The following is a 72,089-nucleotide window of genomic DNA, read 5'->3' as shown; positions in this document are numbered from 1 at the left end:
GGAAGACACTGGAACTCACCAAAACAGATACCCCACATCCAAAGACAAAGGAGAAGCCACAATGACATGGTGGGGGGGGCGCAATCACAGTAAAACCAAATCCCATAACTGCTGGGTGGATGACCCACAAACTGGAGAACACTTATACCACAGAAGTCTACCCACTGGAGTGAAGGTTCTGAGCCCCACATCAGGCTTCCAAACATGGGGGTCCGAAAACGGGAGGAGGAATTCCAAGAGAATCAGACTTTGAAGGCTAGTGGGATTTGATTGCAGGACTTCAACAGGACTGGGGGAAACAGAGACTCCACTCTTGGAGGGCACACACAAAGTAATGTGTGCATCGGGACCCAGGGGAAGGAGCAGTGACCCCATAGAGACTGAACCAGACCTGCCTGCTAGTGTTGGGGGGTCTCCTGCGGAGGCGGGAGCTGGCTCTGTCTCACCATGAGGACAAGGACACTTGCAGCAGAAGTTCTGGGAAGTACTCCTTAGCATGAGCCCTCCCAGAGTCCACCATTAGCCCCACCAAAGAGCCCAGGTAGGCTCCAGTGTTGGGTTGCCTCAGGCCAAACAACCAACAGGGAGGGAACCCAGCCCCACCCATCAACAGTCAAGTGGATTAAAGTTTTACTAAGCTCTGCCAACCAGAGCAACAGCCAGCTCTACCCACCACCAGTCCCTTCCATCAGGAAACTTGAACAAGCCTCTTAGATAGCTTCATCCACCAGAGGGCAGACAGCAGAAGAAAGAAGAACTACAATCCTGCAGCCTGTGGAACAAAAACAACATTCGTAGATAGACAAGATGAAAAGGCAGAAGCCTATGTAGCACACGAAGGAACAAGATAAACCCCCAGAAAAACAACTAAATGAAATGGAGATAGGTAACCTTCCAGAAAAAGAATTCAGAATAATGATAGTGAAGATGATCCAGGACCTTGGAAAAAGAATGGAGGCAAAGATCGAGAAGATGCAAGAAATGTTTAACAAAGGTCTAGAAGAATTAAAGAACAAACAAACAGATGAACAATACAATAATTGAAATGAAAACTACACGAGAAGGAATCAATAGCAGAATAACTGAGGCAGAAGAACGGATAAGTGACCTGGAAGACAGAATGGTGGAATTCACTGCTGCTGAACAGAATACAGAAAAAAGAATGAAAAGAAATGAAGACAGCCTAAGAGACCTCTGGGACAACATTAAATGCAACAACATTCGCATTATAGGGGTCCCAGAAGGAGGAGAGAGAGAGAAAGGACCTGAGAAAATATTTGAAGAGATTATAGTCGAAAACTTCCCTAACATGGGAAAGGAAATAGCCACTCAAGTCCAGAGAGTCCCATACAGGATAAACTCAAGGAGAAACACGCCGAGACACATAGTAATCAAATTGGCAAAAATTAAAGACAAAGAAAAATTATTGAAAGCAGCAAGGGAAAAATGACAAATAACATACAAGGGAACTCCCATAAGTTCTCCCACAGCTGATTTCTCGGCAGAAACTCTACAAGCCAGAAGGGAGTGGAATGATATACTTAAAGTGATGAAAGGGAAAAACCTACAACCAAGTCTACTCTACACAGCAAGGAGCTCATTCAGATTCGATGGAGAAATCAAAAGCTTTACAGACAAGCAAAAGCTAAAAGAATTCAGCACGACCAAACCAGCTCTACAAAAAATGCTAAAGGAACTTCTCTAAGTGGGAAACACAAGAGAAGAAAAGGACCTACAGAAACAAACCCAAAACGATTAAGAAAATGGTCATAGGAACATACATATCGATAATCACCTTAAACGTGAATGCATTAAATGCTCCAACCAAAAGACACAGGCTTGCTGAATGGATACAAAAACAAGACCCATATATATGCTGTCTACAAGAGGCCCACTTCAGATCGAGGGACACATACAGACTGAAAGTGAGGGGATGGAAAAAGATATTCCATGCAAATGGAAATGAAAAGGAAGCTGGAGTAGCAATACTCAGATCAGATAAAATAGACTTTAAAATAAAGAATGTTACAAGAGACAAGGAAGGACGCTACATAATGATCAAGGGATCAATCCAAGACGGAGATATAACAATTATAAATATATATGCACCCAACATAGGGGCACCTCAATACATAAGGCAACTGGTAACAGCTATAAAAGAGGAAATTGACAGTGACACAATAATAATGGGGGACTTTAACACCTCACATACACCAATGGACAGATCATCCAAACAGAAAATTAATAAAGAAACACAAGCTTAAAATGACTCAAGAGACCAAATAGATTTTATTGATATTTATAGGACATTCCATCCAAAAACAGCCGATTACACTTTCCTCTTAAGTGTGCACGGAACATTCTCCAGGATAGATCACATCTTGGGTCACAAATCAAGTCTCAGTAAATTTAAGAGTATTGAAATCATATCAAGCATCTTTTCTGACCACAACGCTATGAGATCAGAAATGAATTAAAGAGAAAAAAAGTAAAAAACACAAACACATGGAGGCTAAACAATACATTACTAAATAACCAAACGATCACTGAAGAAAGCAAAGAGGAAATCAAAAAATACCTAGAGACAAATGGCAATGAAAACACAATGATCCAAAACCTATGGGATGCAGCAAAAGCAGTTCTAAGAGGGAAGTTTATAGCTATACAAGCCTACCTCAAGAAACAAGAAAAATCTCAAATAAACAATCTAACCTTACACCTAAAGGAACAATGATCCAAAACCTATGGGATGCAGCAAAAGCAGTTCTAAGAGGGAAGTTTATAGCTATACAAGCCTACCTCAAGAAACAAGAAAAATCTCAAACAATCTAACCTTACACCTAAAGGAACTAGAGAAAGAAGAACAAACAAAACCCAAAGTTAGAAGAAAGAAAGAAATCATAAAGATCAGAGCAGAAATAAATGAAATAGAAACAAAGGAAACAATAGCAAAGATTAATACAACTAAAAGCTGGTTCTTTGAGAAAATAAACAAAATTGATAAACCATTAGCCAGACTCATCAAGAAAAAGAGGGAGAGGACTCAATAAAATTAGAAATGAAAAAGGAGAAGTTACAAGAGACAACACAGAAATACAAAGCATCCTAAGAGACTACTACAAGCAACTCTATGCCAATAAAATGGACAACCTGGAAGAAATGGACAAATTCTTAGAAAGGTATAACCTTCGAAGACTGAACCAGGAAGAAATAGAAAATATGAACAGACCAATCACAGGTAATGAAATTTAAACTGTGATTAAAAATCTTCCAACAAACAAAAGTCCAGGATCAGGTGGCTTCAAAGGTGAATTCTATCAAACATTTAGAGAAGAGCTAACAGGCATCCTTCTCAAACTCTTCCAAAAAATTACAGAGGAAGGAAAACTCCCAAACTCATTCTATGAGGCCACCAACACAGTGATACCAAAACCAGACAAAGATACTACAAAAAAGAAAATTACAGACCAATATCACTGATGAATATAGATGCAAAAATCCTCAACAAAATACTAGCAAAAAGAATTCAACAACACATTAAAAGGATCATCCACCATGATCAAGTGGGATTTATCCCAGGGATGCAAGGATTCTTCAATATACACAAATCAATCAATGTGATACACCATAGTAATAAATTGAAGAATAAAAACCATATGATCATCTCAATAGATGCAGAAAAAGCTTTTGACAAAATTCAACACCCATTTATGATAAAAACTCTCCAGAAAGTGGGCACAGAGGGAACCTACCTCAACATAATAAAGGCCATATATGACAAACCCACAGCAAACAGCATTCTCAGTGGTGGAAAACTGAAAGCATTTCCTCTAAGATCAGGAACAAGACAAGGATGTCCACTCTCACCACTATTATTCAACATAGTTTTGGAAGTCCAAGTCATGGCAATCAGAGAAGAAAAATAAATAAAAGGAATAGAAATTGGAAAAGAAGAAGTAAAACTGTCACTGTTTGCTGATGACATGATAGTATATATAGAGAATCCTAAAGATGCCACCAGAAAATGACTAGAGCTAATCAATAAATTTGGTAAAGTAGCAGGATACAAAATTAATGCACAGAAATCTCTGGCATTCCTATACACTAATGATGAAAAATCTGAAAGAGAAATTATGGAAACAACCCCATTTACCATTTCAACAAAAAGAGTAAAATACCTAGGAATAAACCTACCTAGGGAGACAAAAGACCTGCATGCAGAAAACTATAAGACAGTAATGAAAGAAATTAAAGATGATACCAACAGATGGAGAGATATACCATGTTCTTGGATTGGAAGAATCAATATCGTGAAAATGACTATACTACCCAAAGCCATCTACAGATTCAATGCAATCCCTATCAAACTACCAATGGCATTTTTTACAGAAGTAGAACAAAAAAGTCTTAAAATTTGTATGGAGATACAAAAGACCCCAAGTAGCCAAAGCAGTCTTGAGGGAAAAAAAAAACGGAGCTGGAGGAATCAGACTCCCTGACTTCAGACCATACTACAAAGCTCCAGTAATCAAGACAATATGGTACTGGCACAAAAACAGAAACATAGATCAATGGAACAAGATAGAAAGCCCAGAGGTAAACCAACACACCTATGGTCGAGTAATCTATGACAAAGGAGGCAAGGATATGCAATGGAGAAAAGACAGTCTCTTCAATAAGTGGTGCTGGGAAAACTGGACAGCTACATGTAGAAGAATGAAATTAGAACACTCTCTAAAACCCTACACAAAAATAAACTCAAAATGGATTAGAGACCTAAATGTAAGACCGGACATTATAAAACTCTTAGAGGGAAACATAGGAAGAACACTCTTTGACATAAATCACAGCAAGATATTTTTTGATCCACCTCCTAGAGTAATGGAAATAAAAAGAAAAATAAACAAATGGGATCTAATGAAACTTTAAAGCTTTTGCACAGCAAAGGAAACCATAAAGAAGATGAAAAGACAACACTCAAAGTGGGAGAAAATATTTGCAAACGAATTAATGGACAGTTAACCTCCAAAATATATAAATAGCTCATGCAGCTCAATATTAAAGAAACAAACAACCCAATCCAAAAATGGGCAGAAGACCTAAATAGACATTTCTCCAAAGAAGACATACAGATGACCAGGAAGCACATGAAAAACTGCTCAACATCACTAATTATTAGAGAAATGCAAATCAAAACTACAATGAGGTATCACCTCACACCAGTTAGAATGGGCATCATCAGAAAATCTACAAGCAACAAATGCTGGAGAGGGTGTCGAGAAAAGGGAACCCTCTTGCACTGTTGGTGGGAATGTAAATTGATACAGCCACTATAGAGAACAGTATGGAGGTTCCTTAGAAAACTAAAAATAGAATTACCATAGACCCAGCAAACCCACTACTGAGCATATACCCAGAGAAAACCGTAATTCAAAAAGATGCATACACCTCAATGTTCCTTGCAGCACTATTTACAATAGCCAGGTCATGGAAGCAACCTAAATGCCCATCGACAGACGAATGGATAAAGAATTGTGGTACATATATACAATGGAATATTACTCAGCCGTATAAAGGAATGAAATTGGGTCATTTGTAGAGACATGGATGGATCTAGAGACTGTCATACAGAGTGAAGTAGGTCAGAAAGAGAAAAACGAATATCGTATATTAACGCATATATGTGGAACCTAGAAAAATGGTACAGAAGAACCAGTTTGCAGGGCAGAAATTGAGACACAGATGTAGAGAACAAAGGTATGGACAGTAAGGGGGGGAAGCAGCAGGGGGTGGGGGTGTGAGTGTGATGAATTGGGTGATTGGGATTGACATGCATACACTGATGTGTATAAAATGGATGACTAAAAAGAACCTGCTGTATAAAAAAATAAATTAAATTAAAAAAATGATGACTTTTACTATTATTCTTTCTACATTTCTATATATCCATTAATAAAATCCACAATTTTATTTTAGTTTGATAAAGTAATTTTTAACAAGCTTTTAATAAGCTTTTGTTGGGCATTTTCTAAAAACCCTGTAGCCAAAAGAATTCACTATTCCCTGGAATTACTACATAAGTTCCCCGAACAAAGCCTAGGACAATTTAATTAAGGAGAATATTCAATAAACAGGGCAAGTAACTAAACCTCTGGTTATTCTTGTGTTTTTACTTGAGAATTAGGAATAAACACTGATAAGTTTAGAAGAAATTAGACAACATTTTACTATTAGCCATAATTTAAAGATTTATCTTTGAAGTCAATGCATATATTTTTTTGTCTCAACCCATAAGTCCTCTCAATGAAATATACTACTGGTATAAAAATAAAGTTATTTTTTGAAAAGCTTTTTGTTTTTATATAATTTCAGAATTATAGAAAAGTTCCAGAGTAGTTTAAAGAATTCCTGGGACCCTTTACTCAGAAATCTCCAAATGTTAACTTCTCATTTTCTTTCTATCTCTCTAAAATATGTGCATATTATTTCTTTTAACATTTTGAGAGTTAGTTGCAGATCTGCTGTCTCTTTACCCATAAATCCTCCATTTTGTTTGTCTTACAAACAAGGACCTTCATCATTTGGCAAACATCATGATAATAATTACCGCAAATAAGAATCATAAATGGATATTAAATTAGTGGGCAAAAATATGATGAGAAGCAGGATATTTGTACATGAGACTACACAACCTATAATATCTCCCTACAAGATACTTAATAATAAAAGAAAATTGAGTAATAAAGAATTTCTCCTCAATCCAAAGAAAGGTCTCTGCTTTGTCCTAGGTTCCTGGCAGATAACCTCTAAACTTTTGGACTTTCTTAAACAATAAGTATGTGCTTGTTATTCACGTTGAGCCCCTAGGTAGTTTATGCTAATGAGGTGACTCTGGGTGAGGGCTGACCACTAACAAGAAAATGATTCAGGGTGGGAGCTGACACTAAGGAAGACCAATCATGTGATTATCAGATGGAGAGAAGGGACTGGAGATTGAGTTCAACCACGTGGGCAATGATTCAATCAATCGTGCCTATTTAGTAAAACCCCAGTAAAAAATCTGGGCCGTGAAGCTCCAAAAAGCTTCCGTTTGGCAATACTCTGTGTGTTGTCATATTTCAATGCTGAAAGAGTAACATTTCCCTGCTTTATGTTTAGACCTTTCTGGACTCTGCCCTATGCTTCTTTTCCTTTGCTAGTTTTAATTTCCATCCTTTGCCTAGCATATCCTATATGTGTAATAGCTTTCAGTGAGTTCTGGGAGTCTTTCTAGTAAATTATTTAACCTGAAGGTGTTCTTGGGAACTCCTAAGTTTATAGCCAGCTGGTCTGATGTGAGGGTGCGTTTGTGGGAACTATTCCCTCAGACTTTGCAGTTTGATAAACTCATTGCGGTTGGTGTCAGAAGTCTTGGGCAGATTTGGTAGTCCTGACAGTTGTGACCTTAACCTTGAGTTTGTCTTAACCCCAGGTAAAAATAAAGACTTTTCATTGAAGATACCTGGCAGACATTGCCTTAGCCAAGTGATCAGAGTTAGCATCTCCTACAGTGACTACTATTGATATCATGCACCTTTTCATATGGTGCACTAAGAAGGGCACAGTATCACTTATGTGTTATTCTCACAAAATGCATCAACTTCAATCTAATTATGAGAAAACATCTGAGGAACTCAAAGTAAGGGGGAAACTTCAAATTAACCGGCCAGAACTCTTCAACATCATGAGTTACTGGAGGAGACTACAGATATGGAGACATGACTGCTCAATGTATGTGGGATCTTGGATTGTAATCTGGACTAGGAAAAGCATTTAAAAGGGACAATTGATGAACTTTGATTAAGGTTTATGGATTAGTTAATAGTATTAAATCTATGTTAATTTTCTGGTTTACAGAAAAAATTCTAAAAAATATATGCTATTGTTTACTGAAAAAAAATGCAGAGTGAGAGTTGTGAGTTAAGTTTTATTTGGGGCAAAATGAGGACTATAGCCTGGGAGACAGCATTTCAGTTAGCTCTGAGAAACTGCTCTGAAGAGGTAGGAGGGAAGGTCAGTATATATGTGATTTTGGTGAAGGGGGAGTACATACAATCGAGCACATTTTTTTGCAGAAGGTTTCTGCTAGTCATGAGGAGCAGACGTCACCATGAAGGATTTTAGTGCTTTTCTAGGTATGAGGAGGTGCAAGAACTGGGCTCATAAAATCATCTCCTGAAAATATCTATCTGAGGACCTGTTCTGCCAGTTTTTCCCAGAGCACAGAATGCCTTTTTCTGATCTCCACCCTGAACTCCTTTCAGGGGGTGTTGAAGGTCAGCAGCTGTAGCAGCTGAGAATTTAATCCTTATAGAGGTAGATGGCAAGTGCCAATTTGTAGGTGACACTATATTTAGATAAGATGTTATCATTAGGGGAAACAGTGAAGGATTTATAAGAATTCTGTCTACTATTTTGCAATTTTTTAATGTCTTAGGTTATTTCAAAATAAAATATTGAAAGAATCAAGAACAATGTCTTACTTATCCATAGTACAATTAGAAAAGTCAGAAAGTTAACACTGAGACAATATTTAGTGAATTTATAGACCTTACTCAAAACTCATCAATTGTCCGCATAAAGCTTTTAGACAAGTCCATTTTGGAAATAGGAAATGGAACTGTATGAAGCGTGCCCTTCTTACAGTTATAAAATATGAGGGAATTCCCTGGCAGTCCAGTGGTTAAGACTCCACGCTTCCACTTCTGGGGGGCCGGGTTTGATCCCTCATCAGGGAACTAAGATCCCGCAAGCCATGTGGTGGTGTGGCCAAAGGAAAAAAAAACTATCATAAACATAAGAAAAAGAGATGAACATTGAAAATTCTGATGCTCAGTGATCTTATATTGTAAGGAACAATAAACAATATTTGAGCCCAAAATATATATGATGTAGCCCAATGAACTGCTTTCGTTAGTGGCATCAAAAGACTTTCTTTGGAGAAAGCTGTGCCCTGCTTCTGCTCCAACTCACCTCAAAAGTTGAGCAATTTTACCTTGAACCTTGAACATAATTATATTCTTTATAATAATCTCTATGATTCAAATAGTTAATTATCACAACTTAGTTGTTTTCTGGCTTCTAATTCTCCACACTGTGTAACCTTGAGTATGTTACTTGATACCTCTGAGTCTCAGTTTCTTTATCTGGACAATTGGAAATTTAATACATGTTTTACAAGGTTTTATAATGGTTAAATGTGATAACATATTTGAAGAACCTTGTAGAGTCCTAAACACATCAGGGGCTCAACAAATGGATTTCTCTTCTCTTTTTAATTCCCAAAGTGAACGCTTTAACATATAATGGCCAGTTCCTCACATCAGAAGAACAGATTATAACAAGGGGCAATGAACTGCAATCTACTCAATAGCATCAGCCTTCAAAATGCCTGAAATTCCCATCCCATTGTGCTTATGCATTCTATACCCAAAGCACTTCTATTAAGACACACGTGTTATTGGAGTGGGGGACTAATATTAATTCATTATCATCTTTTGCCTTATGTGATGATCCATTATCTGGGAATGGGATATGGAGATGAATCTAAAGAAGGCAGGCCTGGAAGGGAACTTTGGGTGATCATCTGAGCGGACAGGTGATCCTCTCAGGCCCTGAGGACCTGGAAGAGGGAAAGATCTCTAAAACCAAGAAAGAGATGCAGAAAGGATAAAAAGGAACAAAGATTAGATTCTTAAGAGTTTTTACATTTGTCTAGACTAAGACTTGAGCATGACCCAGGTTATCATGTGCCTTTCTTTTCTCTTTCCTAAAGACAAACTTCACTACGCTTCTCAGTGGACACTAGTGCCTCCCTGTAAGTGCTCTAAGCTAGATATGAGGGTGAGGCATAGGGTAAGATGGGACTAGAGAAAAATACTTTAGGGAACTGAAAAAATGCAATCTACTTTGGTCCAAACATTAGGTTACAGGGTGTGTGATGTGTTGACTCCCATAGCATTTACTGCTGTCATCTACACTTTGTCACTGACTTTTCTGTTTTTCCAAATAGATTTGAAGCCTTTTAAACACAATTATTTGTCTCTATCTTCAGGGCCTAGAATAATGCCTGACACTTAAGTTGGGTGTTCGTGATGCTTAATTTTATATACAAACTTGACTGGGCTATGGGGTGCCTAGAAATTTGATCAAACATCATTCTGGGTATTTCTGGAAGGGTGTTTCAGGATGAAATTAACATTTAAATTGGTAGACTGAGTAAAGCAGATTGACCTCCCTAATGCTGATGGGCCTCATGCAGTCAGGGGAAGGCCTGAATAGCACAAAAAGGCTGACCCTCCTTTTTCCTTCTGCCTGACTGCCTTCCAACTAGGCCATCAGCTTTTTCCTGTCTTTGGACTTGAATTGAAACACCAGCCTTTCCTGGGTCTTGAGCCTGCTGGACTTCAGACTGGAACTCCACCACTGGCTCTCGTGGGTCTCCAACTAGCTGACTCACCCAACAGATCTTGGGACTTGTCAGGATCCATCATCACATACGCCAAATCCTTATAATAAATCTCTATCATCTATCTATCTATATCTATCTATTTATCTATCCATCTATCTATCATCTATCTATATGCATCCTGTTGGTTCTGTTACTCTGGAGAACCTTGACTAATACAGTGATCAATAATTGTTTGTTGTTATTTTTGAATAAATGAATGATTGAAAAAATAAATTGTTAGGCACAGTCAGTTTACCTCATCCATGCAATGTGGAATTTGGGCTAACTATGCTCCCTTTTAATTATAATATTTTAAGATTCTAAAGCCTCTAGCTTTCTGCTTATTACAATAACTTTGAAATGACAAGAGGAAGAAACTATGTAATTTCCCAAATAGGTTGAAGAAAGGAAACAAAAACCAGAAGTTTATATCTGTAGCAATGTCTACAAGTATAGAGTAAGCGAAGAGAGTCCCATTTTCTTCTCAGAAGACTGTGAGAACCTATTCTCTCATCTGGCATTCTTCCTTTTATTTTATGATATGTATCTCATTCCATGTCATTCTAGGTGTTGCATTTCTTAAAAAGCAATTTTTTGTCACTTATTTTGAAAGAATGATAACACTAGATTTTATAAAATTTCTTGCACCAAAAACAAAATGGAAAAATAGTCCAAAGTCAAATCCAAATGGTAGTGATTATTATGGGCATTGGTAACTAATTACAGATCCCTAATATTGACCTTCTATAGATTCAGTAGACTAAAGACTCAAGGGTGATAGATTTTTTTTCTCTAGGGATCTTATTTTCACTCAAGGACCAAGAAAGATGTAGCCCAGGTAGAACACAAAATGGAAATACTTAGAGTATGTCAAATTGCTTTAAAAATAATAGCAGACATATATTGGCCCTGCTCTGTGCCAGATATTCTTTTAAGCACTTTAACGTGTATCAATTCCTTTAATCCTCATAGCAACCCTAACTATTATCATCATTTTATAGACAAGGAAACTGAGACACAGAGAGGTGAAATCAATATGCCCACAGCTATTAAATGACAGAGCTGGGATTTAAGTCCAGATAATCAGGGCCCAGAGGTCAAGTGCTTAACCACCATGTAATGCTACCACTTGGCATTCTTGTTTTGATTCTTACCGTGCCCTTTGAGGCAGGTTTGAATGCCTCCATTTTACAGATGAGGAAACTAAGTATCCGATTTTTTGTGTCTTGTCAAAATACCTGCAACAGGATGGAGCTGAGATATAAACAAGTATTTTTCTGATATGAGTCCATGTTCCTCTATATCTTGTTCCATGTGTTCTGTGTTTCTTCTTCTTCCCTCATCCGTATGCTTTTTATTTCATGTCTCTTCTTCAGGTAACATACTGGCAACTTTCCATAGGATTCTCTGTCTTGAGGAATGCTTATGTTTTTAACAGAGATTTTTTAGAGATTCAGTGTCTCAGGAGCTGCCAGCCTCCAGTGGTGGCGCTTTCATGATAACCATCTTCAACTGAGTCATTCATTCACCCTCCAACATTATTAAACACCTATGAAGTGCTCATCTATGTGAAACTGCTCAAGGTCTTACCAGGTTCCTGGGAGCATGCTAGGCATTGTAGTTACAAGGATGACTAAAGTCCAGGTTTTAAGGGGTTCATAGCATAGTAGAGGATCTTTCTGATTCAAAGAAACCCCTTGCTTAGCTTCTGTTTGGGTATAGCAGATAGAACTGACTCTGTTGTACCCTCCCCACCCCCATGCCTTCTCCTCAACTAACCCCAGAAGATGATCTACGAATGGCATTTTTCTATTCTCACAGCTACAAGAAAACAAAAGCAGGAGGTGCCATCAGTGCCCAAAAGTGGCCTTTTGGTCACTCAATATTTCTTATATCATACTCTGGGGAAGGCAAGATAGTAAATAATAATGATAATAGTAATAAAAACAACAGGAACAATTAATACTTTTTCGTGCTAAGTGCTTTGCATTTCTCTTTTCAGCCAGCCATGATCTTGTGAAGTAAGCAAATTTATTATTCTCATTTGCTGAAAATAGAAACATAGGCACAGAGAGGTTCAGCAAGTTGCTCAAGGTCAAATGGCCCATGGTGGCACAAGTGGCATTTTAAGCAAGGAAGTCTGAGGCCAGAGCTTAACTTCTTAGCCACTAAAGTAAAAGATTTAACAAGAAAAGTGAAACCTATGGTCTCCTCTTGCCAGGATCTTAAAATAAGGGACATAGAAATATTAAAAATCCATTTGAGAAACATCATAAAAGGAAGTAAAAATACAGTGCCAACTAATTAAGAGTATCCTCTGGACCAAGAAGGAACTTTACTGATTACCTGTTAGGGTGCTGGCGCTTTCCATTTCTACCCTAATCCTGCCCTCACTGCCATGGGCCATGGTGGAGTCAGGTGCTGGCACGTCCCAGAGCCCGGGAGCTATTCTTCCCCAGCCCCCTTCACACTTTCTTCCAGTGATTACCTTCGGATTCGCCACCTGTATCTAGTAGGTTGAAAGCCCTTGAGGGCAGGCACCATTCATTTTTCTATCTCTAGTGCCTGGAAGAGACTAATTTTGCAGAATGAACATATGAATACATGAATTAGACCCTACACCCATTTGTACAGTCTAGGAAATAGTCACAGAAAGCCTCTGCGTCTTGTTCATGTTACACGGCAGGTACCTGAGAGAATGAACAACAATCTCATGTCTGTTTGCCTCTACATCTTGTGATCTTCAGGTGAGTTTAAAAAGACAAAGACAATATAAACAAGGTAGCACAGAAACCTGTTTCAGGGATGAAACAAGTGGGTGGTTTGGTTTAAAGTCATGAAATTTCCCTACTCTAACTGGAAAAAAGAAAGCTTTTTTTTTGAAACCTCAGGGACATAAAAAATAAGAAAAGGAAATGAGCAGTTCTGTGGAGGTAGAGAACAGAGTCTGGATTTACTTGTCATGCGATAGTTAGTCACCACTGCTTGTGTATGGTTACACTTTGCATTTGCGACTCTGCTGACTTTCCCTGTCATAGGCTTTGTTTAAGAAAAGCAAACAGAAACAAGAAGACTGCCTTCCCCCCGTCATGGATGATTGAAATTTGTGTCCAGCCCCAGGTTCACAGGTACAAAAGGAAATGTGGTTAGTTTAATATTTTAATTTGTCGTTGGTGGTTGGTTTGGAGTCTGCTCTCCTGTGTCAGGTTAACCCGAGGCCTGCCAGGTCCATCCCTGCCCGCACGCTTCTCCACGGGCTCCTGCCACCCTATTCAGCATTTCCGGGCACAATATCTTGCTCAGTCGACTTGATCTCACTTTCTTTCTCTGAGCAGCTCTGTGGCAATTCAGAGGTGAAGAGGCAGATAATTGGACAGTGGAATTGGGTCCTGTGTGGTGCAAAGTTAAAAAAGAAGTTCCTTCAGCATGAACTTAGAAGTGAAATGAAAACCCAGCAAACAAAACCCTTGTATGTCCAGCAAATGAAGCCAAAGGGAAGTTTGCGAGCAGCCTGGCTCTGTGTGGACGTGACAATGCCACTGGGCGGAAAGTTCAGAAGCAGTACTTCTGATGCAGTGTTGCTATCAAGTCATGGTTCAGTTTAAAAATGCAATCTGTTATTTCTCCACCTGCTTACTCAGTATCCTACACATGCTACAAATTCACATATGAAAAATGACTTAAGCACAAAATTCTTCATTAGTTTTTGTCAGTGCAAGTTTTCCCTAATTTTTCAGAAAAAAATTTAGCAAAACATTTTTGAAACTATCTTTGGAATGGCCAGATGTATTGGCTAAATTACCAGATAAATTCTTGACCGTCTGTCTACCTCCTTCTTTTGGGCTACATCACAAACAATACTTAATGCATTTTGAGTCAGCCAAATACAAACAGAAGTCTGGCACACTGAGTAGCCATTTGTTTTGAATGGATGGATAATGGGATGGGACACTCAACTTTTTAAACCATATTTAAAGAAGTTACCACTCAAATCAAACTGTAATCACTGATTGTACTGTGGGCAAAGCATTGTGCTAGCCACTGTGGAAGACACAAGATGGAATAGACACAATTCCACAATATCTAACGCAATAATTCTGCTGATTTTTATCTATTGAATTTCTTCTGTTGCTTAAGAAAGCTAGCTAATCAAAAGCAAACTAGATTGCAAAATTACAAAAAAAGGTCAAATTATATCTTGGCCGGTGATGAAAACTACCAATATTTCAGTATTAATTTCATTATTGAGAAGTAAACACACAATTTAAATCAGCCGTTTTAAAGTATGTCACTTAGTTGAATCACAGATATATTATAAACATTTCAAAAGCAAATTTCTTCTTCTTTTGGAATCTGTCACCAAATTTTAGATATACCTTTTCAATATTGACTTCCTAGGTGGCAACACAGTGCTTGACAGTACCCTCATAGACCCATAAACTGTGGTATGCGCAGACAACACAAACTAGACATATCTGCTTTAACATATTACCACAAACTTAGTGGCTGAAAACAACATCCATTCATTACCTGTAGGTCGGAAGTCTGACACGGGTCACGTGAGGCTAAAAGGAAAGTGTTGGCAGGGTTGCATTCCTTTCTGGAGGTTCTGGGGGAGAATCCATTTTTTCTTGCTTTTTCCTACTTCTGGCACCCTTTCTGCATCTTCAGAGCCAGCATCCCTCTGATGACAGTGTGGAAATGTTCTTACTTTTAAGGACTCATGGATTAGGTTGGGTCCACTTGGATAATCCAAGATCCTCTCCCCATCTCAAGATCCCTACCTTTAATCACATCTGTAAAATTCCTTTCATCATGTACATATTCATATGTTCTAGGGATTAGTATGTAGGGCGCAGACATTTTTGAAAGAAGTAGTATTCTACCTACTGTGATAGAGCATTTTTATTTTAAATGATGATATTGTAAATTCTAACTCACACACAAGAACTTGGACGATTTTAACAAATTGTTACTCATTCATTCATTCAATCACACATTTAGGAAACACTAAAAAAGCAGTTATTATAAGTAATATGCAACTGATACAAACGTTAGTCTACTCGCTGTTGCCTCCTCTGACCTTTGACTTCTGACCTTTGATTTTTCTACTTCCAGGAACTCTTCCCTCTGCCTGAGATACCACCTTTTGTCTAACATAAGTTAAAGGTCCTAAATAAATTCATCAAGACTCGTTCCAAATACTACATTTGTAAAGCTTTTTTGACAATTCCAGCTGGACAATTCCATCTCATCTCAAATTTATACCTTGCTTTTACAATTTGTTGATATTTTAGCTTCTTTGTAGTTCTGTGTATTTCCTTTCCCTTCTTAGGGATCAAAAGTTCCTTTCAATCACGGAGCATTCATATTTGAATGCAGGAGGAACCAAGCATGTCAATCAGTATATACTGACTCACTGTACGTATATGTGGACACTTTCTTTGTAATGGTGTATTTGTTTATGACTTAAAACAGTAGAAGGCATCAAGAAATTTAGTTTTGTTTCAGTTTTACCATACTTCTACAAGAAGAAAAATTGTAAGAAAAAGTGCACAGTAAATGAATTGCAGTTTAAGGCCCTCATAGCAAGAAAAATCATGGGATTTGCCAATTTATGAAGCCAAAATGGAAAGTTATGGAGAAATTTCCCTGCAGATCTCTTGCTGCTGCCAAAGCTGACAGCCAAAATGAGGTTTATAGTCACTCATATTTTTCAACAATGTGTCTCACATTGCCAATATAGAAATGCCTCCTCTGTGACCTTGAAAATGGCCTCCATCTCTTTATCAGTTTTCCATCTAGTAAAATTAGATTCTTTTCTTTTACAGTAAGTTTTCACCTAAATCTGTAAAATACAATTTTCATTGATGGAAAAAAAAAATGTGCGGTTTTCTTTTCATTTTTGAAATCAGGAAACTGAAGCAGGAAAGAGAGGCTGTATTTGAGACGTACTTATAAATAAATTGTATTTTAAGGAGCTCTACGAACACTCATCCACATTCATGGTTATTCTAATGGTTGCCGCTGCTTTGCTTACCTGTTGAAGACTTGTCATGTCATGTGCTCTGTTTTCTTCAATATCATCTTCGGTAGATTATATACTTTTATCCACTTAAGAGCACTTGTGTGAGTGTTGATTATAAATTTTTTTTGAAATGTGTCTCTATATAACAAAGCATATTTTTAAAAGTTCTGCCTTTAATTAAAAAAAAGAAGCCAGTTAATTGTCTGATTTTGACTTACGTTCTCATTCTTGCTTAATTTAAAATCTCTCTTGTTAAATTTTTGCCAAGGCAACGTCATTTCCTTTTTATAACAGAAGTAAGAACCTAGAAAAAGTATCAGGATACTGGGCTGTAATGGCCATTTAGATCCATATTTGAAGATCAATTTTAGAAGCTAAAAATAAAAAGAAATTAACATGGGGACTTTGGTGTCAGACCTACTATGGACACAAATCCTACCTCTGCCGCTAACACTAGATGCGGATCCTTTAACTCTTTATTCAGCAGTTTCCGGATCTGGAAAATGGGAATAACAAGAATTCTACCTCATAGACATGTGATAAGCAAATGAAATAATATAGGGAAAATGTTCCGATGGCTCCTGACATACAAGGACTAATTAAATCCTAGGTACTACTTCATCCTGGTGATAAAACAACTCCTTTGCAAAAATATTTTCAAATGGCAACTAATTAAAGTGAAAACATGATCTTTACCAAAATTGACCTATTTTGCTATTGATTCAATTTATGGATAAGTTTATCACAAAACTTTCTTTGGATTACTTTTTATTTCAGCCAGGGAGATAATTTTATTCAATACAAAGAAGTAAAATAAGTAACAACATTAACCTGGATTCAGGAAAAACAATATACAAACATCTTGATTTTTTATTAGAGAAACAAATACTGATAATGAAACTCCCCAGACTTTCACAAACATTTTAATATCATAATCCAGAATGGATGATATTTTATTAAAACATCACCACCAATAATAAATTTAAGAAGGAAAACCAACTTGCTTCATCAATATGAAGTTGATATGAAGTCTTTGATATGAATATGAAGTCTTTGATCTTTTGGATATCTCTACTATGACTTTTTTTTTTTAAGTTAATGCAGTGTATTCCTTTTTAAGAGGAAAAAAATCTTGTTTCTTGATTAAAAAAAAAAAAAGAAAAACCCAACACCAGTTTTTATGTTGTGCCCTATTCAGCTGACACTGTCCTTTTGGAAAGCCAATGACTTGTTAGTATCCCTAGCAGCAGTGTGAACAGATGCGTCCCTGACAGGCGATGGATGGTCAGGGTCCATCTGGCCAGTGCAGCTCCGACAGAAATGATGTATACAGCTTCATCAGTGAATGACTGTCATCAATCGTGGGCCATGGGTAGCGTAAATGACAGCTACGCTGCAGCTGAGACCCCAGGCGTGAGACTGAGGAGGACTGATTTAAGAATGCTGGGTAATCAGGAGTGTATAGGCTCCTGGACTTTAATTTGTATCTTTAACCTCCTGTAAATATCCTGCTATACTGTAGCAGGTATGTGTTTTTAGTGTCTCATCATGAAATTAGCTTCAAGATGATGGCTGTTCTTTGCTCCCTTTTAACTACTGATGACTTCAGTTCCCTATCTCCATTACCAAATGCATGAAGGCTGCTGTATGGTGTGGCCCACAGTTTAATTATTACCTCATTGATTTTTCATGTATTTCAATTTTCTCTTCTTTAAGTCACAGTGGCTGTCCTGTTGGAGGGATGTTTGTTTTTCTTTCCAAGATCTCCTTATGGAATCATTTGGAGTCAAAGATGTTTTTGTTTGCCTCTTCTCCTCCTCCATCCTGTCTCCACCCCTCCTCTGGAATGTCTAACTATACCGGTCTGGAGGTGGGCTTTCACATGCAGATAATCCAGAAAGGAACCTTCCTGGTTTGTACAAGATCTTAAAAAGGAAACAATATTCCACTGCTTACTCACCAACAAAAGGTACCTGATTTTTAAATGTTCTCTCTTTAGTATGCATTAAAGATCATGCATAATTTGCATCTATTAGCATTTTATTATACCACTGGCACTGGGGAAAGGAAAAAGAAAACAATTATTGTATCCTCAGAGGACATTTCTTTACTTATAACTATTTTACAGTAAATCATTTTTGTTTATCGGTTTACTGGATACAGCAAATATAGAAACACTGGAGACAGAGAGAGTTCTAAAAGTCTAGGAATTTATAGAGTGGCTCCACATGTTTTCACTGAAAGCTCTTCAGATACTTCTAACTCATTAAAATGAATTATGTCAATTACCACCAGTAGATCTGGAAAACATTTGAATCTGTTGGAAGAGCACTTTTTTTTTCCCTTCAGTACCACAGAAATTCAGCTCAGCCTGATACAAACAAGTTAATGCAGCTTAAACGATACCTGGATAAAAAAAGGAGGCCACTCTTCAAGAATCCCCTGCTCACAATGGGAATAAAGTTGGTTCTCTGATATTCTGACCATGAATTAAGGAGTCAGAGGTTTAGAGAACTCAAGAGACCATCTGGTCCGTTCCACTGCCTCTAGGAAGGATATACTGAAAGCACCCCAGACCCAAGAAAGGTTATTTTGTTTTTAATATACTCTGAAGGAAAAGTAGCTCAAGAAACAAGGATGCAAACTCTTCAGGTGTCCCCCCCACCTCTTGCCCTCACCAGAGGTTTAAAAAGCATGATATTTCTAACGTTCTCCACCGGTCTTAGCAACGCCCAAGGCCTGCATCTCGGTCCAGATAAAAGAGAATCCAGTCATTTTTTTCTTTTATTTCTTATAAAGATGTCTTAAGTATTATTTTAGTGACCAATGCAAAACTCACTGCATCCTATTCTAAGAATTGTAAACAAAAATATATAGTTATGTAAAGTCAGAAGCAGAGAAAATGTCAGAACTAGGCCGCAATGTTTTTGGAGACAGATTTTAAGAATGTGAAATGCCAAATAGTTTGTGGATTATAAAGTAGCATTAGAATTGCAGAATCACCACATCAGTGAGCACTCATGATCCTGTTGAGAGATAGGGACGAGAGAGACAGAGAAAGAGAAAGAAAGAAAGAAGTCTTACAGAGCTAAAAAAAAATTGCTATAGATATTTTGTTTTCAGACCTGAGACACATCTACTACTAAAGATAACATATCAACTAATGTCTGAAGTTTGGAAACAAAACTGAACAAATGAATAGAAGTCTGCTTATACTACTGAACAGAAATCTGAAAATTTGTATTTCAGTATAGCAGCAATAAACTTAAACAATTGAAGAGGTCTTTTCTATAATTAATGTTGTAGTTCTCAACAGTGATCTGTGGATCACAAATATGTTTATGGGTTTAGATATCTGCTAAAATTGATTTCTTACAATAAAAAATGATGATCTTGACACTAAAAGGTCCTGACTTCATGAATTTTCTGTTTGATTTGGATTAAGATATTGCTTGTTATTTAGACAGCCTATATAATTTCAGGATGATAAATGTAGATTTTAGAGAACATAATTTAATAGACAGTTATGGACAATGAAATGCTTGTACCACTATTTGCAACCTAATGTATCCACAATTTGTATACTATTAAAGATTCTCAGTATACATCTATCAATAAGAATTAATATTTTCATCTAAGACCCTAAGAGTCATTCACTAGCTCTGGACCAATTTCCTCTCTCTATCCCATCACCAAATTACAGAGTGACTTTTCATTTGTCGGATACTCTCACACCTACAGGGGAAGAAAAGGTAGCATACTTGGGCATATACTTCTGTTAGGGGGATTCACTGCCCTTCCCATGTGCTGTTTTCTAAAAACCGACTTCTGATAAGGATTAAGAACAAACGATAGAATCCTCTAGGAACAGAATTTAAACATTTTGCTTTCTCAGTTAGTGTTCTATTCTGGGATATCTTCCTCTTTGAATTGTTTTTTTTCTTTTGGAATTTCATGAAACTGTTGCTGTATCTTAGAAGTGATTTTGTTTTTATCTCTTTCGAATGGCTTTCCTAATCTACACAGACCTAGTAGGACTTAGTAGGATCAGCCAGGGTTCAGGGAAAAGGAGACATGAAGGTCATACAGTTTGTTTCCAGTTCAGGCAGATGGAGTCTTAGTGACACCATGGTCTACTGCAGGTAAAAAGAATAAGGAACAATATAAGGATCTGGGGCTAAAGCATCAGCTAGTAATAATGTGTCCATTTGCCTAGGGTCTCATTTGGAAACATGAGGTAGCTAATGAAGGATTTGGGATTTCTCTCAGTATTAATGTTTTATCTCTGTATTTGAAAACAAAGGAGGGACTTCCCTGGCAGTCCAGTGGTTAAGAATCCACTCTTTTACTGCAGGGGGCACAGGTTCCATTCCTGGTTAGGGAACTAAGATCCTGCATGCCACTCAGTGAGGCCAAAAAGAAAAACAAAACCAAAAAACAAAGGAGAAACATCCACTTTTCAGAAGGTATTTTGGGATCAAGGAAGAGACTCAGACCCTCCATTGAAATGCTACCAAGTAGGTTCTTGATTTGAGGTACCATAGGGACCACTGAGGACTTTTCCATCTATGCTTAGGTGTATATCTTTAGTTGATTACTTGAAATAATTTATGGAAGTACATTTTTGCTCTTAGGAAGGAGTTGGAAAGAGTCTATAGATCCATTCAAATCAGCATAGACTTGTATGTTAAGTGCTTGAAAGAAATTAGCAGAAGTCTAAAGGTAATATTAAAATATGATCTGTTTGATCACTTCCCTTAAGGGAAAATTCTGGATAGATTGTGAGAACAGACACTTTTGCTTTTAGGCAGGGACATAGGAATCAGCAGCAGACACACCGGAGTTGACTATTGGGAATGTAGTTTGAATCAGTTTCCATTGAAGAGAGGCATGCAATTTGAAATTCCTTTAATTCTGTTTATAAAAAAAAATCATAAAGTAGCCATATGTATTTAGATCACATACAGATCACAGGCAAATGGTTTTTTTCTTTTCCTTTACCCTCAAATTTGGGGTGGTTACCACAGAATCAAGCACAATGTAGGAGCCTAATCAATATTAGTTAACTATATGATCAGGTTACTATTATTTTTTTTTAATCCAAATTACTGACTTCATTACATTAAAAGTTATGCAAATCTTATGCCATGTAGTTTTGTTTCACTCCGTAAATAGAAAATCTAAGGCTGATATTAAGGCCTGACTGCAGAGTGAGCTTACTCACTAGTTCAGAATGATTACCTTTGAGTCCTAGTCCAAATGGTGGCCAACCTTAAGAAATGAGCAGAGCTGGCAATTAGGTGGCACTGAGCACAATTGCCCAGAAAATGGCAGCTACAATGCAAGAAGAATGAGGTATGAGATCTTTACATTGTTTGGGATTTAATGATTTTCAAATAATCTCAAAAATGTTTTAATATTATCCAATATCAGAAGAGATTTTTTTTTTTTAGATGCTGGACTTTGTTTCTATCTATTGAACTATTGGATTCATGTCATCCTCCAGTTTCGGAAACTTAAGCAAATGGACCAAGAGAATTGGACACATTTAGCAGTTCTTTTTCAAGTCCAACACCCTTTAGCCAAGCACCAGTGGAGCCCAACATCATGGCACATTTCCCCACAATATACTCACACTCAACCAGCACCTAGGAGGGAAAAGAGTACGAGGGCTATTGAGCACTGAGAATTTTTCCAATGAATCACAATTATGTGAACACCTGTGCTAACTAAGTTTGTGCTGATCTACTGTGAAAATTTGCAAAGTGCTCAACAGCCCTGAGAATTTCTCACTTATTATCTCAGGTGGGGTGGTTTGCAACTGCACATTAGGTTGCAGTTTGAAGCATGTAAGGACACGCATTCAAGACCTCATCTAGGACCTTTTCATCCTACCTGCAGGGTGCAGCTGTACCTCTTAACAGGCCAGAGTTCTGCTTCTGAATTACTGCCCCGAAAAGTTAAGGACAAACACAAGAATCCTTCATCTGCAAGTGAAATGATTATAGAACACGTAATACATTTACTTACATTTCATGATGCATGTACCACAGGATTGATCTTGGGAAGAACCTGATGATCAATGATATTTTTTTGAATCTATAGGCTCATCATATATTAACAAACTGAAAAAGTGTCAAAACTCTAAAGGATGAAAGAGGACTTTACCCATAAATGTGAATTTTTTTTTTTTTTTTTTTTTTTTTTTTTTTTTGCGGTACGCGGGCTTCTCACTGTTGTGGCCTCTCCCGTTGCGGAGCACAGGCTCCGGACGCGCAGGCTCGGCGGCCATGGCCCACGGGCCCAGCCGCTCCGCGGCATGTGGGATCTTCCCGGACCGGGGCACGAACCTGTGTCCCCTGAATCGGCAGGCGGACTCTCAACCACTGCGCCACCATGGAAGCCCCATAAATGTGAATTTTGAACTACCATTAATTTCTCTTCTTAAGAGATAAAGACATAGTGAAACTGGTCTAGATGCCAAAGGATCTATAGGCTACTTTATTTTTAGAGTCAATGGTAGATGAGAATAGGAAAATAATTTGTGAATGAACTCATCAAAATAGCTTGTTAAAGTCTAGATGTAAGCAGAGAAACTGAAATCAGTGAATATGCTGGATACAGGGTCAATTGTCGATTCCACAATAAAGGTTATAAATATAATGGGGACAGTGGCTTTCTTTGAAAGTATTCTCTGTCTCAAGAGGTATAACCTACTGTCTGGTCACTGAATGTTAATGCAATGTCAAGGATAGACTTTTCTGTGTAGTTCTGTAGACAAATTGATACATGTATACCAAATATTCTTTAGTGAAATACGTATTTGTTACTTTGAACAATTAAGCTCAGTAGGAGATGATAAATTTGAGGATATAAATATAAAGACTAGGGACTATCCTGGCAGTATTAAGGTTCATTTTTTAAGTGATACACTAGACTCTCGAACTTATATCTAAACAGCATCATGTTCTTACCAATAGGATAAATACCCATGGTGTTCAGTGGCTAGTGCAGTTGTCATTGAAGAGGACATTGCTGTGTAAGATAATGGAGGAAATTATGAAAAGGGAAGTGCTGAAGTGACTGAGCAGTCCTGGGGTAAGAATATCAGTGGGAGATGCTGGGAGAAGCACTGCTGTTGGGTACCTTGGCTTAATACCAAAGATTCTCCCCTTTTTTATTATGAAAAAGTTAACTTTTTTCCTGCATCTGGATCCATGACACTCATTTCTAAGAGAGGAATGTGTGAGGTTAGCAAGAGTATGAGGAAGGGAGAAAAGGGTCATCAGGTTCGAATGCCTAGAGATTAGATTTATTGGGTTTTTAAATTTTTATTATTTTTTTATTTTTTTATTTTTTGCTTTATAACAAATTTAATCAGTTATACATATACATATGTTTCCATATCCCCTCCCTTTTGCGTCTCCCTCCCACCCTCCCTATCCCACCCCTCCAGGCGGTCACAAAGCACCGAGCTGATCTCCCTGTGAGCACCAGACATAAGCTAAGCACTTGACTCACATTATCTCATTTAATCTTCAGAACAGCATAAAATAGAAATGGGTCTTATCCCATTTTGCAACATAAGGAAAATGAAGCTTAACGAGGTTAACTCATCCAGTTATGTAGAGTCAGACTTGAACCCTTTGACTAGCCGATGCCAAAACTCAAGATTTTAACTACTGCACAATACTGCCTCCCAGTGGCTGGAATTTGGTAAGCATTCAGCCAACATCAGCTGTTGGAATGACATATACTTTAGGGGAAACTGGTCTTAATCCCTCAGGTTTATCTCAGTATCTCAAAGACATGTAGAAAGTGGCCTCATCAGAATTATTGAGATGTTAACTGTCACTTTTTATATAAAAGTGGCTGGTTCAAGCCAAACTCCAAGTGTGACTGCAAGCAAACGAATAGGTGAGTGCATTTTGCTTATGAAACAAATACTTTAATTAATTCCTACTAAAATATAAAAGTGCTTGCTGTTCGCCTGAAGCATAATCTGTGCAAACAAAATTCCACCAAGAAAAAGATTCTGTAGTATCAGCATTTTAAACTTGTATGAATACTTCCTTCAGTTGCCACAAAGCATAACATAAAATAAAATGTAAAAAAAAAAAGACATAAAAACTCAAGGGGAAAAAGAAACATTTTTGTACAAGGCTATGAGCTATTAGCTCACAGAGTATGACTTGGAGTGTTAAGGAATTTATCTTAGTTCTAAATTAAAGATGAAATAATATGTGTATAAGGAGGAACAAGATTTGGTTGTGCACAGAAAATCTTAGCCAAGGACAAAATCCTAAAGTAGGTATTTTTCAAGTACACATCTCCAGCACACACACACACACACACACACACACACAATTTGTTCTTCAATGCTCTTTTCTTACTTTTCTCAACTCTTAGTATCCACTCTCCTTAACCTCCAAAGCATTCATTGTTTGGTGCTTCCTCTGGTCCCTTATTCTTTACTTCAAAATCCCACCAGACAGCTTCTTGCAATACAGACTTTTCTTCTCTGTACCCATAATAACATGGCAGTGAAATATTCCCTATTTTTCCCCAAGATATTGTTAGGTTACTGGTTAACAACTCATATGAACATATCCCTTCTCAGGTCTTAATGAACGATAAAAGCTTAATGTGTTATTTTACTTAATCATATTTATCTCATATTATCTTCTAGATAAATTGCCTCAAGATAAATTAATTCTAAATGATGGGAATTTCAGATCCTGTGGCAGGTTGCTGGGAAAGAAATTTCTGTAAGGCTGTCTTTGCCCCATGTTCCTTGAACTATGCTCCAAAGTTGGATGTTTACTTTACCTGTGTATAAGGCTGACTATAGTGAACAGGTGCATGGAAAGATTATAATCCCTGAAAAGAAAGGTCAGATAATGGCATTAATGCTGCCGGCCCTTACTTCCCATTAAATGATGCCACAGTATACAACATGCCACACTTGATGTTTGGAAAATGGATATTAGTGACCTTGAGTCAACAACCTTTGCCTTTTCTAGACATCTGATAGCATTGTAACATTTTAAATTTATAATTGTGTTTACTTTTAAAATGGAGTTTTAAAGTCTTTAAACTGGATAAAGAAACTGAAATAGAGGCACAAAAGAGCCTATAAATGCTTGGATTGATACCACATATCACACCAGTTTTAATATAACACAGCAGTTAATGCACTGAGATGGCAGAACCATTAGGATTGTATCACATTAATGCTTAATTTGGGGTCTTTAAGTATCCGTGAATCATAGATACGACTCATTGCCACGTCCTTTACCATCCACCATGTCAAGGCCTTGTCTTTTTATAATATTAATTGAATCTGGACTATAAGCTTTAAAAGTTTCTGGACAAGCTTCTTCATTTATCATGAAGAAGACCTATTTTGTGGTAGCTCTAGCCTTTACTTTGTGGAATATGACAGAAGCTTCCCAACTGTGGCCAGCATCATCATGGTCTCGCCACATTTACACGTATCACAACTGCCAAAGGATAAATTCTTCCATAGTGGAGTATGAATTACTACAGAGGCTTATTGTGTTTTCACTGCCTATAACATTTTAAAATGTGGTTTTAAACAACAACAAAAATTTTTAGTATCAAAATTAAAACATCACAAACCAGAAAGGAAAGGATCCTTCTCCTTCATTCACTAAATTACACAACATAGGTGGCCTTGTTCTCTGTTGGACGATGTATCTGTGAACTCTATTGTATTCATATTCACAGTGAAGGCTTATATAGCAATTAAAATAAGTGAATCAATTCTACATAGATCAACATGGATAAATGTTGAAAACATAATGATGAGTGAAAAAGCAAGTAGCAGAGTAAAATTTACACTTAGGTAAATTAAAAATCATAGAATATTATTTTTGAATACATACCTATATAGTAAACATATAAAAACATGGATGTAAAAGTTACAAACCAATTTAAAATAGTGGTCTTTTTACCATTGGGAAGGAAGGGAAAATGATAGTGAAAGGGCTTCATGACATCAGGAGAGGATACAAAGGGGGTTTTCAACTCTCTCTGTAACATTTTATTATGAAAAAAAATACTTGATGCAAATAAACTTTTTCTAATGCATTCATATTTGTTAAATCTTAGTGAATATATGAGTGTTTATCATTTTCTATACTTGTATGTGTTTTAAATATTTAATAATAATAGTAATGAAAATGATAAAGGAAACTTCCAGTTCAAAATGGGAACTGGCTAGTAATTCTCAATATTGTCTCTTCCAACTTTGCACTAAAATTCCCAAGGAAGGAAGAGAAAAGATGAAAAGCCACAATTCAAACTAGGGCAAACCAACAAGCTAACTCTAGAATCTGGGAGGAATGGATTCCTCTGGGAGGATGTTAATTATCTCATTGGGCTGGATGGAGGAAAACTTGCCTGGGTTTTGGGTAATAACATGTGTCTGCTTTGCTTCCTGAGGGCAAAAGTTGTATATGTGTAGTAGAAGGGGTTGTGGGTGGTTTGAAGTTTCCTCAAAACAAAACCTTTTTAAAATAAAATGAAGCATGCCTCTTGGAATATTTTGGGAAATATAGAAAAGGAGATAGTAAGAAAGAGGAAGCCATAATTCTACTGTGTAAAACCAGCCAGTCCTGTTTTCAAGCTCAGAGCTACTGTGGCTTCTGACAGTGGAGAAGGAAGGGAGTCACTCAATGACACTGCTTTAATTGATTGTACCAAGAGGTGGTAATATATATATATATATATATATATATATATATATATATATATATATATATATATATATATATATATATATGAGATAGGACATTTTCTTTTTCCACATGAAATGTTTTTTCTGAATCTCTTTATTGCCTATTCCTTTCTTAACTTTCATTCTCTACAGAAACATTCAGTGTCTGGAGAACAAAACGGAGAGAAAAAAAGAAGCTTTTTTAAATTAAAAAAAAGCTAAAGCATGCCACAGCATTGTTGGGAAGAACTGAAATTACATTTTGATCCTTTAACTTTAAATTGAGTAACTTAATTTGCGTAAAGCAACATTGTGAAGATAAATAGAATACAAAAATGAATTTCTGGATTTAGAACTTCTTCTCCTACTTTTATATCGAGGATTTTTTTTGTGTGTGTGTGATCAGATCATATATTCCTCAAAAAAAAAAATGGTTTTAAAGGAAACTCTGGTCCACCTTTATCTCTAATGGCCCGGTTGGGAGTTGCTATAATAATCCCTTTGCTTTTATGTGGCCATCTGGAGGCCTATTAAAAGGAGTGTCTAGAACAGACTCCCCAAGTGTGCTGAGTTTGTACATTTTCACCAAGTCACCAAAACAGGAGCATTTTTCCTACTGCAGTAAGAAGTGACCCTTTACAGAGAGGGGTTGCGTTGGGGGGATGGCACGTGGAGAGAGAGAAGAGACACAGAACCAGCAAGAGGCACAACTTGACTTTTCACCCTTGCCATTGTGCAAAAGTAGTACGAAGAGTGGTTGATTCTGGTGCATGCATTTTAAGGGTACAAAGATCTACAGCAAGGTTTCTTTACACCTCTAGGGCTCTGTGATGAGATGGAAGAGGTTAGGGAAGGTGGGAATGGGAAACATTGAGAATTTAATGAAGCATCATGTTTCAACTGGATAATATTCCGTTTTGATTTGTGTGGAAAGCAAATATGAAATATTGAAATAATATTCCAACTTCCCAGTTTTGTGACTCACATAGATACACAGAATATTCTTGCCTTTCTGAAAACTATACCTTTCATCAAAAGTATAATCCAACAGAGTTTAGGACGTGAGGGTAGGTTGTGAAATGGAATTAGATAAAAGTTGGCATTTGTCTTCAGTAGATTATTAAAATCTCCACAGTAAGAAATCTGCTCATAAAGACAGAACAAGCTAGCAGGGGCTAGATATCATTTGTCCAAAATAGAGTCTTTCTCTACACTCATTAACCATCTTGCCCAGTAATGTGGTTGTATCCTATTAAACCTGATACATCAAAAATTAAAAAAAAATTTAGTTGCTGTCTCAAACTGCACTACAACTCAGATCTAGGACCAAATAAGATGCATTAATTGCTTTACTGCTTCACCGCAAAGCCTCTCTTAAAACATAATTCCTTAATGAAGTCCGTTAATTTGTTCATGGCAGTACACAAGCTGTTCAAAGTGACACAGAATTGCACTCTGTTTTCTAACCCCTGTAGTTTCTTCTGTTAGTCACTCTGTCTTGTGTTGTTATCCCATGGATAGTAATTATTTTATAGTGGCTGTAATTAGGAGAGAATTAGGCTTGGTAAACAAAACCTGCCTTCTCCTGTTAATAGCTAAGGATAATAAATTTGGCTCTGACATTCACTATATTTGGACAAGGCTTGGCCTACTTCCAGTTTTTCCAATAAGAACTTTATTATATAATTATGCCTTGGAGGGGCTCATATTACAAGGTAATTTTTTTTTGTAAAGACACATATTGCATGGCTTCCAGCCAGTAAATGATATACTGTAATATATGCCTCCAATAAATGTTTTAAACAAAATCTCTCTAAGCAATATCTTGCTAGAGCTACACACTGCTCTTCAGCATATATATTATTTACAGGATTTGTTTGTCGAGTTTTTCAGAATGTAAATTATTTCCTTTTGCTCACATTGTCCAACATTATAAGTTGTAAAAAAAAAAAAAGCCTAAATTACTTCTATCAGCAAATGACATATTTGCATCTTCAACTTCCTATGTTCTAGTTCCTGAGGGTAGTGTCCATTAGAGGGAACAAAAAAGAGGGTATTTAAGCAATGTTCTATTCTTTTGTAAAGATTGGCTGTTAAGTTATCTTTGCTGGAAACGATTGATTTTCTTTTCCATTTTTAACATAAGTGAAATAAAATTATTGTGTCCCACTGCAAGCCAGATCTCTGATGATTCATTTGCCTTTAATTGAACCCTTACTGAAAGGGTCACTCAAACTCATATAGATCAACAATAATCCATGACATCACAAAATGCTAGAGTGAAGAGAACAACGTTGAAAACAGGCTCAAAAGCAAAATCATAAAAATAAACTATCTACTTGGAAAGTCACAAGATTAATTTCAGAGCAAGTAAAAAGGTGTTAGGTTTTAAGTAAATGTAAAAAGAGTACATAAGGTACTGTTTTCTTAGAAGTTAAATTCAAAATTAGAGCAATTCTTAATTTTTTAATATTAGCCATAAATAAGTTACAAAGAAGGACAATAATATTTTAAAAGGTACTTTGGATTTTTTCCCCCCAGATCCTGAGGTTATATTTAAAACCCAGTGTAAAGTAGAAAACTAAAACAACCCACACATGTAAAATCCTTCCTCCCCCCCACCCCCAATTAAATATATCTTAATCATCCACACACTAGAGGCAAGAATTTTTTATTGGGATTATCTGGATATCTGTCTCTGTTACCTGGCATGTGTATCATGTATCACGTATGTGTATCACCTGGCATGTGTATCAAGGCTTACAAATCACTCTTAAAGAAGGAGCCAACTAGTTTCTGAGATGGTTATCAACCTTGACCTTGATTAGGGACTTCCAGTTTAGTTAGTCAGATTTTCAATGGGCCCTGTTTTGGAAGTTCATATGAATTACACATATGCAAAAAGTCTTCCTTCAAGTGAGATTCAATTCCCATTCCAGCCTCTCTGTTCCTCTTTCTGGAGAAGACAGTAAGTGGCTGCATTTATTCTTCTGCTGAAGTCTAACCCTTCCTTTCAGCATAGGGTGACCTGAATTGCATCAGATACCTTCTGGAATCAGAAGTTCCATTGCCCTCCATTCACCCCTTTCTGCCCTGGCATTGACCAAGCATGGAGCCCAGAGCTCTCGGTAATTGTTCTCTACTCATTTTCACAAAGCCTTTCACCTAAAAGAATTAATGAGCATTTATTATATTTCTGTTTGCTAAATAGCACAGAGTTTTGGCATTCAAATGTAATGCTTACTTTAGGAAAAATAATCATAATTCTTGTTCTGTGTCAGTCAGGTTAGACTATCAAACATGTATATTCTAAACTGATATGATTATTGGGGAAACTTTTGGTAATTCGGTTTAATTTAGCATTTATTGAGTGTCTACTACATTCACGGAAGTGTCATGAAAACCAGGAAAATTTTAACGTAGGGAAGGGTTTTTTTAATTAGCTTAAGCAACTCAAAGCACTTACTGAAAAGATCTTGTTTATCCTCAGGAAATCCCAGAAGGAGGCAGAGGTAAGTCCTGTCTCTGGGACTGGCAGTGACTGTTATTGCTGCTGCTGCTTCTTTTCTTCTTTGTTCTTCAGAAGAAACAAAGGCACAATAAGATAAAGTTGCATGCTTAAAACAATGCAGTAAATCAGTGGTGAAAGGTTGTCCAAGACCAGTGATTCAGAAGCCAATCCTCTATGTGTTGCTCCTGTCCTGTTCTGCACTTTTCCTGTCATACTGGAATTATAATGATATAGTCTTTAATTAGAAAAAATATTGATTTTACTATTGCTGATCAGTAGGTAGTAAATCTTTATTTCTTATAATAACAGTAATCACAAAAATAGGGCAAGAGAATGGGAAAGTACTGCAGGTTTGCATGTACCATGATACTTTTTCCTTGTGACAAAAAACCTACATGGAACTAACATCATTAAATGACAGGTTTCACATTCTTAGTAAAAAAGGAAGTTATGTTTCAGGTTTTGGTCTCTTTTTAAATAACAGGAACTGCTTTATTAAGATGCAAAAAATACCATTACCATACTTCCTAAGTGGCTGAAATAATCATTTTGATGAGTCTGCAAATATACTGTCAGAGAGAGATACTTTGGATTTTTGAAGGCACATGCTGGCACTAAAATTAAAGACCTTTTGTCTCTATAATGAATTTGAAAAAACCAAAAATAATGACTCAAAAAATGACAGAATCATAAACACTAGAGTTGAGAAAGACCTATTAAGTCATCTCATTTAGCCCCCTCACGCGGCTCTCTAGAGAACATCTGTCCATTAAAAATTGACATCATTCTAGAATTGTGTCTTCACTTCTGAGGAGACACTTTCGCTGTATCACTTTGAAGAGAGCAAGCTTAAACCTTGACTTGCTACCTGGCCCTGGTCTTAGCCCTACACACAACATACCAGCTAGGTGAAGATCTTTTCTTTTCTCCCTTCTATGACCTATTGTGTCCTTGAAATTTTCTGCTTAAAAAAGTCCCTTCTAACTTCAAAGTGTATGACAGTCCTATGGAGTTGGGTCATGATTTGGCCACTCTATTAAGTTGTTTTAATCCATTCTCATAAATCAATCCCTTTAGCTCCTTCATCATGGTGGTGGCTGTTTTGTGACATCCTCCCATTTTTTAACATGATTCTCATACTGGAATCTCTCAGCCCCAAGCAGAATTCTAGGTGAGGTCTGTGTCTTGGCAAGCTCCAAGTAATTGTAATGGTCCATAATTTTTCAGGTATTAGTACACCACGGAGGAGAGGACAAAAGCTCCTGAACTGAAAGAAGAAAAAAACACCCCATCCATAGTATTTTGCTGATCCTTTATCCTATACAGTGCATTCACTACAGAAAGCATCCCCATCCTACATTATGTACTATAATATATGGTCTGGCTGGAAAAGACAAAAAGTCAGTTTGTATCAGAGCAGTTAACTTGGCTTCCACAATTCCTCCCCTGCTGCTCTCCTAGTCCCACTTCAGCTGTATTTCACTCCATTAACTTCAGCAATGGGTACTTGCTCTCAATAAATGTGTGTGGGTGTGTATGTGTGTTAGTATTTGAAAGGAGTTTATGCAGACAACTCCAAATAGCTCCAAAAGTGATTGTACAATTAAAGAAACTATTTCCCTGCTGTTGATGGTTATTTTTTAAAACATCATCTGTCAGCCTAGGCTACTGAGATTGATGTTCTGAATATATTTTTCTTTTTAAACCCAATGGAAATATCTTCTTCATGTCTTCATTACTCTTATCCTCGATCTTTCTTGCAGTCCGATTGTGAGATTAATTCCCAGAGGGCTATCAACATCCACTATGGATGTTAAAGAAACGGGTTCAGGTTCAGGTCTTGTAAGGTTCTGAACTCGCTGCAGACTCTTCCAAGCACTTTGAACTGAAGTTTTGAATTTTTCTATTAGTTAGTGGAAATGGTAAAATAAGCTCAAACACAATGACTTCCAACTGTGGTGAGTTTAGCACAAATCTGATCTGCTTAGATGGGGCAAAGGACAATTTGGGGTTTACCTGGGAAGGTTACTATAGTCACAGCATGTTTTAGTATTTGCTGGAAAAAAATAGTATTTTAGACCCAGTCTTAACGTTAATAAACTGACATGTAAATTGGATTGAGTCTCTTTTATACTGACAGATATATGCCATACGATGTAGGTTCAAAAATTTGCTTGAGAATATCTATGTTCATTACTCAGAAGCTTATTAAATACAGAAATATCAGTATTTTTGTCAGTGAAATTTTGGGCAAATATTTAGAATGCCAGCATAATTTCTTAAGCTGGCATTTATATAGAAGGCCAGGCATAGGTTTTATAAAATGTTTCTGAAATAGTATCCTAAAGTGCTCAATAGGAAAAGATGAGCTGTGTATTGATGTCCAAGCTTAAGAATTTGGGGAGACATCCCTTTGATCAGAAAATGCATCTCCTCTATTCAGCAGTTCCTAAGGTGTATTTTATAGGGAAAAGGACCTTGTATACATACCTTAAAATGAGGTTTATACTACAAATATATCCAGCAACATTTTAGTTACCCTAAACTCTAACTGATTGATCATTTATAATGTACAGGTTTTAATGAGGAAGGGTAAAGACCCATAAGAGGTGTGATTAAGGTAGAAAGGAGAGACCTGACATTCTGAGAACAAACAACATTTTTCTTAATTGCAGCTTCTTCGAATCAAGAATTAGGTGACCTTGGGCAAAAAAAAAAAAAAAATCACTTACACTCCTTCAATGTCAGTTTCTTTATCTGTAAAATGTGAGATTAGATATGATCTGTGCAGTAGCTTTTTATTTTTTCCTCAATATGAAAAATATACCTCTTTTATCAGGTAGCCGTATCTGCGCCTTTGGATTACAGGATAAGAATCTAACCTCTCTGGCCTAATGTGAGTCTCTTTCTGGAGAAGCTCAGCTTAAACAGAAACATACAAAAGCAGGAGAAAATCAGCGCTGTCACCAGAAGGGGGCACCCAGAGAGAAGGTCCACAGCTGAGGTCTCTACCCCATTTTCCATCTTCCTGGAACTTTGTGGTTTAGCAACTCTTTCAATGTTGTGAGCTGTCTCAGTAGAGTTCCAATAACCTCCTTTTCTGCTCTTTTAACTGAAACCCAATGAGAGTCTATTTCTTTTTCTTTTTTTAATTGGAATATAATTGCTTTACAATGTTGTGTTAGTTTCTGCTGTACAATGAAGTGAATCAGCTACATGTATACATATATCCCCTCCCTCTTGGACTTCCCTCCCACCCCATTCCCCCATCCCATGCATCTAGGTCATCACAGAGCACCGAGCTGAGCTCCCTGTGCTTTATGGCAGGTTCCCACTAGCTATTTTACACATGGTAGTGTATATATGTCAATCCAATCTCCCAATTCGTCCCAACCTCCCTTTCCGCCTCTGTGTCCACATGTCCATTCTCTACGTCTGTGTCTCTATTCCTGCCCTGGAAGTAGGTTCATCTGTACCATTTTTCTAGATTCCACATATATGCGTTAATATACGATATTTGTTTTTTTCTTTCTGACTTACTTCACTCTGTATGACAGACTCTAGGTCCATCCACATCTCTACAAATGACCCAGTTGCATTCCCTTTTATGGTTGAGTACTACTCCATTGTGTGTATGTGCCACACTTCTGATGCCTCCAACCAAAGGACATTAATTGACACAATCATTTTGCTGCAAAATATCTTGTCTGATGCAATGAGAGTGACCTTTCCCCTATCCTAGTGGTTCCTTACTTTGGCTGCATCAGAGACTTACATGGGGAAAGAGGTGGCAGAAGCAAACAATATTGGGTTCAAATCCCAGTTATGACAAGTCAAGCCACTTCTTCTGTCCGAACTTTCGTTTTTTCATCTGTTAAACAGGGACCCTAATATTCACCTTGAAGTGTCAACAGGATAGCTCATTGAGAATAGCAACTCTGTATTAGGCACCTTTGTTCACCTTCTAACTCAGAGCCTAACTCACACTAGGCTAGTTTCAAAGAATGGGGTTGGTAAAGAGTCAGACCTGAGTTTCAGTTTCAGGTCTACTTTTTCTCTCTCTATGACCCTCAGCAAGTTTTTAAAAACTCCCCAATCTGCAGTTTCCACATGTTTTAAAGTGGTGATAATAGCCACTTCCTTTTAGTGCTGCTGTGAATATTAAACTAAATATAAACATGTAGAAACTGATATTCTTACAATCAATGCCTACAAATGTTTGTTCAAACAATTGAAAACTGGACTTCAAGAATCTATCTCAGCAAATATTTATGAAGTATTTTAATGTGTCAGAACTGTTCTAAACACAGTTTATTTCCTTTTCTTTGGAAAGATTGTCTCCACTGATATCCCCCCATCCTGTATAGAGAGAGTATTGATTATAAACTTCAAAAGGCCATATGCACACTCCATATACATCCCCAAATACCTGCCATTCTGGCTTTCTGTCCGTTAAGCAACTTAAACTCAGTCCTGGCTCTGGGCCTGAGTGCTTACTGATCACTCTGTCATAAGCTTTTCCTCCAGCTTGTCAAATAACCAGCTTCTTTTCCTTATTCAGATCCAGCTTAAATGTCGTCTTCTGGATGATCAGTCTTTCCCTTTCACACTCAATTACTTTATTTCTTCCATAGCACTTATCCCTATATGAAATCATCTTTGATAATATGTGTATATATAAATATATATGAATATAAATAAGAATTTATATTGAAAGAGACTGTGTCCTTCCACCAAATTATACTCTCCATGGAGACAAGGATTATATTTTCCTTGCCCTAAACAGGTGTCATCATATAATAGTTGCTCAATAAAATTTTTAAATGAATGAATTAATAACTGATGAATATATTTTTTGAGAATGCGTAGTACTTGGCAACTTAACAATAGCTCTGGGGCTATGAAATACAGATCCTTAAACCATAGTCTTTAAATTTCTCTCAGAAAAAAACCCAGCATAGATGACTCTTTTTATTTGATGGTATCTGAGCAGAACCCAGCAGAAAACACAGGGAACAGACCAGCCCTTGAAGAAAACAAATATAAAGAGTGTGCTGATTAGTTACATCTGCTCTGGTGCTTGCAGGCACAGCAGAAGGTGAGTCTGCTGACGGTTTGAGAAGAAAATGTAGGGTCCCCGGCTTAATAAAAAGCAATCTTCGTCCTCTCTACAATCCCCGTGGGGTTCATTCACTTGGAAGAGTGACATCAGTGCGTTCAATTGAAACTACCAGATTCGGTGAAACAAGCACTAGACACAAGTGGCAACCACATGTTTCTCCTTAGTGATGGTCCTGGCTGGTGACCAATTCCAGAAAAGCATTATGCAGGCTGGGAATTTGAAAGGCCAGAGGAGCAGCTATCTTTTTTTTTAATGTTTTTCATAACAAATAATAGAACATTGTGAAGAAACACAAGGGAGAAGGATGCCAAGCAGGGCTGCTGCAAATAAAACCAAGAATTCCTGAAGATACTGAGGTTAACAAAGGAAAAATGCAGCCGTCGTGAATGCGGTTTGTGTGTAAATCCTCCACCCAGTACATAAGGGGATGCCTTCACTTAGCTACTGCTGTCCCTGAACAGAGGTGAGAGGGATGCTGGTAATAACAAAGACAGTCCCCAATGATGGCAAGTCTAATTACAGGAGGAAAAAAAAGTGCAGGGAAAGAAAGAGTTTGGTTTTCCCAAGACGTCACTTTATTACCAGCCTGACACGGCAACTTTAAGGGTCATTTCTTTACGGTCACTAAAATACCAAAACAGTCGGAAAAAACAGCACAGAGGCCACAGCCAAAGCCCCTGATGCTTCATTTCTGAAAACATTTTCCCACAATGGCAGCTTTTAAAAATTGTGTTTCCCCTTTTATTTAAAGAACCAATTTTGTTCCTCTGGATGTCTGTAAATAGTCAACAGGATAAAAAGAAGGGGGGGGTGGGAGGAGAAAGGTGAAGAAGTGAACACACACAGACACACGCAGAAAGAGAGAGAGAGAGAGGAAGAATGAGAATGAATAATCCAGAGGTTTAAAGCATTAAGGAAAGTATAATACTATTCTTTGGAAAAATTTTCTAGAAATTAGCAAAATATCTTACCATGTACATTAAATTAGATTTTTCTTGAATGAGTAATAGTCTTTTAAAATGTCTATTCTCAGTCATTAAATATGCTAAAAGGGGAACGATAATGAATGTTATAAATCTAGAGAAAGTTCTTTAAAAATATTGCTATTATTCCCACAGCATATTCTAGTAAAGAATATAGATTATAGCTAAACAGTTATAAATGAACACAATCTCATTTTTCTGGCTATGAGCCTGTTAATTCAGACAGGACTTAATCTCAAGGAGTCTGAACTCATAAGGATTTACCGTGTACATAATGAAATGTTTAGAAAGAGGAGGGAAACCATAGGTGAGGCACATGTATTTGGAGCTACAAATATCCTCAGAGAGTAAGTATCCACCACAGAGTTGCTTGTAAAGCAAATTTCTGCATATGAAATCTTGCAATTCCATCCCTTCCTTTATAAAATCTGACATGCCTCCACTGAGAAAACTTGGAATCACAGAGCTTCAAAATCATATTAAATGGTACTGCAAACCTTTATTAGTTATACCTAGAATAGCAAAGTGATATTTTTTTCTCATATGATAACAATTATCAGCACCAAGTTACATGATACAATGCATATTTTGACTGTCAGTTCCTGAACCCATGTTTTTTGTTTGTTTGTTTTTGTTTTTCCTCCATGCCCAAATGGTACCACAAAATGTGGGCATGAAAGTGAAAATCTTTAGACCTTCTGTTGTAACAGGCATATCATTTCACTGCCTCAGGCAACTGTGGAGAATGGAACTGCTATCAGGAAATTTTTCTTTCTCCAAGTATGTTGATGAAGTAGGATCTTAGATGTGCTTTCTTCTCTCTCTTATGCTGATATTGCATTTTACTTCTATAAAATTAGACAATTCATTCCTACTCTCAAGGTCCTGTATGTAAAGAGCATAGAATTCAGTTTGCAGATCTTTAGAACGTGTCTATATTATAAAGCTGATTCCTAACTAATCTCCCTACTTTCATTCTTCCCTCCTCCTTCCATTATTCTGTGCAGTGAAGCTAGAGTAATCTTCTAAACAAGGAAATGAGATAATGTTACTAGGACATTAGAAAAAAAATCTTCCAGTGAGTTCTCACTGTACCCAGAATAAATCCAAATTTATTGCCATGGCCAACAAGACCCCGACTGATCTGCCCCCGCATATTGCCCCAGCCTCTATCTCCACCACCCACCACTCTTACTGAACTTCCATCAAGTTCCTTTCCTCCTCTAGGCTGGAGCTCTTACTTCTGCCTGGAATGACTTTTGACCTCCCTTTCCTTTGAGTCTCACTTCAAATGTCATCTCCTCAGAGAACCTTTCCCTGGTTAAACTTCTAAAGTGCTTTCTTCAGTTACTGTGTCCTCCCCTAGTTATTTCCTCCAACTGCACTCTTCACAGTCAGTACTTTTGTTGGTTAGTCATGTGTTTGCTTTGTATTTTCTGCCTGCTCTAGCCTACCACTAGAATAAAACTCCAGGAGAGGAAAAATCTTGTCTGTTCTGTTGACTTCTGTATCCTCAGAACCTAGTACAGTACTTAATATACAATAGATGCTCAATGAGTAAATGAATGAATTCAATGTTGATGAGAGTTCTGTCGTGTCTTTATGAAATCATTGAACTTCCAAAGAGGTAGACTGTTACAAGGTAAGACTTCCTGAATCCTGATCAGATCCTATAGACAGAGAGATCTGAAAGGGAATTTTTAATTTTTACTGAAATGATTTAAACTAAATTCTTTGCCTAACGTATGGAAGCTTTTTGCTGTGCTTGAATTCTTTTGTTAGAGCTATGTATGTCTGTGGTTTTTTAAATGGCCATACTCTTGACTCCAAAAGCTCAAGGAACTCATAGAACTGGTGATAGAGCTAATTTTATACTTATCACTAATCATTAATGGTACTGAACCATTGATGATTACCACTTATCAGTTTGTAACCCAACCCTTTGCAGAAAGCATCACCATGATGCTAATAACAAAAATTCCAATGTTATTCAGATACTTCTGGCACCAGCTTTTTATTGAGTGAGAATTTAGGGATAAAAGGGATAGAGCCAATAATGAATAAATTGAAATTTAAAAAATAATAAATGTTTTCATTGGATATATTAAGGTTTTGATGAATTTATTTATGCCTTAGGGGAATGTTTGAGTAATTGGAATGCATGTTACCCTAATGAGATGACTCATTCTGAGCCCCAAATAGCTTCACAATGGGCGGCTGGCTACCAGAAAGACTTAACTACCTTTTTGTCCTATGTGATTCTTCTTTTGGTTGGTCCTCTGGATCTACATCCTTTATAATAAAACTAATCTTAACTATAGCACTTTCTTGAATTCTGTGAGCTGTTCTAGTGAGTTAGTAAACCGGTGGGGGTTATGAAAAACCTCAAATTTTTAAGCCAGTCAGTCAGAAGTGCAGGTGGCCTGGATTGTCTGGGGCCCCCCAAAGTGAAGCTGGTGTCTGAACATGGGGCATTTCTGTGGAGAACTGAGCCTTAACTTGTGAAATCTGATGCTAACTCTAGTGTCAAGATTGTAGTGTAGTACACCCAAATGAGGGTGAACAGAATAGTTAACTATTTCCTTAATATCCTAAAATGAATCCAACTTTCCCAATCTCTTCATTCTTTATAACTGCAAGAAGTTTAGTGCCCTCTCCAGTTAATTCTGATGGATCCTGCAGAGGGACTCATGGTTGTTCAACTTGAACTCATGTTCCTTGATCAATTTTTATTCCTTTGTCCACTCAACAACTTCAACTGAGGACTTAGTAAGGACTAGACACTGTGCTGGATCCTGGGTATTAGGGTGTATCCACGCATAAGACAGAAATGGTCCTTGTTTTAATGGAGTTCGCAGCCTACTGTCATAGACCAAGATACTCCAACGAACAGACGACCATGTGAGTGATTATAAATTGTGTCCGTTTATCCTTCCTTATGCCTTTCCCTTTCCTCAACAATTCACTCCAAGCAATAGTTACAGCTCATTCTCTTTTATTTTCCAAGTTGCCACTAACAAAGTACGTCTGTGTCTTACAGACTTTTTCTATTGGTTTGGGGATTAATGCAGGGAAAATACTGCATAGTGTTAGAAACAATTTAACCTAACTATCAGACATCATTTTTCTAAAATTCCTAATCCATCACTGCTACAGGAAGTCCATTTTGGGCTATTTTCCTCAAATCCCTGCCAGGCCACCAAGTTGCCGCGCCTGCTTTCTCCTTTCAGGGAGCCCTCTCTCTCTCCTCATTTAACTTAAAAATCCCTGCTAGTCTATTCTGAAGAGCTCCCTTATGGCTCAATCTCTTTCTTTTCTTTCTGCTCAAAGAACGTGGCTACCTGCTCATGACCAGCAGGTTCATTAAAGTATGTCCCTACATAAAATAGCACGCTTCTTTTTATTACATCCCAGGCCCTGCCACCACCAAATGCAAAAATGTCTTCACAGTAAAACATAACGTCATAGTACCAGAAATGTAGTACAAATATTAATGCTAAAGGCTTTCTTTTCTTAAACACTTTTCCTTTTCTATTGCATTATTCTCTTTCCTTTTGTCCAGTTTGAGTATCTAAGATTGCTCAGAGTATGTTTAGATTAATGTTTAGTTTACATATTTATTACTACAATTGTAAGTAATCATATGGGCAAATATTATGGATTTTATTTATCTTGTTTTTCCCTTTATTAATACAGGATATTTAAATATTTATATCTATGTATATCTGTCTCTATCGATCTTTATATTATGAGAATGTGTGTGTGTATATGTATACATACATAATTATATATAATTATATTATACTATCAAAATTTGATATTAGCAAAGTGACATTATGCTATAGAAAGACTGATGTTGAAAAAGCAAAAAGAAAAGGTCTGTAAGCATAGCTTCATTTCATTTTTTTCTTCAGTTAGGCATTGGTTATTTCTGTATGCAAACTCATTTAAACCATATTTTTTTCTTAAAATGACCAGTCAAATAAATGATTTGAATATTTATTTTATTTGCAGAAATAAACTGTTACGTCCCTTACTTGACTAATTAATTTTGTGTAATGTAGTCTTAGGTATTGCCTTAATATTCCTTCTACCAAGCACACTTCCTATTGAGGTGACGTAAAAGGACTTTGCAGTGTGGACAGACCAATAAATCTACCTAGTTTCATACTGAGATGAAGATCTCCAAACTCAAATTCAGTACAGGTCATAAGCAGTGCAATGAATCACATTCTCCAAAAGCATTTGACCTGACTTCAAATTATTTCCATGTTTTGTAGATGCAAGAGACTGTATAAGGAGACTTTGTCCCTTTTGCCTATAATCCCTGGGAGATGCTGTGTGGGCGTCCTGAGTGTATGTAGCATGTATGTAATACTGGATACCAACTTGGGTATCATTTCCTGGACTACAATGAATCCACTTTTATCTGACTACATTCAGCTTGCAAGAAGTATTTTTTAAGTGCCTACTATATGCCAGGCACCTCAACAGGAGACCTGAGAGGAGAAAACATCATTGGCTCTTTGGTAGTCAGTTGAAAACAACAAAAACAGAGACAAAAACTCATATTTAGAGATTCTCTTCTCTTTTGTTGGAAATGGCTCATTGCAGTTCCTCCTCAGTGCAATATTCTAACACAGTTGGTTGCCAGACCCTGCTTAGCTATTATCATACAGAGCAAATAATTTTTAGAGCTATGAGTTTCCTGTTTTTAAAGAAAACACAGAGCATATAGGAGGAGAGGAACAGATCTGGCATTAGTTAAGGCTTTAATGCCAAAAAATGAAATACTAAAGTAGACCAAAATAAACCACTATAAAATCTGCCTGTCAAAATAGGAGTTATGTCTGTGCTCTGTAGATGTAGAATTAGCCTTTGAATGTTTTCTCCTATATAGGCCTCCCCAAAATTTGCTAACAGCTGTGGAGATGGTGCAGAATGAATTTGATGTTGGAGTCATCAAATCTTTCCAGAAGAATTTTGATTTATTAAGGTTAAATTATAGCTATATCTGATTTTCTTGTTAATGTACAAATGGGGACAAGATGTCATTTTCCCACCATTCTCTTTCCATTTAAGTACATTAAATGCACTTTAAGGCAGAGAATCTCCAAGTGAGAGAGCAAGCTTTTCTGACTTTGGTATGTAATTGTTTACAATCAGTTAAAAGAAAGTACAAAATGGATGGTGAAAAAAATTACTCTACTATTCCATTTCCATAAAATCAATTCTTATTTATTTCCAAATAAACCAATTAATGGGAGATAGGAGATTTAGAAAAGGAAATAGTTGATTTGGGCAGCTTTTCTGAAGGCACCTGAAGATGAAGGAGAAATCCCATCCTGCTTTGGTTCCATACTCTGAGGTGAATGCTCCCTGACATGTTTTCAACTTAAACACAATGTGAAAAAGGATTGTGACTAAGGATAATTGGGTTCTAATTCTGTCTGAGCCATTAGCTAGCTGGGTCACCTTCAGTAAGTTCTTTTCTTCACTGTTCTCATTTTGACTTTTTTTCCCACTTTTCTCACTTTGACTTTATCTTTGTTATTGAAGTATAATTGACATATAATGTTATATTAGTTTCAGGATGTACAATGCAGTGGTTAGACATTTATGTACAAGATGATCACTATGGTAAGTCTAGTTACAATCTATCACCATTGAAGTTATTACAGTATTATTGACTATATTCCCTATTTTGTATATTACATCCCCATGACTTATTTATTTTATAACTGGAAGTTTTGTGCCTCTAATTCCCTTCACCTATTTCATCCATCACCCCCAAACCTCTCCTCTCTGGCAACCACCCATTTGTTCTCTGTATCTATGAATCTGTTTCTGTTTTGTTTTATTTTTTCATTTGTTTTGTTTTTTAGATTCCACATATAAATGAAATTCATATGGTATTTGTCTTTCTCTGTCTGACTTACTTCACTTAGCATAATACTTTCTAGGTCCATCCATGTTATCACAGATTGCAAGATTTTGTTCCTTTTTATAGCTGAGTAATATTCCATTGTATATATGTACCCCATCTTCTTTATCCATTTGTCTATTGATAGACACTTTGGTTGTTTCCATACCTTGGCTATTGTGAATAGTGCTGTAATGAACAGATGGGTGCATAATCTTTTCAAATTAATGTTTTCATTTTCTTTGTGTAAATACTCAGAAGTGGGATTGTTGGATCATACAGCAGTTCTACTTTTAATTTTTGGAGAAACCTCCATACTCTTTTCCATAGTGGCTGCACCAGTTTACATTCCCACCAACAGTGCATTGGGGGGTTGCTTTTTCCCCAAATTCTTGCCAACACTTGTTATTTTCTATGTTTGATAATAGCTCTTCTGACAGGTGTGAGGTAATATCTCATTTTGGTTTTGATGTGCATTTCCCTGATGATTAGTGATGTTGAGCACCTTTTCATGTATCTGTTGGTCATATGTGTTCTTTGGAAAGATGTCTATTTAGGTCCTCTGCCCATTTTTTAATCAGATATTTAGTTTTTTTGAGTAAGTTCTTACACATGTCTGGGCTTCAGATATTATTTGAAAATAAAGGGGTTCAGTACATTGTTTTCAGTTGTGGTCCAGGGGGTCCAAGGAATATTTTCATGAAGGTTGTAGAGCTTGGGCTAGCAGGCAGGGTTCCCCCAATCCTGTCTCAACCAAAGCAGCCCTGCTTCTCTCAGAATCATTTATCTTTCTTCCAAATAAGATTTTGTTTGGCAAGAAGTTTGACACTAAAATCAATTAGAATATCTTTCTCCCCTTAAAGTTTATGGCCCTTTCTTTATGGTCTCTTGCTCCTTTAGCCACTTTGAGCTACCAGTTCCCAAGCAATTCATCTTCCTCCTTTCTGGTAAAGGACTAGAGCAGGGTAAAATTAAACTGAGTAGGTGAGTTTCCCTTAAGATGTGATCCAGATTTCACTTGTGCAGGAAGTCATGAAAGTTGTCCAACTCTTGGAAAAGAATTGTTAAATGCAGTAAGATAGCTTTAGAGATTTTATAGTGGCTTATTTTAGAATACATTAGTAATTCATTTTTGGCATGTCAGCTCCCACTAATGTCAAGTTGTGCTCTGGGACTTTTGTAAAATAGATCACACTTATGCATACTTTTCAGCTCTCATATTGATACAGAACATTTGTGCAGGCTTTTGTCCAGTCTACACACAGTTGAAAAGATATTTTTTGCTGCTTTAAGTACTATTAACTATCTCTCCATTGCCAAATCTAGGGCCAATTTTCAGCTCCATCTCCTTCCAGTTTTCTAAGACATATGTCAATGATGGCTCTTGTTTACTGATATAACTCATTTCACCCCATTATTGGTTCCTGATCTTCTTTATTTGTCATGACTTCTTCTTTTGCTTTCAGTATGAATATTAATTGATGCTTTGAATTACTTCCTCTTGCTATGCTTTGATCACAGATCTATGCTTAACCTGTGTTCCCCCATCTCCTTATTAATTCCTTGCAGAACTTCATGTCCATGTAGGTGATGCCCACATCTACACCCTAGCCCTGTCTTCTTACTTAGGCTCTAAATGCCTATTTCTTTTTAGATCCATGATAGCTTCAATACATGTTACACCAACACCTCAAATTCATCTGCTCCAGCTAAATTCAGCTTTCCCTACTCCCCAGCCCAATACTGGTTCTTTTTCTCTGACCTAATCTATTAAAATCTATCACTGGTACCATAGGTTTTCTATGCCCTTTGTTCCTAGAAAAGCAGTTTTTAGATGTTTCTCCTCCAAAGCTATTACATATCTTCTTCAACTCTACTAGAATAAACTAATAAATATGCTAGAGCAACAGTTCCAGTGGAAGCAATGGTTGGAGGCTCCTTATCAGCTAACATTTTCCCTCCCTCACTCTCCTGCATATCCTTGGTATTGGACGAAAATTTGGAACCTGCTGCCTTAAAATTCATAGTTGACTGCTGTTTTCCTTTACTTTCTTTTTCTACTTTGTCACTAAGCTTCATTTTTTCTCATTATAACCTCTGGAGGTTTTCTTTTTAAATCACATTCTCCATCCTTACCCTGTTAGCCTTCACTGGTAGCTCTTTTCTCTAGATTCCTTTTGCACTTCATTTATGCTATGGGGCTTATAACCTACTTGTTTTCAAATTAGATTCTGAATAAATTAGTTTTGTCTCCAAGACAGTAAGTATTTTAAGGGGTTATCTTTCCAGGCATCCATCATCCATCCATCCTTTATCTAGAGTATTTATTGAGTCTACCATATGTCAGGCACACTGTTAAGCATTACACAGAACTACAGTTGATTCTTGAACAATTCAGGGGGTTAGGAGCACTGACCCTCTATGCAGTCAAAAAGGCACGTATAGCTTATAGTCTGCCTTCTGTTTCCACGGTTCCTCCCGTATCCCAGGTTCTGCAACCATGGATTCAACGAGCCTTCAACTAACGGCAGATGGCGTAGCACTGTAATATTTACTATCGAAAACTAATCTGCCTATAAGTGGACCTGAACAGTATAAACACATGTTGTTCAACAGACAACTTATAACTGTAGTTAAGGCAAATAAGGTTTCTGCCTCCATGATGATATTTTGGGTCCCCCAACTGTAACAAACCTTGTATTTTGAACATAGAAAATGTACATTTAACACTTGCTAATGAATTGAACAGAAACTGATTAAATATCTGTCTTTCTGTTTTACTAAAATGAGGTTTTTAATTTTCTTTCTATGCACCTCTCTAGTAGGGCTAGTTGAACGTAAGGCAGTGGTTCTTGACAGTGTTTGATTTTGCTCTCGCTCCCTCCCCGCTCCCCTGGGACATTTGGCAATGTCTGGAGACATTTTTGTTACAACTGGAGCGGTGGTAGTGAGTGCTACTGGCATCTAGTGGGTAGAGCCCAGGGATGCTGCTTAACAACCTACCAGCACAGGACAGCTCCCGACAATAAAGAATTATACAGCTGAGAGTGTCAACAGTGCCAAGATTGAGAAACTCTTGTCTAAGATACTGAGTTCACATACATTCACTTTCTTAAACAAACAATCAGCTATTTGTTTCATTTATTAGGTTTTCTCAATTTTTTTCCCATTATACCACACTTCCTCAAGTGCACTATTTTTTTTTCTTTAACATCTTTATTAGAGTACAATTGCTTTACAATGGTGTGTTCATTTCTGCTTTGTAACAAAGTGAAACAGCTATACATATACATATATCCCCATATCTCCTCCCTTTTGCGTCTCCCTCCCACCCTCCCTATCCCATCCCTCTAGATGGTCACGAGCACAAAGCTGATCTCCCTCTGCTATGTGGCTGCTTCCTACTAGCTATCTATTTTACATTTAGTAGTGTATATGTGTCCATGCCACTCTCTCACTATGTCCCAGCTTACCCTTCCCCCGCCCCGTGTCCTCAAGTCCATTCTCTACGTCTGCGTGTTTATTCCTGTCCTGCCCCTAGGTTCTTCAGAACCATTTCTTTTTTTTAAATTCCATATATATGTGTTAGCATGTGGTATTTGTTTTTCTCTTTCTGACTTACTGCACTCTGTATGACAGACTCTAGATCCATCCACCTCACTACAAATAACTCAATTGTGTGGGATTCCCTGGTGGCGCAGTGGTTGAAAGTCTGCCTGCCGATGCAGGGGACAAGGTTCGTGCCCTGGTCTGGGAGGATCCCACATGCCGGGGAGCGGCTGAGCCCATGAGCCATGGCCGCTGGGCCTGCATGTCCGGAGCCTGTGCTCCACAGCGGGAGATGCCACGGCAGTGAGGGTCCTGCGTACCGCAAAAAAAAAAAAAAAAAAAAAACCAAATAACTCAATTGTGTTTCTTTTTATGGCTGAGTAATAGTCCATTGTATATATGTGCCGCATCTTCTTTATCCATTCATCTTCGATGGACACTTAGGTTACTTCCATGTCCTGGCTATTGTAAATAGAGCTGCAATGAACATTGTGGTACATGACTCTTTTTGAATTATGGTTTTCTTAGGGTATAGGCCCAGTAGTGGGATTGCTGAGTCATATGGTAGTTCTATTTTTAGTTTTTTAAGGAACCTCCATACTGTTCTCCATAGTGGCTGTATCAATTTACATTCCCACCAACAGTGCAAGAGGGTTCCCTTTTCTCCACACTCTCTCCAGCATTTATTGTTTGTAGATTTTTTTGGTGATGGCCATTCTGACTGGTGTGAGGTGATACCTCATGGTAGTTTTGATTTGCATTTCTCTAATGATTATCAATGTTGAGCATTCTTTCATGTGTTTGTTGGCAATCTGTATATCTTCTTTAGAGAAATGTCTGTTTAGGTCTTCTGCCCATTTTTGGATTGGGTTGTTTTGTTGATATGGAGCTGCATGAGCTGCTTGTAAATTTTGGAGATTAATCCTTTGTCAGTTGATTCATTTGCAAGTATTTTCTCCCACTCTGAGGGTTGTCTTTTGGTCTTGTTTATGGTTTCCTTTGCTGTGCAAAAGCTTTTCAGTTTTATTAGGTCCCATTTGTTTATTTTTGTTTTTATTTCCCTTTATCTAGGAGGTGGGTCAAAAAGGATCTTGCTGTGATGTATGTCATAGAGTGTTCTGCCTATGTTTTCCTCCAAGAGTTTTATAGTGTCTGGCCTTACATTTAGGCCTTTAATCCATTTTGAGTTTATTTTTATGTATGTCTTAATTGTTTTGGGTTTGCAATTGTAGGTCTTTTCCTTCTCTTGTGTTTCTTGCCTAGAGAAATTCCTTTAGCATTTGTTGGAAAGCTGGTTTGGTGGTGCTGAATTCTTTTAGCTTTTGCTTGACTGTAAATGTTTTAATTTCTCTGTTGAATCTGAATGAGATCCTTGCTGGGTAGAGTAATCTTGGTTGTAGATTTTTCCCTTTCATCACTTTAAATATGTCCTGCCACTCCCTTCTGGCTTGCAGAGTTTCTGCTGAAAGATCAGCTGTTAACCTTATGGGGATTCCCTTGTATGTTATTTGTTGTTTTAGCCTCCATGTGTTTGTATTTTTTACAGATTATAATATTTTAATATTTAATATTAATATTAAATATTAATAGTTTTATTTTTAAAAATAAAATATTATTGCTGCTTTTAATATTTTTTCTTTGTATTTAATTTTTGATAGTTTGATTAATATGTGTCTTGGCATGTTTCTCCTTAGATTTATTCTGTATGGGACTCTCTGTGCTTCCTGGACTTGATTAAGTATTTCTTTTCCCATATTAGGGAAGTTTTCAACTACACTCGCTTCCAATATTTTCTCAGTCCCTTTCTTTTTCTCTTCCTCTTCTGGGACCCTTATAATTCGAATGTTGGTGCATTTAATGTTGTCCCAGACCTCTCTGAGACTGTCCTCAATTGTTTTCATTCTTTTTTCTTTATTCTGCTCTGCAGTAGTTATTTCCACTATTTTGTCTTCCAGGTCACTTATCCATTCGTTCTTCTGCCTCAGTTATTCTGCTATTGATTCCTTCTAGAGAATTTTTAATTTCATTTATTGTGTTATTCATCATTGTTTGTTTGCCGTTTAGTTCTTCTAGGTCCTTGTTAAACTTTTCTTGTATTTTCTCCATTCTATTTCCAAGATTTTGGATCATCTTTACTATCATTACTCTGAAATCTTTTTCAGGTAGACTGCCTATTTCCTCTTCATTTGTTTGGTCTGGTGGGTTTTTGCCTTGCTCCTTCATCTGCTGTGTGTTTCTCTGTCTTCTCATTTTGCTTAACTTACTGTGTTTGGGGTTTCCTTTTCACAGGCTGCAGGTTTGTAGTTCCCATTGTCTTTGGTGTCTGCCCCCTGTTGCTAAGGTTGGTTCAGTGGGTTGTGTAGGCTTCCTGGTGCAGGGGACTAGTGCCTGTGTTCTGGAGGATGAGGCTGGATCTTGTCTTTCTAGTGGGCAGGACTGTATCCAGTGATGAAATCAAAGGCTTAGGATGTTCCTTATTGTACTCTTCCATATTCATCTTGTTGGCTTTGTCTTCAGATGGCTCTCCTCTTGACTGAAACATATCTGCTAAGGTTCCAAGCATCCCATGTAAATACAAAAAAAATGTTTAGTGGAAGAAGTGGGACTGTTTCCTCCTGTACATATCCATTTAACAGCAAAAAAATTTTTCCAAAATATGTCCTCTCTTGTCACACTGTGTGGAAATGAGTCACATGCTCATCTCTAACTAATCTTAGGCAAAGGGAATGAAAAACCTGATTGGCTCAGACTAATCAGAATTTATCCATGAGTCATATGGGAGTCGGGTGTACCCCTGAACAAAGTGGGGACTCTGCCAGCAAAGAAGCAAGGACAAGGCAGGTGGGAAGGAGGTTACAAATGGCTACCCATTTTAACTATGAGATATATAGTTGGGGCCCTGACAATTCATTGCCACTGTAAGTCCTATTGTCCTTTTCAGAAGAACAAAGATATTAACCTTGGTGGTTTGGCTCCATTCCAAACTGGATAATTGCCTTCTGTTTCTAAAGTTTAAAATAGAGAAAGTATTTCTTTTTTCTTCTTAAAGTGTGTGAGAACACATTCCTACTTTAGAAGTGCTATCAGAACTGGGACAAGGGGCAAGGTGAGTGAATCACCTAGGGTGCAAAATTTAAGGAGGTACTCACTGACATTTTAGGAGTGCCTCTTTAAATTTTGTGTCCTAGATACCTCACTTACCTCGTCCTAGTACAGACTCTGTGGCTATATTATAATGTGGGCCTTCACATGCAATAGACAGAGGTTTTAAATATTAGAAGACTCCAGACAATTGTCATTCAGCCTGCAATACCACAATTTTTTTTCCTCTAAGACATCTTGAAAATAATTCACTGCTCATGGAAAGACAATCCTGGCCATTGGGTATAAAACAAAATATGGCAATAGTTTTTTGAGTCAGTAAAACTTGGTTATAAAATGATTTTTAAAATACTTTTGAAGTCTTGACATGATCAGCACTGGGCGTGACCCAAAGATGGAATGAAGAACATGAACGGATGACTGTTTCCTTAGCAACAAGAACCATGTTTCCTTTGAAACAAGAAACCAAAAGAAACTGTTCCCCTATATTTTTCTTTCCTCCAGTTTACTGATTTCAACAGTAGTGGCATAAAATTTTAATATTTATTCAACCAATATTTATTGAAGACCTACCATGTACAGTATAATTACATTAAAATATTTTAAATAGTGCTACTTTCTTTTACTTATTATTCATTCAGCTACATAATCAGATGTATAGGCAACTCTGTAATACAAGTAATCTACTAAAATCTCAGCTCTGGCTGCACATAATAATTTTCTAAACAGCTTTTAGAAAACAAAAATGTTTGGGCTCCAATAGTACATGATTCAGTTGTGCTCATCCAGCATCAGCATTTTTTAAACGTGTCCCCCAGGTAATTCAAATGTGCAGCTAGGATTGAGAACCACAGCCCTGGGAAAATTTATGACACTGATAAATCAACTAAACAATTTGAATTACATCAGTTGAAGATTAGAGTTTATAGAAAATTTCAGAGGGTGTAGTTCAAATTCTTCCCTGATTTACTGTTTTTCAGGACAAGGTTTCAACAAACTAATAAATCAGGGCTCCCCAATTAGCCAATCTCTAAGACTCCCTTGGGTTTTGGGGAAAGAGCGGTTGGGAGGACTGTAGCTGCCACCAAACCTACCCAAAATCTGCTTCCCCACAGCCTCCAGGAACTTAGTCTAGGAGAATAACAAACAGAAGTTTCTGCCTTAGCTGTGTCTCAACTGGACATGCAGCCCCAGAGGCCTCTGAGAAGAGGTGGCCTCTGTGGCCTTCCTGGAGCCTTCCTGCCAAGGCTGAGGCTCACGGATACTGTGGGACTTGCCCACAGTCATACTCCAGGAAGTTTGGAAAAGACTTGATTTTCTAGTCCTAACCCAGAGTTTGGGCAACATTTTGGATGGACAAGACTCTAATTCTCAAACCTGTTTATTTTTTTAATACTTGTCAGGTAATAAAAGACCAAAAAACCCATTATCCCTTTCAGTTCAGATGCCTAAATATTAGAAAGCTGCTCTTTTATAGGGGACCTCTTTACAATTATTCATTCATCTGTTTTCCTATTCCACAGAGTTTCATAGGGTATCTAAGTGCCAAAGCTGTGTTAAATGATGAGCTACAAAATGAAGAGTGCATTGTTTTTAGTTATAAGCACCACAAAATCTAGATAAGTATGCAGACAGGTGCATAGTTTGATACATGTGTGATAGAGATCAGTCTAGGGAGCTATGAGAATTCTGAGAAATAACATATCAACTGAAATTGGAGGATAGAATTGGAAAATAACTCAGCAAAAGCTAAAAAAAATGTAGTAGGGGAGATATACTAATTTGGCCTACTATTAGTAGGTAAGCTACTAAAAAAAATAGTAAGTGAAAAAAATGTATGTCACATGCCAATGGAAAGCACTTTGCATTTAATTAGCCCAGCCAATATTTATTAAGAATAAAGTATTGAAAACAGTGTGAGCAAGGGGATGAAGGAGCTGATGTGGGGGCTTAGTCCTTGTTTTCTAACTTGTGATTGCGTTTAGTAGGAAGGGAAGAAATTAATAATATGATAATAAAATAGTATTGATAAAAATAACTTTTAGGTGCTTTAGACACTTCCTACCAAACTGTGGTTCATGAAATAGCAATACTGGTCTCACCGGGGAACTTGTTAGAAATGCTAGTCCCATCCCAGACCTAATATATTAGAATCTTCATTTTAACAGGATCCCCAGAAGTGTGTGCACACTCAAGTTTGAGAGGCAGTGATATATAACATGCTAAATGCTTTCATGGAAAACCTCCTTAAAATTGCACAACCTTATAAAGGAGGTAGCAATTTGCACCTCCCTTTGATACCTGAAGAACTTGAAGCTTAGGTAAGTAATTTGTCCAAAGTAATACAGATAGTAACATGGTAGAACTATCTGAATCACAGTAGGTTCAATTTCAATCCCATGCTCTATGTATCTACAAATAAAATAATACTTTAAAAAGTAAAAAGAGCTAACCCAACACATAGCTCAATATCTTGGAAGCTGGTTTGGCTGCACTCTGCAACTATCAAAAATCAGAGGCAAGTCATCTTTTTATTCAACCACCATAACAATTTATCTGCATGATCTCACTAGGAGCTGCACTGGACATAAAAGGCTGTGGAGACACATAAAAGTCACCATGAGCCTTGTTAGAGCCAGTGGGTCCAGCTGCTTCCGCACCAGAGCTTCACTGGGGGTCTTGAGAAGCTGAGACTCTGCTAAATTATCCCCAGTGATCCAAACTCTATGCTGAATTTCATGGGCTACAGGAGTCCTTGGGCACTGGCAGGCCTGTGGGTATCAGATTAATACCTGAAATACAGTTTACCTTCTTTCCACAATTTGTTGAGTTAGTCCCAGGTAGCAACATCTGAAATAGCCATTCAAAATTCTATCATCTGCCAGGACAGAGGTGGAGGAAGGAAAAAAGAAACAACCATGTGACAAAGGAAAAAACTCCAAAATATTCCTCCACTGGTTTCAGTCAGCTAAGGAATAAATTCTCCTAGCTAAAAAGCAAAACAAAATAGTTTTCAAAAAGGTCTTTTTAGTTAATGGCACAACCTTAAAATGTAGTTTTCCTAAGGTCTTTTCAAATTCAAGAGGTGACATGCAGGAAAAGTATGTCAAATTCACTGTCTGCTTTTAAAAAGACAAGGCAGCCCTCACCTACCCTGGATGACTGTTTTCAAGTTCATTTCTAAAAACAACTTAAAAGAAAGATGACTGTAATCAAAGAAGAGATGTGGTGAAATTCCATAATGAAAGAACATGTTTTACCCATTTCAGACTTTGAGGAAGTGAAGCTGGATAATTCAAACAATTGCTTTTGAGGCTGCTCTGTTCAATTCTACACATGAAATGTAATAGAGGGGCTTTTTCCATTATAATAACAATCCACTATTGATGTCTTTCTCTTCCATCTGGGTTTGCTGGTGCCATTGATAAGGTTGTAGCTGAATATTTCTTTTAACAGAGATTCAAAAAAGTTTGATTTGCAAAGGTATCTCAATGGTTCCTGATAGTATTAAATCATTTTACTTTTTCAGGGTAAAAAGGGACCACTTGCTTTTTTGTAATATGGCTGCAGTGGGGGAATCTTGTAGGTGGTTGAAGATATAATTGCATGAAATTTTTCTGTGCTTTTAAAGATGCAACTAACACTAGAATGGCAACATTCCTCAAAGGCAATGAGGAAATGTTCATTGCAGCACTGTTTACAATAGCCAAGACATGGAAGCTACCTAAATGTCCATTGACTGAAGAATGGATAAAGAAGATATGGTATGTATGTACAATGGAATATCAGTCAGCCATTAAAGAGAATGAAATAATGCCATTTGCAGCAGCATGGATGGACCTGGAGATCATCATACTAAGTGAAGTAAGTCAGACAAAGACAAATATATCGCTCATATGTGGAATCTAAAAAAGAATGATACAAATAAACTTATTTACAAAACAGCAGCAGACTTAGAAAACAAACGTATGGTTACCAAAGGAAAGGTGGAGGGGAGGGATAGATTGGGAGTTTGGGATTGACATATATACACTACTATATTTAAAATAGATAACCAACAAAGACCTACTATATAGCACTGGGAGCTCTTCTCAATATTCTATAATACCTTAATTGGGGAAAATTTTGAAAAAGAATAGATACATGTATATGTATAACTGAATCACTTTGCTCTACACCTAAAACTAACACAACATTGTTAATCAACTATACCCCCAAATAAAATAAAAATTAAAAAACAATATTATAAAACAGTACTAATAAAAAATTAAAAATATCAATATTTAAATTAGTGTTAAGGATATATCATTTTCATGAACTGGTCTATTCAGTATTGAAAGATGTCCAATAAACCCAATCTGGCCAAGAGATTAATTAAATTCTTAATTGGAACAGAAAAGAATGGCTGCGGGGAGAAATCGAGTTTTCAGCAAGTGGTTTGCTGGGAAAATTATGAAAAAGTGTAGAGCTTTAAAATCTGTATTTGTCTTTTGTACAGTAAAACAGAATGTAGCCGCCTTCCAAAAGGATATACTGATGGTATATAGCAAGTTTGGCAAAGTTGTACCAACTTAAGCACATTGTAGTGGGTCTGGTGTGTTATGTTGATGATTTCAAGCTATTTTGGAACAATGAGGATAGAGAATATTAGAGCTCAGGGATCATTTGATGATCTCTGCTATAGGCAATGGTGATTTGGGAATGGGGGCAGGGGTGATTATCCACAGGCCAGATTACTTGTCATATCTGGCTTAATAACTTCCAATAGTACCACTGAGTACTCTATATACTTCCTCTTTTCCAAAAAGCTTTTTTGCTATTATCTGTATTGTGTTCTTCCCACTCTCTAAATAAAGAAGTCAGGGAGCCATCAGTGGCTTAGCAAGAAACAAGTTGATGCAATCTGAGTAGTGAATGACAATTTAATTCCCTTACTGGGCTTATGCCTGGGAAAGTTTGAAAAGCCTTTTCTGGACCTATCATTATAGATAAACCCTAAATCTCTATCATTTTTCATAGTAAGAAATGCAAATAAGTCATTTGGATGATATAATTGAAACAAAATATATCTCCCTCCTCCCCAGAATCCCAGCCATTTGTAGTAGAAATTGATTGACAAGGGGTAAGAATTCTCAACTGATGTCGGAAGGGCACCTAGGTGACAATGGAAAGAGCTTTTAGCTGCTGCATCTGAAGAGTCAAGTCTATGAAGGAGAAGAATCAGGTAAGAGAGCTGGAGGACTGACACAGGTGGTGGGGTGTGGTAGGGAGGATGTTGGTGAATGGATCAGAATTCAGGAGCATGGGCAGTTTTTCCAAATCTCATGATTCTTCAAAACTACCTTTCAGGCCTCTAATATCAGTTTCCTTGCCATTTGCTGCCCAACCACCAAGGTAATCCTAAATATTTTAGGTTTTCATTATAGTTGCATACCACTTCAAAGTACACATATCTATAGTAGTTAACGTAGTACTAACTGATGTAACAAATAAACCAGAAAATCTCAATGAATTGATCCAAGATTTTTTTTCTCATTCACATAAAGTTCAGTTGGCAATGGAGAGAAGTTACTAGTCTCTCTGTCCTCCTTCCACTGTCCTGAATTAAGACACATGGCCATACCTTGTCACAAAGGAGGATGGAAAACAGTCTAGCTGTGCACGTAGAAGGAAAGGGAAACAGGTCTGTGCCTCCACAGTGTAGATGGCTCCTCTAACCAGCTGACCAAGTACATTAACCCTTGTGTGTGTATTATATAAATGTATTGTCTTGTCAAAATAGTTTTATTAATTTATCTTGTCAGTTCGGTCAGTTGCTTTTATCATGCCGCCCCTTCAGGTCTTTGACTTATGAAAAACATGACTATTCTTTTATAGTTTGCTTTATAAAGTATCCAGTGTGGCTTCATGACAAAAGAGATGATATATAATGTATCTTTCAAGACAATGATAACAGGATACGTTTGAGTAGCCATTGCCCAATTCTGCAACTCTTTCACAGTATCTTATTTTGTACTTGCAGCACCCTCAAAATTGAAGACTTATTTTTCTTATCTCAATATTGTACCAAAAAGTTTTTTACAGGTGATGCCTGAGTATCCAAAAACAACCTTAATGACAGTATGCCTGAGGGACGTCAGATCTAGTCAGGAGCAATATAAATGTAGCAAAGAGGTAGATTCAGATTGAAATCCATTTTGACCTAATTCTCCTTTTCCCTCCCGATTATTCCTTTTGGTCCTTCTATTTCTTCTCCTCCTCCATCCTTGTATACCAGAAATGGGTGCTTGAGGAGAACCCAGTTTGTTGCCAGGTAGCATAACTTTGGAATATCCTGAGAATGAAATGCAGAAAATTTGATACTGTGACCAAGATTATTCTTATTTTGATTGAACTGCATACATGATGTGACTTAGAATGGTCTGACACATGCCAAGCCAAATAGTTTCATAATTATCCATTTGAATCAGCTCCATTCCTCCAGCATATTTTATATGTGCCATGTTCTGATGGAAGCAAATAGGTTTGGGCATCTGAGGACTGGATTTGTCATGTTCCCCAGTTCCCCTTGAAAGACTAAGATATGCTTAAATGATATGGTAATAAAGTACTCGTTGATTACCCTTCTGACTCTTCATCAGTTACAGGACAAATCAGCTTTGAATTGGTATCGCATGGTCAATAGGAATGAGTTCATAAAAATATGTAAATATAGCATTTAATATTTTTTGGTGAACATATCATTACTTTAGAACATTTATAAAACATTCATTTTCTACCAATTGATTTTGTCATTCCCTGGAATATTTATTCATTGGAAGATAAAAAGCAAATTCTTTTTCAGTTGACATCTGGCCTATATTCAGCCCCTAGTGTTACTTTAAAAATGACCCTGAACTTTCCAATCCCTGACCAAAATCTCAGGGAATGTACCCTAGAGATTTATAAGATATACACAGAGGCTTGCTTTAAAAAAAAATCATTTTAATGGTTTGATTCTGGAAAGTAAAACTTAAAACATCTTGTCAAGTATTTCTATGATGGTTATTACAAATACATTTGTATATCAGTGTAGATTTAAACCATATGTTCTTATTTGTTCCCATTAGAGCATTAAACTAGTATTTTGCAAGAGACAATCAAAATTCAAAAAGCCACAAGAGAGCTCTCTTAAAAATAGTTTCATATGTTTCTTCTTTTAGCATGAAGTGACACTTTTTCCCCACCTGCCAGTGCTGAGCACACCTGGAAGGGTTTATATTTAGCTAAAACTTAGACCTCATAAAACCAGAATCATATTGAGACTCGGCAAGTTTTTATTTGTTTGAATGAGGACTGAGAAGTTAGAACACTGTGTTAAATTTCTTTCGGGTGTTTTTCATCTTTTTCTTTTTTACAGCTATTTAAACAATCAGAAGATTGGATATCAAGCAGCATTTATCTAAGTATTTTAAAACTGTGCCAAAATAAAGGCTAATCATTTTGTAATCGTTTTGTAATCAGTATGCATAGAAGAGAAGAAGCAGCAGTAAAGCAGTTGCTGCATGTTTGCTGACAAAATATTTAATCCAAACATTTAATATCAATCTGCCACTGTTCTCAGTCAGTATAATTACTTTAAGCAAATACCATGTTGGAAAAAATGGTCCAAGCCACTGAAATGTAAATAACACAATATAATCATCACCACACTTAAATTCATATACTATAATTTATTTGGATCAATTTCATAAACATGGGTGTAATAAATGTTTAAATTATGATAAACATGTGGATCTAGGCAACACTTATAGAAGCTGATTTACTCTTTCTTGTTGGCTACATATACCTAAAATAAAAAATTGCTAAATGAGACAAATCCCACGGATCTTCTTATAATATTAATAGGAATGAGCAAAATTAGTTTTATACCTTTTTGTCATTAAGTTTAGACAAACTATCTAATTTACAGGAATTGGCAGAATCATTGATCCAATGTCTATTTGTTGAATATGTTAAATATGATATGTTAAAAATGATAAATATATTTGAAAGAGGTTTTTAGAAATATATATGTATATATCTATGATACATATGTTTTAAATAAAATTTTCTAGAAATGTTATAGAAACAACAGATATAGTCTCTACTTTAAATGGGGTTACCAGCAAGAAAAGTGTTAATTTAAAAACAAAGATCAATACAGTGTGACAGTATAAACATAATAGATTATCCTAGAGCGGGGGCCTTTATCTTATTTATCTTTGTATCCTCAGCATCTACAAAATACTCAACACACAGAAGGTGGAGGGACAAGATGTGCCTATTATGGAGCCCAATCTGCTCTCAACCATTCTTGCTGAATCTGCTCTACCCGCCATCCCCTCGTAGGCAAGCAGTATATACTTTGTGAAAGACAGATTAGGTATTGAACTAGCATGCCACCTGACTCGGGCTAGTCAGGAACCCACAAAATGGTCTCATAAACAGGGCTTTTTCATGGAGTTCTGAACCAATTGGATAAGGTCCCTCTAACCTTAACTAAAATAATGATCAATAAATACTTGTTCCATTAAATAAAATAGTATACTTTTAAAGTCTATTTAAAAACTAAAACTGTTAAAATCTTATTTTGATAGCTGACATTTGGTTCAAAATAATATGTGAGCAGTGAAATTAGTAGATATTTCAGATAAAACAAAGTTGGTCCTTTGTTGATAATTCTTAAAGCTGATGATGGGCTTATAAGAGTTTATTACACTATTCTCTCTACTTTGTACATTTAAAATAATTTTCCATATTAGAAAATTTTAAAAGTCTATTCTTACACCTAGAGTCAGCCCTAGCTGACTAGGGAACCTGTAATGTGGGAACCCTTCTTCTCCATAATCTACTGAATATCTGTTTGTATAACATTCCACTATCTCCCAAAGATACCTCTGCTTTTATATTGCCCTTTATCAGATAGTAAAGAGAACTGTATCAGTGCTTTCAGTTGCCTGTAACAAAACACCCAAATAAATGTGGTGTGTACAATAAGGACCTTTATTTCTCTCAAAATAAGATGTCTGGAGATAGATATTTCTAGGGATGATTAAAAATATTATCAAAGACATCTTACTATCTTTGCACTTTGTCATCCTCAGTGATATTTAGTCAAAATTAGGCCTCATAAATTTGCATTGCTGTATCAATTTCTCAAGACAGAGTGTGAAATTCCTACCATTGTAGTAGATAATCCCAGATTAAAGAAGAGAGCATTTTTTCCCAGGTTTCTCTTTTTGCTAAATTCTTTCATGTAAGACCGTAGCAAAAATTCCTTAATGTCTCACTGCCCACTGACTAGACATAAGGGAAAATTATTACTTCACATTTTCAGCTGCTACAATTAAGAGAGGGATTCTGAAGCAGATAACATGGTAAGGAGGTGTGCAAAGAGCTCTCATATAAACAATCGCCAATGGTTCCCAGTGGGTTTCAGTAAATGGCACTAACATGACATCTGTATCAGTTACATTTGCCACAATAATGCTGGGTAACAAAAAGCCACACCACCTCAGTAGTATACCTTTTTTTTTTTTTAAGATGTTGGGGATAGGAGTTTATTAATTAATTTATTTTTGCTGTGTTGGGTCTTTGTTTCTGTGCAAGGGCTTTCTCTAGTTGTGGCAAGTGGAAGCCACTCTTCATCGCGGTGTGCGGGGCTCTCACTATCGCAGCCTCTCTTGTTGCGGAGCACAGGCTCCAGACGCGCAGGCTCAGTAGATGTGGCTCACAGGCCCAGTTGCTCCGCGGCATGTGGGATCTTCCCAGACCAGGGCTCGAACCCGTGTCCCCTCTGCATTAGCAGGCAGATTCTCAACCACTGCGCCACCAGGGAAGCCCCTAAGATATACCTTTTTAAAGCATAGTTCTGTAGGCTTCAGTTGATCTGAACTGGGTTTAACTGATGTCATCTAGCCTCATTCCTGAATCTAAGGTTAAGGGCAGGTTGGCAAGTTGCCCTGGCTGGTTTTGGCTGATGTTGGCTAGGTTGCTCACATGGATGATTAGTAGTCTGACAGATGAAGTAGGATAGTCTTGGTTTGGATGACTAGGGAGATGGCTGTGTTATGTCTCCTACTCCAGCAGGTTAGCATAGGCCTATTCTTATGGCCATGGCAGAGAGACAAGAGCAGAAGCAGGGTCATACTAGAATTTTTTTCAAGTTTCTGCATGCATCATAACTGTTAACTTCTCAGTGGTCAAAGCATTACCTAAATATTAAGATGTCAGGAAACAGATTGTATCTTTTTTCTAAGAGGAACTGCAAAGAAACATGGCAAAGGTTTCATACAGATAAGAGCAAAGAATTGGGGCTGTTAATGCAACTAATTTACTAACCAAGCCTTAGAAAATCTAGATATTAGTAGCCAACCCAGGCACTTCTTTCATCCTCAACTCCCATTTTCAAAGCAATCAAAATCTGTCAATGTTTCTTTCTCAATGTCCGTCAAATCTTACTCTCCATTTTATCAACTGTTATCTAGTGCAAGCTCTTAATGAGAATTCTGTAATAACATCTTAATTGGTGCCCCTATGCAGTGCCACACAATAGCTAGAATGGTCTTTAAGAAATGCGTATCTGAATGTGTGATACTTAAACATTTCAATGACTCGACATTGTTTTCCAAATAAAAATAGAACTCTCTAATATGGCCTACAAATTCCTGAGGGTTTTGGACCCTACTTAGCTCTTCCATTGTATCTTGGACCACACTCCCCACCTTTTAATTCCAGTGTCATTAGTCCTTGGTATTTGCTCTCTTCTCTTCTGTCATAGTTTCTTTGCACATGTTTCTTCTTCCAGGAATACTCTGCCATCTGCTCTTTGCTTAAATAACTTTGACTCATTCCTCAGATCTTGCTTGTGTCACTTTTCAACATAGTCTTTATTAGAAACAATCATGCTAATATAGATTCTCATTACACTGTAAACAGTTCCTTTGTTGACTTGTCCTCATTAAAATTTTATATTAGTTTGTGTGACTTTATAAATAGACTTTATATTTTGAAATAACTTTAGAGATATAAAGGAGTTGTAAAGATAACACAGGGAGTTCCCATATAGCCTTTTCCCAGGTTCCTCTAATGCTGTCATCTTACATAGCCATAGTACATTAATGAAAACTAAGAATTTAATATTGGTATAATGCTGCTAACTAACTTACAGACTATTTAGCTTTCATCAGTTTTTCCACTTATTTATTCAATTTTTTTAAGATGGGACATCATCCTGTGTACTTAATTGTTGGATCCCTTTAGTCTCTTCTAATTTATGACATTTTCTCACACTTTCCTTGTTTTTCAGGATCTTGTCAATTTTTAAGGTTTCTGGTCAGGCATATTTTAGAATGTCCCTCAATTTGAATTTCCCTGATGTTTTCTCACTATCAGATTTGATTATGGATTTGGAGAAGAACATCAGAAAGATGAAGTACAGTTTTCATTGCATGATGTCAGAGGGTACATTTTATCAACATGACTTACCACTAAGTCGAGCCATACTCAAGTGGAAGGGAGTTAAGCTTCATCCCTTGGAGAGAGGAGTATCCATAAATTTATAAACATATGTTAAAACCACCACAGTAATTAGTAAATATTTGAGGGAAATGCTTTGTAGTTATCTAACGATTCTCCCTAAAGTTTTGCCTACTAATTTTAGCATTCATCCATGGATCTTGTTTGCAAAAATTATTACTGTGAGATTCTAATGGTGATTTTTAAAAATTTCCTTCATTTCTTCTACATTTATTATCTAGTGTGCTTCCAGCTGTTATAGAAGACTTGTCTCCTCCCCTCCATTTATTTATTTATCATATACATGTAATATGAATATATACATAATATATATGAATATGTAATATGCATACTATGAACACATATTCATAGCAAACATATTTATCATATATAGTAAGAATATACAATTGACCCTTGAACAACACAGTTTTGAACTGTGTGGGTCTGTGTATACATAGATTTTTAAAAATTAATATAGTACCTGTACTTTCATTTTACAGATCTTTAGTTAACTAAGCGTGGGGAAAAGTTTGTGTTTGATTAGAGATCACAATATGTGTAATCAAAAGAACTAGGATTTGAATACTGACTATTTAAACTGTTTCAGCTTCCTGACCTTGGGTGAGTCATTTACCAATTCCTATGTTTTTGAGGCAGAGATAGCAGTTTGTAGATTTTCAACTGCTCAGGGATGGGGGAGATGTGGGGAGCTGGGACTGGTGTTGGTTGGTGCCTCTAGCACCCATGTTGTTCAAGGGTCAACTGTATGGATATTAACATGTAATATGCATGTTTATATTAATATGAAAATGCAGTGTGTATATATGAATATACACATTCATGAATATTTATTTTATTCTTTGGGTTGTAATCTAATATTATCATCATTTATTTTATTGCTCAAATTGTTATAGCTTTGGCCATTGGCAGTTCTCTTAGTTAAGCCCCTATGTCTTTTTCATATAGTTTTATCACTTTTTTTTTAGTGTTTCCTATATGACTTTATGTTGTCACTTTTTTTTTTTTTTTTTTTTTTTTGCGGTACGCGGGCCTCTCACTGTTGTGGCCTCTCCCGTTGCGGAGCACAGGCTCCGGATGTGCAGGCTCAGCGGCCATGGCTCACGGGCCCAGCCGCTCCGCGGCATATGGGATCCTCTCGGACCGGGGCACGAACCCGTATCCCCTGCATCGGCAGGCGGACTCCCAACCACTACGCCACCAGGGAGGCCCTGTCACTTTTTATTTAGCCTTTTAATGGGCTATACAATTACATGATGCAAAAATAAAAACCATATACATATTATACATGGGGAATATAATACTAATATAATATATATAATATTATGTGATAATATAACAATAATTTTACTAGAACTCACATTCTCTGAAATTAAGATTATGACTTAAAGTAACTCATTTTGTATTCTCCTTGTTTCTTTTTGTATGTTTTCTAGGAGAAGAATTTGAAGGATGCTGACATAGACCCCTATGTTCACACTGGGAGCCTTTACATGCATGCCAGTCTCTTCCACTAACAGGGATCTCAACTGTGGCAGTATTGACAATTTGGATCAGATGCTTCTTTGTTGTGGGACCTCTCCTGTGCATTGTAGGATGTATAGCAGCACTTCTGGTCTCTACCCACTAGAAGCAAGCTGTAATAATCAAAATTATTTCCATATATGGCCAAATATCCCCTCAGAGGCAAAGCTGCTCCCAGTAGAGAACCACTCTACTAGACCAAAAACCCAGTGAGAACTGGGGTGTCTTCTTTGTTAAACTTCCTGTTCCCATTACCTAGCATAGCTTAACCCATAGTAAGAATTCAAAAGCGATATATAGATGGAATGAATGACTATATAGTGGAGAGAGAATCATTGCATTTAATTGCCCTTCTTAGGATCCTCATGTGTTAAGAAAAAATACTTTATGATGCAATCATATTTACTGACTGTATGCCTTTCCCTAGTGAAAATATACATGGAAGCATAACTATGATAGGAATTTTGAGATGATCTAGTACAAAGCTTTTATTTAACAAATAAAGAAATTGACACCCAGAGAGTCTATGACTTATTCTTTATTACACAGAGATTTAGTGGTAGAGCTGGGACTAACTTTCCACACATTAGGGCTTTCTCAAAAATACTATGATGTATTATCTTATCGACACTACACATATCTAGTAAATACACAGACTGAAACCTCTGAAAAACAGAGCAAAATGAAATAAAACTAACACCTAGATTTACAATTAGGAGAATGTGATAATATCATAGAAAAATGCTTTCATTTAGTTTATTAGAAAACGCAAAGCACCCTGTACTTTAAATATGCAAAATTGTACAGGAGGTAGCAAAAACAGAGTAAAAAGTCTGTAATCTTTTCTAAGGATCTTGATTATTTTGATAAAGCATGAGTTCTCTTTTCATAAAGTATCTAAATTTGGTGTCACTAAAGAAATAAAAAAGTTGTCTGGGAGCAATGTATATAGTAGTGTATTTTAAATGATAATGGATTATATCACTGGAAAATGCATTAAATTAAGAAACTCTGTTTTAAAATATTTTTAAAACATCAACACCAAAATGGCCTATTGCACTTTCAGAAGTGTTGCTCTCTGTTACTGATGTGGAATGGGACAACCTTATGCCCAGTTAGGCAGGCTGGCTGGCACAGGTATGACCAGGTAATATGTCAATACTCTCATAGTTTATGTAATATATATCATTCATACTTTCTTACATTGAACAGTTGGGGGGATGAGGAAAAGATAGAACCTTTTCAACAAATATTGACTTATTTTTCAATTATTGATTCATAAAGAATCCTTTTTGGACAACGTCTTCTGTGGAAACCACTACTGAAACTTAAACCACTGAGTGTAACTACTTATTTCCCATTGATTCACTTGGTTGAAGTAGGTAAAGTTTGAGAAACTCACAAAGTCAGTCTTTCACTGAAAGCACTGTATAAATGGACATGGAACAATTCCTAACTGACAGAATTCAAAATTTGCTTATAAATGATGCCATGCTTGAGAATAGAAACTGCAATGTTTTGCTGAATTTTAATCATGACAAAGACATTGAAGGATTCATAGGAAGATGAACGCACCAGATGTTTTATCAAGAGATAGTAATTTCTAGGTTGAGGGGAAATGTTAATTTTATTAAGGATGAAATGAGTAGAAATGGTGTGTATGACAAAAATATAGAAACAAATCTATGAACTATATAAGGCAAAAATTATGGTCAACATAAAGACAACTATTGGAGAAACAATGCTAAAGTTTTGAGGTCCTTGAAGGGAAGAACTCTGTTTAGGGTGCCTTTGTGTCTTTGATGATGAATAGATAAGCTGCATTTAACAGGTATTGAATAAATGTTAGTAGAAAGGAGGAATGAATATGCAATTAGGTTGTTATAGATTTCCAGTACCACATTTTCAAAGAGAAAATACATTCTAAAAGCAACCTCATTTTGAAGTTCTTTGACACAAATAATGTACTTTCAGTATAGAAAAGTTAGAGATTTCAAAAAATGAAATAAAAATTACCCATATCTTATCATCTGGATATAAGCACTATTAACATACAGAAGTATACTTTTCTAGACATTTGTCTTGTTACAACAGGCTCTATAAGTGCTTCAAAAGAGATGAAAGAGATAGAGGAGAAATAGGTGGTCTTGAACACCTACTGTCATTCATTCGCTTGGGGAAGGCTGTTAGGTTGGGCTACTGGTGAAGATATACTCTGAAGAGAATATAATAGTTAAAAGAGAAACAATGCACTCTGCTGCTTCCTTGGTAGACTTCCTCAATGCCCACCATCATGATGATTTTTTTTCTTTTTGGAGAGAATTTAGCCTGATTTGCAAGCAATACAAGAAAAGAGAGGGAGACAGAGAGACAGAGGTAGAGACAGAGGACACAGTTTTTCTAAAAGAATAAGGACAACTTCAATTTAAATTTCTGGTTAAACATAATATTTTGCTGAGAAATAAAATAGTATTCACTTGCCCTAAGTAAATCAAATGGAAAATATCTCTTAAAACTTATTGCCCTCGTTAGTAATCAAAATTAAACAGATTTTACCTGACTTCTTTGTTTTCTCCTTTCAGCAAAACTGTATCTGAAGCAAGCTTGGGACTCACATCTCACAATGCCAGATATTGTAGAGTCAAAAATATGTGAATAAGCACAACTAGAAAATATCCAGCATATGGCATGAAACACATTTTCATTCCCTTTCCAAAGGGGGAAAAAGACGTTTCAACAGAATGCAAAATATTGTGCTCTGATTTACTTGCCAAATAGAGCAGAGTATGAATTTTAGCAAGAAATCAATGGCTAGTTTAAACTGGGAGGATGTAGGTAACTGCTCTGTAAGCAAATAATTAGGACAAGTTAGGTGGGTGTGGGAATTTAAGAAAGAGCTTCTTAGAGCTGGCCTGATTTTCCTTTTTACTTGCTGACTGAAAGGTTTTGTCCTGGTGAATTTCACTTCTGTAGGAATCCCAGTTTCTGGAGACCAGAAAGCAAGGGAGCCAGAGCTCCATTCATATACCCTGATACTCCTCTATTATCAGGAGATTTCTGGACTCTTGTGTGTTCCTTGTTTTATAAAACATGATAGATAAAAGAGATATTCATCCCTTTGTTTATTAGCATCTGTTTCCTTCTAAACGGAATTGTGAGCATTCCCAATGTTACTGGACAAGACTGGCAGACATGAAGTATTAAACAACTCAGGCTGCACAAATCCTCAGGAATAACCAGTTTTAATTAGCTAACTGGAAACCCATCATCCAACAGTAAACGGACCAACTGAATCAAATCTATTTCAAAAGCCTGCCTTGAAGTGATGTTACTTCCAGAATAATTACAACCATATTTCTCAGAAATGAAGGGTGTGATTCTGTTTACTTTTTTGTTTGTTTGGTTGGTTTTTTTTTTTTTTTTTTTTTGCGGTACGCGGGCCTCTCACCGTTGTGGCCTCTCCCATTGCGGAGCACAGGCTCCAGACGCGCAGGCTCAGCGGCCATGGCTCACGGGCCCAGCCGCTCCGCGGCATATTGGATCCTCCCGGACCGGGGCAAGAACCCGTGTCCCCTGCATCGGCAGGCGGACCCCCAACCACTGCACCACCAGGGAAGCTCTCTGTTTACTTTTTAACCAGACTTTCCTATATTATAGGTCAAGCACGTGTCAAAAGTGACTGCACAGCAATGACTTCTCTTATTTATCAGATTTGTTTACATGTGTAAACAGAGTTATCTCTCCTAAAACCCAGCACAGAAGAAAAGACTGCGTTTGCAGTGGTGAGCAGGATAGGAACAAAACCGACTAGGGCAGGCATGGTTCTATATTTATTGCTCCCAGCAGGTGTTAGATGCCATAGTTTCTTTGCAACCATCAACACCCTGGGGATTTTTAGTTCCATATCCAAGGCAAGGAAGAGAGAGGATGGCAACTAACCCCAAGTGATTAGGTACCTGAATCCTATCCCAACAACTAGCAGACTCCAGCTGTTTTTTTTTTTTTTCTTGAAGAATTTCTGATGCTCAGTGGTTGCTGATTACTTCCAGATTTTAGTTCTATCCCAGTGGAGATTTGCTACAAAGAGTTTATCTGTTGTTGTTAAAATTGCAGTTGCCACAGGAAATGTCTTCTCTTAAGCCAGTTCCCCAAATATGAACTGTTACAACAGTTAAACAAACAAACAAATACAAAGCCTACCTACTATTTAAAAATGCATTCATCGCACTGATGGGAGAGTTAGTGAGACTGTGTGGGTAAGACTGGTGGCGTTGGTTTGTGATTCTCATCAAACACTCTCAGAACCAAGATGTGGTTACTGAAGTATTAATGCCTGTAAAGGGCTCAAGTATGCGTTCTTTATTCAATTATATCTAAACTGACAGAGAAGATTAATTTTGGGGGAAAAATTATTCAGACTTTTCTCCCTGGAGTTTATTTAGTATTTTTCCCTCAATAGCAAAAAGCACTCAAACACTCAGTAGTTAGTTCATAATATTTCATTGACAATTGGATCATTTAAGAACCAAAACTATTTTCTAAGATGGTGTGTGTGTATATGTGTGTGTTTGTGTACACCTAAGTGTGTGTGTATATATACATACATACATATTTATATATATACATACCTCACTGTGTGTGTGTATGCGTGTATACACACATCTTAGGTACTTAATCAACATTTTTAGATAGGTATGAGATTTTAAAACACCCAAATGCACTAAATACACCCTTCCATGGTTCAAACTTGTTCTGAACATCTCTTAATGTACAAATGCTGCTTCTGTTGTTGCTGCTGCTATTTTTAGAAATGTGGGTTGCTAGAGATACTGCTTCTTGGAAGCCTGTTCTACCTGCAGGTTTTCTTCTAGAAACATTTCTCTATCCTGAACCAGGCCTAGCAATTGCCCTTCTGCTGCTGTCCATTCTCCTCCCAACCACGCTGAATAGAGACAGCTAAACATGTCTCTCTTTTGAGCAACTGGTGAGAATTTTTTTTAAGTGGGTATAGACTAATTAAGCACCACATGACAAAAGTCAGTATATTTTAAACACAAAACTGCCCCATTCCAGAGACAGACATTTTATGTCCTTCCAAAGGAAAAAAAGTCACTCAACGTACAATGGTTATTAAATCTTAAATCACCCCTTTTGTTGACTTAAATCACTTTTTGTTGGCCATGAAAGAACAAACATTTGACTAGATCTTATTCATCAAGCTTGTGACATAACTATATATAGTCTGAATTACAAAGATAAATGGAGCTCATGTCCACACATACAGTGTGAAGATGAAAACTGAGGCACTTAAGCTAGTGATGATCATTCTTGCTTCTACCATTCTTCTGTGAGACGATGTAGAGAACTGAGGGAAAAGTGTGGCCTCTTTTCCTAGATTATTGCCTCAATTAATGCTTCAGTGTCCACATGGAGGTAAGAATGGAGTCAGCTAACAACACACCCTCTTCAGGTCCTCACCCTTTCTTTCTACACCCTTAGAGTGTGTCACAGTGTCGACATCTAGAGGAGCGTGATAGATAGTGCCTCCTCTCAGATACCTTCATAGCAAGCCTGTCCCAATCATAGCACCTAGAAGGGACAATGTCCTGGAAGAGCCCACTGCCCCTGCATGATAAATTCTTATGGAGTGCAGCCTATGGTTTTCAGTGTTACAAGGCTTGAATTGTCCAGAAAAGGATTGTATTTCACAAAATCTTATCACAAGCTTCTGTACTAGTATAGCCTTACCATTGCAATTTGTCACACTTCTCTGTAGTTTATAGCTCATTGAAGTCAATTCTTCTCAGAACATGAGGCTTGTACTACAGAAAAGACAACTTGCTTTAAAAAAAATCATGAGCAGAAATAAAGATGCAATACCCATAATTTGTGCAGGATAATCATCACATTAATACCAGAATAATTATATCCATTATTACATTATATCTATAGCTCACACTGCATTATATATTGTCTCAACATTAAAAGGCAAGGGAGTTAATGAAAACTTAAATATACAAATATTTAGTGTTAACTATACTCAAATTGGGTACTTAAATATAGCATTAATGATTAGGACATGGGCCCTGATTTATAGGGCTCCCAGACTGGTGAAGAAGGCAGATATAGATGCAACTAATGATCATATAAGGCAAACTGTAAGGCCTGCCAGGCTCAGACTAGCACCAGACGGCTACAGGGCATAGATGAGGGGTGAGTCATCCAAATAGGAAATCGTGGCTGGTAGCACAGAAGAGGAGATGTTGGAATTGGCTCACATAGTATGAACATGGAACTGATAATTGTATGAGTCATAATCTTTGGTAGCTAGTGACATAAATTAAATTCAAACTTTCTTTGGTAAGAAAATACAAGTTAGTTACTTCACAAATTGAGAAATTTAAGGGTGAATCTGGAGATTAACGCTAAAGCAGGAACTTAAAGCCAAGGGGGATCTTTCTCCACATCTCATTTAGCTTTTCATTGTATATCAGTTTCATTCTATCAAAACACCTTCTCTCTGTGGTTGCAACCATGGCCAAGAACAGCTTGAGCTCACAGTTACCACTTTATGACCAGAGAAGGAAGTGTCTTCTCTATCCTTATTTCATTTTGAAAAATCCAAGTTAAAGCTCTTACTAGCTCAGCTGGCATCACCTACCTTTTAGACCAATTACCAAGGCATGGTAGGAAGGGTTTTTAGGAAAGACAAAAATAACAGTTTTCCACCACAAAGAATTTGAAGAAAATGTAAACTAGATTAATTTAAAATGTTTGTGTTATAAGTCTGTAGATGAAAGGGAAGGAAAACTGTAGGAAGTAGTAAAAATAACACAGCAAATATATTTGGGGGGCAAATTATGTGGCATATTGAGTATGATTTATAGTGATTAAATATTTTCCTACAGACCATAGGGAAACATAAAATGTTTGAGGACATGATTAGCTCTGTCATAGACTGTAGATTTGGGGGGGGGGTCACATGGAGGGGGAGGGGAGTAAAGAGAGGGAAGTCAGGGAGAATACGACTAGAGTCAAGAAAAATAGCTTCTAGTCCTGATCTGCCGTTATTTAGCTAACAGACTTTTGGCAAATTACCTTTCTTGGCATCAGGCTCCACATTTAAAGAAAGGAAATCAGAATATCTCTTCTGTCTATCAGATAATGTTACTAAGAAAGAATGAGCATGATTGCACTTGGATAAGTTAGAAGTACTAAATAAATGTAGGGTGTTATTGGCTATAATATCAATGCCACTCAAAATATCTTTCAATTAAAGAATGCAAAACCTGGTTTTAAATTTACCACCATGGATCTTGTCTAAATTGCAAACTTATCCAGACAGTAAATAAAATGGAGGGAAAAAAATCAAAATTTCACTTTAAATTAATAAAAACAAAAAATATCAGATATCAATATTTCATTTTAACTGCTCAAGAAAACAAGCTATGAAAATGAAAAAAAAGTCAATATGATTTAATGGAAAGATCCTGGGCTTTGGCAATAGACTTGTCTGGCATTTAGTACTTACTCTATGCAACACTTCTGATTCCTTGGGAAATAATCTCTCTGAGCCATAAACAAATGGAAATAAATGTATTTCCATGGGTAATATATTAACCTCTAAGCCTCATCTGCAAAACAGCAATATCTAGAAAAGATTAAAAATAACAAAAAATTATCTGTCATTCAATAAATGTCAGTCCCTCTGTAACCTTAGGTCATTACATTGACCTAAGCTTTCCTGTTCCAGACCCTCACCACAAATATTAATCAAATATGGTAAAATAAAATTGTACATAAAAGAACTCCATCAACTTGCAAACTCTTCAAAGATCTCTCCACACCCTTTCAAGCAAATATTATACATATGAAGAGCACTATTCTCATTGATCTGGATATGCTTATTAATAGGAAGAAAGCAAAGAATTAATAGTCATTGCAGGGAATAAGATATATAAATATAACAAACCAAGGAAAAAAAATTTAGGGAGGAATCATCCTTCCTTGCTTTCCTTTGGAAATGAAAAACAAAATAAAACAATGATCTATTTGAGGAAATTGTTGTATAATTTTGAAATTATAAGTAAAAGTTGGGGTTTAACTTAAGCATGTATTTTTCTTTCTGAAGGGAATTGCTATTACAAGTCATTAACATATGGTCATTTTGTTTTTAGGCATACAAGAAGTCTAAGGTAAACCATACTATTTATTAGATGGTTTTAGATTGCAATGATAGGAAAGCTAAGAGCTGAGTAAGAAAGTTTGACCTTTTCCACCCCACCTTTTAACTTTTTGATTCTGGTTTAACATTACACAGAAAATGATTGTAAAATATAATATTTTCCATTGTGCAGGGCACACAAATGCTTGCATAGCTAGTGCTTATCACAAACTCTGCTGAATTTTTGAACTGTTTTTGTTGTCTGATCAAACTTTGGTGGTATTACAGTTTTCTACTTTTGAAAATACTTTTATAGTCTTAATTGTAACTTGACAGTTTGATGATGCTGAACTCTGGATGATAAATAATATTTGAGGTCTCATCATTTTTTCCTGAATAGATGAGAGTGGTTTTCATCAACCCCTAGTAAGGGCTGTCCATCTTCAAAATATAATCCCCCTGGAATAGCTATATTGACTTCTTTTATGGTATACCACAGCATATCTATATTTAATTCTGTGATGCAGCTATTTCTATTGGTAAGTAACACAATAAGAAAGAGGGATAAAAGTATGATATTATAGGCCCGCTCTCCACAACTAGAGAAAGCTTGTGCACAGCAATGAAGACCCAATACAGCCAAAAATGAATAAATAAAAATAAATAAATTTATTTAAAAAGTATGATACTATAATAATTACTCCTGATTAACATTCAGTGTACTTACCATGGATGATGTTCTTTAATCATTCTATCGAATGTGGTAAGATAGTCCAATGGCAAGGAAAAGAATGTAAATAAAAATAGAAAAGAAAAGAAAAGAAAAAGAAACAGAAAGAAGAGAAACTGATAGACTTCCAAAACCATAGCATCTTGTCTTCAGTAATTCAGTTGAGACTACTGAAAAGGAAGAGAGACTCTTGACTCTCTTTTTATCTAACCTCCCCATCTTAAATTTTGGTCACGCTTTAAATAATGAAGTCTTAGAAAAGGTTAGTTTGGGGAGAGGGGAGAGGAGAGACTCTAATACCTGCTCTTCATGATAGAATCAATAAGAAAAAAAAGAAAAGTAACTTCACTTGGTTCACAGCATGCCAGAATATCATGAAGCTCTTTGAAGTCATTGTTGAATACAGTGGGGCTCAAAAGGAGTATGAAATACCATAGTTTCTAGATTGAGCTATAAGGCAGTTGTGATGAGATGGTCCATGAGAAAATGCTATTCTAGTAGGTCTAAGATTTGAATATTCTCAACTGGGACAAACTTCATTGAGGCACATCAAGTAGTAGCATAGTCCCATAATGGGAAAGGCAAATTTGGGGAGACAGGTAGACATGTGTTCCAATCTGTCACCATCAATGTTTGCTCATTTAACTTTCCACAAGTTATTAAAATT

Source organism: Mesoplodon bidens (assembly GCF_964165515.1).
Source record: "Mesoplodon bidens genome assembly, chromosome: 8".
Classification (NCBI taxonomy): domain Eukaryota; kingdom Metazoa; phylum Chordata; class Mammalia; order Artiodactyla; family Ziphiidae; genus Mesoplodon; species Mesoplodon bidens.
Note: the sequence above shows the minus strand (reverse complement) of the source record.